The sequence below is a fragment of the Cryptomeria japonica genome, chromosome 3 (assembly GCF_030272615.1).
Source record: "Cryptomeria japonica chromosome 3, Sugi_1.0, whole genome shotgun sequence".
NCBI lineage: Eukaryota > Viridiplantae > Streptophyta > Pinopsida > Cupressales > Cupressaceae > Cryptomeria > Cryptomeria japonica.
In genome coordinates this window covers 436,686,665-436,758,753 of record NC_081407.1, presented here as the reverse complement: position 1 = coordinate 436,758,753, position 72,089 = coordinate 436,686,665, and positions in this window count along the sequence as shown.

The following is a 72,089-nucleotide window of genomic DNA, read 5'->3' as shown; positions in this document are numbered from 1 at the left end:
TATTTTGGTTTATTGGTTTCCATCTCGACCATCAGATTGCTTTGATGGTTTAAGGGTATTCAATTTCACTTCCATTGTTTGAGGGTTTAATGGATTTCGGTTTCGAGCATCACTGTTAATGGGTTTTAAATTTCATAGTTAATGTTTCAGGGTTTCAATGGTGTCAATGTTTTAATGGTTTCAATGCTTGGATGGTTTCAAACCCTTACAACACTCTGAATATGCAATGCTTGAATGGTTTCAAAGCTTTAATGGTTTGAGGGTTTAAAGGATTCACTCTGAATATGCACTATTTGAGGGTTTAAAGGATTAAATGGTTTAAGGGTTTAAAGGATTCAATGGTTTACATTCTTCATTTCCATTTCGAGCATCATATTTCCTTTATGGTTTAAGGGTTTTCTATTTCTACTACATTGTTTGAGGGTTGAAAGGGTGTAATGATTTCAAACCCTTTCAATGTTACTTGTGTCGATTCATTGAATGTCCTTGTTTGTTTTTTTGCTAATTAGTTGTCATGTTACTTTATGTGTTAGCTCAATGAACACCCAAATTTCCTTTACTGTGTTAAAAATGAAATAATAAATACTTGGTTTCATTAGTGAACATGTGCCTTTCTTAGTTTTATATATACTTTTCATGTTTCTTTTCTACTTGTGCACTTTCATAGTTGCCATGTTTATTTATAAATAGTTGGCATGTTCCTTTATAAATAGTTCCCATGTTCCTTAATACTTGTGAACATCCTGTATTAAATACTTGCCATGTTTCTTTGTAAATAGTAGTTGCCATGTTTCTTTTATAAATATTAAACTATTAAATTGAATACATTAACTGTGAAATACAAACCCTTAAATGCTTAAACATTAACAGTGACATTGAAACCCTTCAACCCAAGTTTGACATATCATGCATTAATGTATGCACTTGTATATACATATATGTATGGGCTTGTTTATGCATATATATATAGATATGTATATGCATATATGTGTACATGTATATGCATATATGTATGTACATGTATGTTTGTACATGACTTACAACTGAATGTGCATCCCTTCAACCCAAGTTTGACATATCATGCATTTATGTATGGACATATATATGCATATATGTCTAGACTTGTTTATGCATATATGTATGCACATGTCTCTATGTACATATATGTTTCTACATGACTTACAACTAATAATGCAACCCTTCAACCCAAGTTTGACATATCATGCATATATGTATGGACATGTATATTCATATATGTATGGATATGTATATGCATAAATGTATGTACATGTATATGCAGATATGTATGTACATGTTTGTTTCTACATGACTTACAATTGAAAATGAAGCCCTTCAACCCAAGTTTGACATATCATGCATATATGTATGGACGTGTATATGCATATATGTATGTACAAATGTGTATGTACATGTAAGTATGTACACGTATGTTTCTACATGAATTACAACTTAAAATGAAAACCTTCAAAATATGGACATGTATATATATGTATGTATCTACATGTATATACATATATGTATGTGCATGTATACACATTTATGTGTACATGTGTATACATATATGCATGTACATGTATTTCCATATATGTATGTACATGTATTTCACTATATCTATGTATATTTAGAGATGTGCATGCTTGTGTATAGATGTATGTATCTAGATCTCTGCATGTACATATCTGTATGTGCATAGGGGGGACAAGCCAGAACATGTGCACCCTAACTTTGAGGTAATACGTGGCAGGGTACGTGGACCCACTCACCAACTTTGACTGCTACCCAACTAGTCCATTGAGTTGGCTACACCAAATAAAACATTTATGTATGTGTATATATATCAAGAGGGCAAGAACTTGCAGAAATCATAACACATTTAGAGGTGGGGGCCAAAACTTGAAAGGTCCACAAACTAATCTCTCACAAAGTCCTTTTGTGCTATCCAATCCATTCACATGTAATGTGATGATTGGGAAAAGTTGTCAACAATTGGAACAAGATCCCACAGAGCTTGCACAAATTGAACAAGTGCCCTGGTATATTGAACAATTAAGTACAATCCGCACAATCAATCATGTGGTGCATGCAAATAACCTCCTTTGTCTTATTATTGCAATTCTCATAGTCCTAAACAATGTGGACATATTGTCATTTGAAACCTTTTTAGTCTTGAATTATGTTGCACCGAAACATTCAAATTTAATGGTCTATGCACAACAATTCAAAAGTATTAAGGTCTTCAAACGGTTGTGTGTTCTTGTTGGAGTGGATCATGGACATCAATCCTTGTAAGATGAAAACCATGTGTTCGAGGCAGGCATATTGAATGTTGTTGTGGTTGAAACACACGAGGAGCTAGTTGCATGGAAGGCAAGGTGATGCGTAGTTAATGCCACTGCAAGGATGCTTTGAAAGTGGTGGGGAGAACTTTAGATGGAGAGGTTGGTGGATTGGGTGGGCATTTACAAGAATGCCACGCGACAACCCTATTTGAAACTAATTGATATATAAAATGGTTAATGGTGTGGGCCTAGCCACAATCCGGTCGACACATTGAAGTGCAATAATTTTGACCATTCCCACGAATGGGTATAACACATGTGGTATTGTGTCATGTCAGTGTGCAAGATTTTGATTTGGGGTACCCAACTCAATTGTGCAAAAATGATTACTACAACGCAATGAAAACTTGATCCCTTTAAATTGATGAAAACTACAACATGTAGTTGTTCACACCTTTTCTCAATCATCCCATTACATGTGAATTGCAGCAACATACAAAACATACGAAATGCACATAATTGGAAAAAAAAAAACAAAAAAAAACCTACATTGGTTCAAAAATAGCTCAATCATCCCATTACTTGTAAATCATAAAGCCATATTAAAAGATGGCATAATCCATGCCGAATCAATGTCTTCATTACATATATTTGCAGTTCTTATGTGTAACTGTAAATCAGAAAGCCGAAAAATACTATGGCATATGTCTATTTAGAAGTCACTTGAAATAGTGAGGAAAATTAGTTCTTGGCCCTACAACTGATACCCTTGATGCTGCAATGGGTACCATGTTCTCGTCACCTTTAGTTGCTTCACTAGAACTCAGTTCACTTAGCATTGGGATGCAATATCTGGGGTTGGCACCATATGGTGGAACCCCTTCAATATACTTTGAAGGACCAGAAAGGTAGGGGATGGGGAAGTAGGTGAACAATTTAACCTTGTTGGAAATTTCGGCATGACTTTGTTCAACAGATCATACATTAAGGGATGTCGATCAGGCAAAGGCATGGATGGACTGGATTCACTGTCTAACATCCTCTTTCTTGCCAAAATAGCCCTCTTCTCCTCAATTTACCTATCATCAAGCTCATGTTCCATCCTTGCCTTCTCTCACTGTTGTCTTTCTTTCTTTTCCTTCTTCTCTAGTTCTTTCAGCCTCTTTATTTCCAGACGCAGTAATGCCTTCTCCTTTCTCTCTCGTGCCTTCTTTTCCTTCACCAATAAACTTGTTACCTTATTTTCTTTGATATGCTCTTTCTTTCTTTCTTTTGACTCCAAGGCATTTGTTGTCTTCGTCTCCTGCACCTTGAAAGCTTCCATGAACTCATCAGAAGTCAACAACTACCCTTCTCGACTCAAGCGGATGCCATTACCAACCCCCCTGTGTGTGTGAAAAAGTAAAATAAGTTTGTAAGCTACAGGCACAACACTTCAATTAAGTCATTACATGTATGGTTAGACAGATATAAGCATGAATATGAGAACCATAACAAATCAACTAATTGCCTTCTAAAAGATGTGAGTATAAGATTGCTCTCAAATTTGTATAAGCAATACCAGTGACTAGACTATACCAAGACGAATGATTTAATCTATATGAGCATGATATTAAGCTAAATGGATGCAAGATGGATGAAATATTCAAGCAATAACGAATTCAAGCAATAATGGATTCAAGCAATATGAATAAACTAAATATGCAAAAAGCTAAACTAAGATGCAATAATCCCAAAAAGAAAGCACAATATATTCAATGACTCTAGAGTGAAAAGTGTATAATAATAAATCTCTAGGGTGTTTTGAATGAGCGCTGAAGGCTGAATTTATAGAGAATTACAAGAGAGATCAAGGAAAAAGCACAATTTAGGATTAATTGAAATAATTGAGAAATCAGATTCAGTTAACCTTGAGATAGATTCCAGTTATAGTTTAATTGAAATGCATTTAAATAAGAAGTTCAAGCTGCAGTAGAAATAAGATTTAATTAATTCCATGCATTTGTGATAAAAATAGATAATTCTTTGATTTATTCAAGAAAGAGTCTTTTCAATGCAACTGAAGTTCTTTTTCTCAAAAGCTTTGAGTTCCAATTTTAGAGAAAGCAATTAAATTCCTTTTATTTGCTTTTCTGATTTCAAGTTAATCTCAATTTATAAAAAGAAATAATATCTCAAGTTTGATTTCTCTCAATTCAATTCTTTTATTTTATTTATTTTCAATTTAACTCTTGCTTTGTGATTAATTCCTCTTTTGTGATAAATTAATTCCTTTTTTATGATTAAATGGCAAATTGATTAATTAATTAAATATACTAGGATATTTAATAAATTAAATAGGATAATTGATCAAAATGATTTTCTTGGAATGATTCAATTAATTAAATAAATATTTAATTAATATTGAGTTATTGATTTGCCATGTAATATTTGATGATTGGAGAATTAATTAATGTGCTCAAGATTGATTTAATTGCCTTTGGTTAGGACCTTGGTGATGTTGTCGAGATTAGGGGCCCATGGTTTAGATGACCATTTTTAGGGTATTACATTTGCCCCTCTTTGAATTAATGTGTGAGCAGTGTGTTGGTTCAAAGAATAGTTGATGTCTAGGAGATATCAGTTCCGAACTTGATTGATCACAAACTAGATGAAGAGCGAGGTGTTTAGCTTGATTTGAAGCGATGAAGCTGAATAGAGTTGATTAAAGCTAAACTGATCTTGAACTCTATTGAACTAGGAACGATAGAGAGCAAAGATACCGAACTTGAACTTGATAGATCAAGAAGCGAATCTTACTGATCTAGAACTTGATTGAACTAGACACAGTGAGCAAAGATAAAATCGGTCTTGAACTTGATGGATCAAGACATGATGAGCGAAGGTAAACTTTCCAACTTGATTTGAAGTGATGAAACTGAACACCTGCTTAGATTGAGCATGTGATCAAAGATACTCTTTAAACTTTTGATTGAGTTAAAATGAATAATCAGCTTGATGAAAAGCAATGAAACCGATTAACCTTAAGAGACTCATTCAGATGAAGACAAATATCAGCTTGATTTGAAGTGATGAAACTAATATGCCCCTAGCGATTGATTCGATTCAGATGATCGAGAGATATCAACTTGATTTGAAGCGATGAAGCTGAGATGCCCCTTAGCAATAAATATTTGATTTTCTTTAGTTGAAATTTATTTATTTTTTTTTGCTCGTCTTTTGATGAAGATTTGAAAATTTTCTCAACATTTGAAGATGTGAGGTCATAAGGTCATGGGTATGCCCCCTCGGGAGTGAAATCAAAAGATAGCGAGGGTACATGATGATTTTTGGCAAATGTTTAGTGATGATAAGTTATTTGAGCGTGAAAGTGATTTAGAGGAATGTTTAAAGATTTGGCGTTGATTGATGAGAAATTGAGCACAAAATTGATTTGTAGAATAAATTTGAGATACAACGTTGATTCATTAGAAATTGAGCACGAATTGGAGAAAGAGTGAGCTTTTAATAAAAAGTGCTAAGTGGTCCAAATTTTAGAAATTGACTAGCAAAATGATCTCGAATTTCGATTTTGATCCCGAAAATGGAATCAAGATGGGCAAATTAGCTAAGGATACAATTTTCATGTCCATCTGAGCAAGTTGAAAAATTAGGGTTTTGGCTATATATGGGGTAAAAGTGTCAGTTTCGATTCATTTTAACCCTCCAAGTTTGAAAATTCAAAAAGCCTTCTCTGAAGAAAAATGGTGGTTCCCACACAGGAGCATCTATTTGAGCACTAGAGACGACATAATCGACCTCGGAACTATGAGCCAATGGTAAGTGATTGATCTTAAGCCTGTTAATCATTTCAAAATTGAATTTTTTTGTTGAATTTTTCATTTTTTTGGCATGTTGAAGTCAAACTTTATCGTTTTGTCGTGTGAGACAGGATCCTGTCTCGTACGACAAACTAATTGAATGTCTTTTATCATTTAAAGTTACTAGTTTTGTCGTACTGCAACTACCCTTCTGTCATACGAATACCTTCAAAAGAGACCATTTTGTCGTTCTAGGGCTAGTCATGTGTCATATCAAAGTCTTTTGTCGTATTAGACCAATTCCTTATTTTTACGAGTTGCTGCCTCTGTGATGTTTTGTCGTTTAAAAAATAGTAAGCATTTTTAAAGGTGCAAACTTGAAATTTTGATTTTGCAGTTGATGTAGTTGGATTTGCATGATGTTTTGCTTCTCTTATAAGCTAATTTGAAAGGTTTCCTGATGATCTTTTGTTTGATTTTTGCAGGTTCGATTGCCCCATGTGTTGTTCAGATGTGTATATAGATTTGTGTGGATTGACTCATCTTCTCAAATTGCCTGATATCTGTGTGAATCATAGTATGATCACTGCATTAGTTGAGAGGTTCCATTCAGAGCATAATACATTTCATTTACCAGTTGGGGATATGGCGATCACTCCCGAGGACATATACAAGATTCTCCGTATCCCTTTTGTTGGGGGTAAGGTAGATTATGATGCAGTACAATGTCCTGGGCTACTAGCTGTGAGACAAGTATCTAGAGATGCAGACATTTTGACATGTTCTATCAGTTGGGACGTGATGATGACCAGGTACACTGAGAACTTTCCACTAGCTTGCATCTTGGCAGGTTTCATTGGTTGCTTTCTTATGCTGGACAGGCGACAATAGGGGTTTTTATGTGGATGGGGTGGGATGTTGGGGAGACTTGTGGAGAACCCCCAGAGGTTAGGATGGGGTTCATGTATATTGGCACACATGTATCGCGAGATGCATGAGATTGTCTACTGAGAGGGGAATTGTATGGTTGCAGGAGTTTTGATACTACAGATATGGGCTTGGGAGCATCTCCCAGTATGTAGACCGATTGTGGATGATGCCAGAGATCCACAACAACCTATTATTTACAGATATTATGGATACATTATGTAGCCCCATCTGGGCAAGACTGATTATTGGAGACAACAGCTGGATGACTTGATAGTCGTGATATGGAGACCATATAGGGGTTTGGAGCCTTGGGATGATTGCAAAGTTGTTCGTAGAGACCTATTTATGACACGGCCACTCATAGGCAGATCACAGACAGTGGTCGAGCGGTTTGTTGTTACTCGAGTGATGAGGCAGTATAATAGACCTCAGGGGATCTCAAAGGAGTTTACTGCATATGCGCGTTATGTAGATGAGGAGAGGCAGGGATGGGGGTCGAGGCTATCATAATGCCTTAGGCATGTAGGAGCTGACTGGGTTATAGTGGCTGAGATTGGATTACCTGGATGGTATTACAGATGCAGGGGTATTGCCCCAGTATAGGGATTGGTTTCAGCCGCACCCTTTCCTGAGATTTACTGATCCAGTAGAGCAGGCACCTCGTATAGAGGAGGTTGAGGATGATGCCCCTACGTAGGCACAAGGAAAAGGAAAAAGGTAGGTACCGAGAGCTGAGGCTCCGAGGTGGACAGGTGGTGATCCTGGCACTAGCAGCAACAGGGTGCTAGTTGGTGGTAGGCAGCAGCAGAGAAGAGAGGGTGGATCCTTAGGGACTGTTGGCGTGAGACTGGGTGGAGCTAGGGTGATGGAGGGTGGAGGAGAGGAGGAGAGAGTAGCTCCCAGACATGTGAGACATAGGAGGGAGGAGCAGGGGGGAGCTAGAGATAGAGATGGAGAAGGCGATGGAGGCGGAGATAGAGGCAGAGAGCTTGCGAGGGATCAGGGTACCGACATAGCGCGGTTGTTGAGAGCACACCTAGCGGGTTTACAGTCACAGCTGACAGTGGCATAGACTCAGTTGGCAGAGCGAGACCGACAGCTAGTAGAGATGAGGGTTGAGAATGATCGTCAGATCGCAGAGAGGAGGACAGAGATAGATGCTTTGTGGCAGGAGGTACTTCATCAAACGAGTCGAGCAGCCTATTATGTTGCATCTTACAGCGTAGCAGTTCCAGTAGCAGAGAAGATTGTATCGTATTCTCAGTATATGGCTCGATCGGAGGGAGCTCAGGCACCTAGGCAAGATTCGGGTCAGCAGGCTCCATATCCTCCACCACCTGGCAATGAGGGAGAGGCAGAGAGATAGATTTTCTTTTTGTAGCTCTGAGATTTTTTTTGTAGACACACCCATTTTTTGTATCCCTTACGATTCTTGCTCCGATGGGAGTTTATATATGTCAGTTGACATCATTTTGTACACTGAGAATTGATCATTATATATACGAGATCTTGATTTGACTTCATTGTACTTGTGTCGATCGATTATGAGATGCTTTTCTATATGATTTATTCTATATGTATGCATATCTATTCAGTATGGATGTATGTAATGCAAATGAATATGGATGTTTGTTTTTGTTTCTTTTCATATGAAAATAAAAAGAATGAAAATGAGTAATGAGTAGTTCAATTTTTTTTAATTTTTCTATGCAATAAGATAAATCTAAATGAGTGATAATGAAATGCATGGATCTATTTAAAATACTTATGTATGCAGCTAACATCTCAATACATAAGTACTTGATCGGAGAAATGATGAAGAAGAGACCACTTAGCTAAGAAATGATGATTCTTCCAACTCTCATTCATAAGATAAAGAGATCATTGTTACCATACCGAAATCACTCTAAATTCACAAAATGCAAAATGAAATGCAAGATGAGATGCAACCTAAACCTAGTCACTGGATTTGAAATGCTTAAGTTTCATCACTGAGCATTAACAAACATAGCAGGTAGATTAGAGTTCCTTTCTTTTCATGTGCAACATTAATTATCTTGTCTGCAATGACCCTTTTTTCGTTCATATCCTTGGACAGATTTTGCAAGGACCTGTATTGCATGATAAAGAAATTTCCTCAAAATAGACAAAGAAATGATGTGAACCTCCCTGTAGCATACAAATAAGTGGAGTCGAGGTATGTGTGGCGATTTCACCTTGATGTGAAGGCTCTTATCATAGACACCCACCTGATTAGATGTTTCAAGATCATCGGAATCATTCCTACAAGCAGACAACAAACAATATATTATGCCCCCAATCCTTGCTCCTCTTAGTCAAGATAGACTTCCTCGAGTTACTCACAGGGAATAATAATTGAAAATCAATATAAAAGACAACACACAAAGAAATTTTTCATGCATAGCTCAAACTGTTTAGTGATTGTTTTCAGTTATGTTGTTTTGCTTGTGTACTCAGTGATAAAACTCTTCAGTAGTCAGGAGTCAGGTGACTGACTTGGAGTAGACAACCGGGTTTCACTGACGTAAAGGTGACTTGGTTGATACTGCTTAGGACATGTAATGTGCTCTGTCAATTAACCTAAGACAAGGTCATTGATCAATTTCAAGCCATGAGGGTTCCAACGAACCAGGATGTCACAAAAGTGAATGAAATATATGTACAAGCGAAAGAAATTATGCATGAAAGTGGGAAATGTCAATGTTGCATTGATAGATGGAGCGCTTGAGTACAAGAGGCGCCTGTTTGCCAGGTTTTCACTTGCTTGGCAAAGATCTTTTTTTTTTTAACCAATTGCTTGTTTACCAGGTTTTCACTAGGGCATTTTCTCTCTTTTTCCTTTTTTTTTTCTTCTTTTTTTTTAAGAACTTTTTATGATTTTTTAAATTTTTTTAGGACATTTTTATGATTTTTTTTAAAGACATTTTTCAGTTGTACATGTTGCTGGAGCAGAGAATACTAAGTGAAGAAATTTTTCAAATGGATGGTGTTAATCGGTTCACAGAGTTGTTCTCCTTCCGATGTTGAGAGCTGATAGGCACCAGAGACGAAGACTGCAGTAAGGATGTAGGGACCCAGCTAGTTGGGTTCAAATTTCCCTTTGTTGTCTTGAAACTGTTGATTTTTAGGATTTTCTCTCAAAACTAGGTCATCGACCTGAAATTCTCGTTGTCAAACCTTCTTGTTATATCCTCTAGACATTCTCTTTTGATATACTCTGAGATGATCAAATGCCACTTGTCAACGTTCATCCAACAATTCGAGCTCTTGCAATCTAGCTATTATGTAGTCTTCATCAATAGCAAGACCTTGCAAAGAAACTCTTAAAGATGGTATTTCCACTTCAATAGGTAATACTGCTTTGAACCCATACACCAAAGAAAAAGGTGTAGCCCTAGTAGGTGTTCTGATACTTGTTTTGTAAGCCCATAATGCAGGATTGAGCTGCAGATGCCAATCCCTCCCAGATTTGTTCATTGTCCTATGTACGATAGTCGGCAGGTTTTTGTTAGATGCCTCAGCTTGTCCATTACCTTGAGGGCAATATACAGATGACCAGTGTTGTTTAATTTTGAATTTATCATAGACCTCGTCCAGATCTTTATTCTTGAATTGTCCTCCATTGTTAGTCACGATGGATGAAGGTATACCATACCTACAGATGATATGGTTTAGGATAAACAGGGCTACTTGTTTACCGATCGCTTTAATGAGCGGAACCACTTCTACCCACAGTGGCAGTTATGATAAACTTGTGTCTATTGGATGATGCAGGATATATCTAACCAATGAGATCAAAGGCCAATTGCTGAAAAGGCCAATGTGTGGTGAAGGGTATGAGATCCCTTGCTAGAGCATGTATGAGATTTCCATGTAGCTGACACTTCTCACAAGTTTTAGAAAATTTTATAGCATCCTTCTCCATTTCTAGCCAGTAGTAGCCAGCCCTTAGTAGTTTTCGAGCTAAAGTAAGACCATTCGAATGAGATCCACAAATACCTTCATGGACATCTGATAATACATGTTTAGACTCTTTATTTTCTAGACACCTAAGCAATGTACCGTCCAAACCTCCCCTAAACAAATCGTTAGCAATGATGACGTATCGTGAAGCGTTTCGGGTTAGGCTCCTTTTCTCATTACGAGTAAGATTTTCTGGGATAATTTGGTCATGCAGATAAGAGTAAATAAGGTTGTAGCAAGATGAGTCATGTACAATAATAGAATAGACTATTTGGGACTCAGGAGAATCATAGGCCGGGTAATGTAACTCTTCCACCAGGAATTCAAAGCAAAAATTAGACTCTTGTAACTCTAGTATGGATGCCAAGGTGGCCATAGCATCTGTTGCTCTGTTTGCTGATCTGGGAATTTGCTGGAATGATACAAAAGTAAAATATTTCTTGAGATCATCAACCATTCTCTTATAAGGCATTAGTTTCTCATCTCGAGTTTGATTAGTATTATTTATTTGATTGATGATTAGCTGAGAATCTCCATAGATGTGTAATTCTAGAACCTTCCATTCGATAGCCCATTTGATCCCGTTTACCAGAGCTTCATACTCTGCAATGTTGTTTGTACAAGGGAAAATAATCTTATAAGCCTTCGGGATTAAATACTTTTGAGGATTAATAAAAAGTATTCCAACACCAGAACCATTGTGAGTGAAAGACCCATCAAAGAACATCTTCCAGGATTGTTGAGTAAGGTGCATTATTGATTCATCTGGAAACTCTATATGCAGCGGCTGAGTGTCTTCAAGTGGAGCCTCAACAAGTTGATCTACAATCACTTGTTCCTTGATGACTTTGCGTTCCACATATTCAATATCAAACTCTGTAAGAACCATGACCCATTTTGCCAATCTTCCGGTGAGTGTTTCTTTGTTGAGAAGATACTTGAGGAGATCAATCTTAGCTACTAGCTTGATGGAATGTGCCAACATGTAGTGTCTCAATTTTTGTGATGCAAAGACCAATGCCAAGCATGCTTTTTCTATTATCATGTAGTTCATTTCATAAGACATCAATGTTCTACTGATGTAATATATAGCTCTCTCTTTTATTTTCATCTTGTTGTGCCAGAAGTGCCCCCAATGATGAATCGGTGGTTGATATGTATAAGATCAATGGTTTACCCTGAATTGGTGGCATCAATATTGGTGGATTGGACAGGTACTCTTTGATTTGTTGAAGGTCTTGTTCACATTCTTGATCCCAGTTGTAGGTTACTCCTTTACTTAATACTTTTGTGAAGAGTTGAGCCTTATCTGCTAGTTGAGAAATAAAGCATTTGATTGATTGGAGATGTCCCTGTAAACTTCTCATTTGACTGATGTTCTTTGGAGGCGGCATTTCCATTATAGATTGGACCTTCTCAGGATCAACCTTGATTCCCTTCTTTTAAATGATGTAGCCAAGTAGTTTACCATATGTCACTCCAAATGCACACTTTTTTGGATTTAGCTGGAGTTTGAATTTTTCCATTCTATCTAGTTTAGAGCCTAGCTCTTGAATATGCGTGGATCTCTTCATAGTCTTCACTAGAGTGTCGTCAACATAATCTTCCATATTCTTATGCATCATATCATGAAAGATAGTAGTTGCTACTCTTTGGTAAGTTGCTCCTGTGTTCTTTAGCCCAAATGGCATGACGTTCCAACATAAGGTTCCCCATGCATAGGTGAAAGCTGTCTTTTCTTGATCCCCAGGAGCTATTTTGATCTGATTATAGCCGAAGAATCAGTCCATTAGTGAGTACATCTCATACCCAGCAGTCATATCAACTATTATATCAATGTTTGGTAATGAAAAGTCATCCTTCGGACAAGCTTTGTTGAGATCTATGAAATCTGTGCAAACCCTAATAGATTTGTCTGCCTTTGACACAGGTACTATGTTTGAAATCCATTCCGCATAGTCTATAGCTCTAATAAATACAACTTTTAGTAGTTTTTCTTGTAGTGCCATGTGATGGTGCATCTTATGGAGTTTTGCTTGTATGGTTTAACTCCTGGTATGATAGAAAGATGGTGCATGATAAGATCAGGATCCAGGCTTGGAATATCAGAGTACATCCATGCAAAATTGATCTTCTTTTTTTAAAAGAGATGAGTGAAATCTTTCAATTCTTCTACTGATAGTGATTGAGCTACATGAATGATGTGTGATGTCTCTTAACTCCCAATGTTCATTGGCTAAGTTGCCTCGATCAATATAGAAGACCTCTCCTGGAAATGACTTGGCAGTATATCAAGTATCTCACCTTCAGGTGCCTTGGAGAGGTTTTCACCCTTAGGTACGTCCTTTATTTTCTCTTTTTTAAATTCTGACACTGCCACAATGTGGTTTTCGCCATCACATCTTTTATTTTTATTTTTCTGATTTTTGCAACTAAGATACTTGATATCTATTTTAGTCACTTCGCTGGTGGAAGAGTACATGGGTTCAACTGTGTTTAGGTAATAGGCTAGCGTATAGTCATTGGCAAAAGTAGGTACATTCATGGGTTGGTCTTGTAGACTATAGTCAATTAATTCAGGATGTACCAAGGATAGAGTGTGGATAGGTTCGAGGGAGTTCACGATATTGTCATCATAACTGCGAATTGAAAAGTTGAGTTCTAGAAGACTACCTTGCGTAAATGTCTCGAGACTGGGAAGAGTCAGAACATGATTATTAAAGTGTGCGTTAATATTTAGTTGACCTAATCCAATAGACCTACTTGTAGCATCATTCTCTACACCAAACTTGACTTCATATCGAGGTTCAACAGTAACAAGATCAGTAGATAGATTCTCACCATTTACATCAGAGGATTGAGAGTTTGATGTTGAGTAGATATTGTCATAAATAGGACTATTGTCAGAGTCATTAGAGTGACCGGATGAAGTTTCTGAGTCTTCTTCAAGTGGTTGAGTGAATATATGTATGGTATCTACACCAACATCTTTTTTGTTGCAAGTTCCTTCAAGATTTGTCTCATTTATCATTTGTATCTAACACACCTGTTGACATGATCTTGATGGTTCTGTGACTCCCTGTCGTCTACTCCATTCAACTTCCTCTAGACTAATGATTGGTTCTGCTTCTGTAGCTTCAAATTCTTCTTGTGTAGTCCCATACCTGATTTGTTCTGTTTTGTTAGAGGGGTATATAATAGATGAAAAACTTTCTGGTATTCTTCCTTCCTTCAGCCCTTGTTCATAGTTTGCTTGTCTTTTTAGTCTGATTTCATGTATCTCCTTTTCTAGCTTTAAGCACATCTTCTCTTGAGTGTCATTTGTGATATCACTAGACTTTTCTGGAATTTTTGTATTGGATGTATCTGAGAGTTGGTCTGGACCCCATTCATACTTGTTTGAGTCATTTTCTGAATCGTCTACTTGCTACCTACCAGTGTATGTGACTGGAACTTTCAGTGGTGCAAACAATTCTCTGATTCTTTCTACTTCGTCTCTCATATCTTCTGGAACTTCAACTCCCCATAGTGTTGTAGCTAATACCATTAAAACTTGAGTACTGATTGCTTCTTCTATCTTGATTGGTAGTTCCTCTTGTTGTTTTCTACACTCCACTTTTGTTTGTTGAGCATTGACTTCCTGTGATGTTGAAGGCGATATCCTTTTCTTCCATTTAGACTTAGAATCCTGTTTTTGGTCTGATGTCTTTTTTGGATTGTATCCCAGTCCAGCCTTATCATTTGTAGATTTTGTTTGCAGGTGAATTGGTTCAGTAATACCCTCTTGATGTTTTCCCAGGGGACCAGTGCCTGAATATCCCATGTGTTTGATCATTTTGTAGCCGGGACCATATTGGGTTGGGGAAATCTCACAATGTCGTACTTCCTCATTTTGACTATCTTCCTTGAAAAGACACTTCAGAACAACATCCTCTTCTATTTCATCTATCGGGGAAGTAGAAGACTGTACAAAAAGACCATCATATATGATATTCGGAGTTGAAGTCCATGTTCTCATAGCCTCTGATGGTTTGCTCAATTGTTTCAGTGATGGAGGAAGAGAGACTAATGAAAGTACTGGTTCTATCTTGTATCCATCCATGCCAGTATTTGTAGTCTTCAACTTCTTTTCTAAGTCCTTCATCAGAGCTTCTGGACTTTCATTTGTAGAGGCTGCCCTATTATGAGGCACAAAGGTATCAGCACCTTTTGTCAATGCATTACAGGGGAGACTTGTATCAGCATGAATACTGACTTCCACTCTGTTATAGGGAAATTTTAAGCATTGATGGTACGTAGATAGAATTGCCTTCATTTCATGAATCCACGGCCTGCCCAGTAAGATATTGTGTGATAGAGGAAGATCAAGTACTTGGAAAATGACCTCTCTTTCTAAAGGTCCCACCCTGATTGGTAATGATACCAGACCTTTAGAGGTCCTTTCTTCTTCATCATAGGCTTTAATTGTTATTTTCTTGGCCAGATCAATGACATTTTCAAAAAATCCTAGTTGTGTAAGCAGACTGTAAGTACAGATATTCAACCCCATGCCTCCATCTATCAAAACACATTTAACTCTATGTTTATGGATCATGGCTTCAATATGCAATGGCTGGTTATGTGGATGATTTAGCGAGTTGTCGTCTTCTTCAGAGAAGGTCAAATAGTGAGGTGAAGTTAGATGACCCACCATAGACTGAAACTGATCAATGTCTAAATCTTTTGGAACATTAGTGGCAAGCAATGCTTTGTCCAAGATTTATTTATGAGCAGAAGATATTTTGAGCAATTCGAAGATGGATATTTGAGCATTTGTCCTTTTCAACTATTCAACAACACTATATCCAGAGGATGATGATGAAGTTAGCTGTTTAAATTTGTCAAATGTTGATTATTTTTGTTTGTTTGACGAGGTTGGTAGGTTTGTTTGAGCAAGTGTTGAAGAACTAGCTCCTTGGAGAGTGACTTTCTTTTGAGAACGGGTCATAGCCTGTGCATATCATGATTCATTTTGTTTATCTTTGATTATAATCACATTGCAATATTCAGGTTGAGAAGACTCAATCATGTTGATGACATTGTCATTGCTTGTATAAGCATAATTTAATTTGGCACCTCCTTTTGTCTTTGAGGAATCACCTTGTTCGTAAATAGTTAAGGGGTCCTTAAAAGCTTTATGATCAGCATTTGTTGGGTGATTCCCAACAACAATTTTACCAGCGTCTATGAGATCTTGAATCTCATACTTGAGCTTCATGCAGTTGTTTGTGTTATGACCTTTATTCCGATGGTAGTCACAGTATTCATTTTCTCTCCACCATTTTGGTTTGACTTCCGGATCATATGGCCTAGAATTATTTGGTAACGTTATCAAGTTGTTTCCTAATAGAGTTTTGAAAGCAGATTCTTATGATTCTTCCGGAGGAGTGAATTCACGTCTAGGTTTCGAAAGCCAAGGTTTCTCTTTGAACCACTCTTTTGCTTTCTTTGGAGGATTTTTTGTTGTAGTTTCAACTACTTTGAGTGCTTGTGTGCCACTAGCAAAGTTGAATGTCATGGGATTTGAGTTAGTTTTAAGAGTGTCTACTACTCCATCATTAACAATGTTCTTGTTGTTGTCTTTGCCATACTTCCAATACTTATTCTTCTCTTTAGAGCTAGATCCTGGTTGTGTTTCTTTCCAAGGTGAGATGTCTCCTTTCTTTATAAGCACATCTTCCATTTGGATAGCATTATCTACCATTTTTTTAAATGATGGGTGTACTTGCATTTAGATACTATATTTCAATTCAGGGATCAGATTGTTGACGAATATATCCATTTTCTCATAATCTAGAATAGGTCGTGAATACCTAGAGAACATCTTTCTCCAACGTTGGAGGAAAGTGAGAAAAGGCTCCCATGTTTTATGTTTGGTATTGCAAAGACCGATCATAGTAATGGGACGTTGAATGTTATAGGAGTATTGCTATAGAAATAGTTGGATTAATTCTTCAAAAAAAATTATTCCCTTAGGTAGACTTGAGAACCATTCCATAGCTTGTCCTCCCAAACTCCTCGGAAAAAGGGGCATGAGATACGTTTGATCGTGCATGAACTCTATACATAAAGCACAAAATTCTCTAATATGTTCTTAGGGATCTGAGTTACCATCATATTTGTCAAATTTTGGGATCTCAACTTGTGAAGCAAATGGAGGCATGTATATATTTTTGTCAAACGGAAAGGGCATATTGTTTCCAGAGAATATTGTTTTGGGGACTTACCCTTATTTTTCAGTTTTGTGATCTCAGTCCACAAGGCTTGTAATTGTTTGTGTACCATTATTATAGGTGATTCTTCCTTTTTAGTAATGAGAGTCTGAACGTCATATCCAGTAGGAAGTTTGGCGCCTTATTTTGCTAGCTCTAGAAAATAGTCTTATTTTTCTCTAGCCATGATAACCTTCATCATTTTTTGGAAATCCTTATCCTTTTGACATTTATGAATATCTTTTTCTAGAGGTTCAGAGTCTTCAGATTCACTTGATGAGGAATCATTGTCGATATCATGAATATTGAGATTGTCTTCGTTATTTTGTCTTGTTCTAGGTATAGTGGGAGATAAAGGTTCATCATAAACTGGTATCTCTGATGATGAAGGTTTATTAGTCAGAGGATCCTCTTCATAAAATGGATTATCTTTATATGAAAATGGTTGCCCTTTGCCTTTGGCATCTTTCTTATGAGAACTCTTGGTTTGAATAGGCATTTTTATTGATTGGTGTGACTTAAAGTTGTTTGTGATGTAGAAGTCAAGATCAAATTCAGAGCTAGTTGTTTAGTTAACGTATTATTTGAGAGAAGCAACTAAGATTTAGTCTGGTTTCGGGAATGATCTATCCTGTATAAGACGTTTATCTAAGTTGATCCGAGAGAAGTGACTAAGACTCAGTCTGGTTTCAAGAATGATCTATCTTGTATAAGACGTTATCTAAGTGACTTAGGTTTGATAAGTAGTTGATTGAACTAGTTGAAAGATGATCGACCAAATCATGCAACACAAATGGCAGAGGTACACTGTTTTGGTTTGTTTGTGCTCAGGATGATGATAACCAGTTTTATGCTCATTGTAAACTGTTTTAGGCAAGTTTGACTATTCTGGGCTGACAAAATCAGAGATCCATACGATAGGTTTTACAGGACCAGACGACAGTTTAATAGCTTCAGGACGATGACAATAGTGTTTCGTACGAGTTGCTGCCTAGTACTGTATGATAGATGGGTATGTCTGGAATGACAGAATGATAAATGCAAAGGTTTATCGTATGACACAGGATTCAGGATGAAACGACAATTCTCAGAACCAGACGACAGACAATCAGGGCTCGTATGATATAGAATTCAGGATGAAACAACAATTCTCATAATCGGATGACAGACAATTAGGGCTCGTATGACACAGAATTTAGGATGAAATGACAATTCTTAGAACCGAACGACAAACAATCAGGGCTCGTATGACACAAGATGGAGGCTCAAATGACAGACTATTAGGACTGATGGAATTTTGTATGAGACATAATATGAAGCAGGACGATAAATCAGAGGACTCACATGACAGTGTCTAGACAAAGGTTAATTCATGAGTTTTCAATGACTGAGTATGACAACTGAGTATGACCAATTTTGAGATGGACTGAGTTTTGACTAGGATAGACTAGTTTTGACACAGACATAGTTTCGACTTGGGATAGACTAGTTTTGACACGGACAATGTTTCGACTAGGATAGACTAGTTTTGGACAGAGCTTCAACTTAAGATAGACTAGTTTTGACATGGACAAAGTTTTTGATCACTGACTTGTTTCTTGTTTTCTCCAGTTTTGGTATTCTAGTTTTAGTTTTAGTGATGAAAACACAGAAAACACATAATATGAATAATAACTCCAATCACAACATGCAAACCCTACGAAATTTAGTGAGAGAAGAAAACCTTTGCTTGTAGACTCAGGTATAGACCCAATTGCTAATCAGAATACGGTCGTTGAGTCTCATGCAATGGATTCTTAACATCATATTAGCCGACTCCAAATGCTAATGGGGGCACGAAATGACAAGTATCTTGGGAGAGTTACTATCTCTTGCACAAAGATTATCCTTGCTTTTCGGAGGTGAATCGGGTAGCTTCTAATTTTAATTGGAACTAGTAAGGGATTTGTTTGGCGCGTCAAGGTATAAACTCAATTAAAAGGTCTCCTAGCCTTGAAAACCAAGGTTTAATATACCTGAAGGTATTGAGGAGAGCTATTCCTGAGCACTGCCATTGACTTGATTTTCATCAAATCACATTTATTTTATAGTGGGTTGGAGTACTTGGCATTTAGCCATTCCCACTTGGGTTGTTCCCCTCTCACGGGCTGTAATGGCTATAGAGTTATTAGCTCCTCGAGAGGGCAGGCCCACTAAAGATGTACAAATCTCAAACTTAAAGAAAATGCTTCAAGGGTCTAGATTTCTGATTGACTGTAAAGACAAGAGCATACTCTCCTACCTCTCATAATTTTATTAAAACACAAAATATAGATTTGTTCTTTAACCAAATAGCAAGTTAGGTGCCTAAAAAAATGATTTAATGAATACATAATGTTTGCTCGAATCTCCTCAGGCAACCTACAAAGACAATGAATCAGTAGTCATATTGTCTTTGTGCAACAAGCATAGTCTTTGACAAGCGTTCTGCAAAAACTGATTAGGTTGTGAAAATTCTTCAGATAAACAGATAACCAACCAAGGTCAGTGTCAGTGTAATCAAAATTGAACAGAAAACCTAAAGAATGAAACTTTCTTTTTAACCAAAAAAATACAAAATCGTACGACAATTCTCACCGACTCGTATGATAATTCGTACAGGATCGTATGATAATTTAAGTTTGTCATTCTACCATATAGGAAATGTCATACAATAATACACAGAATTGTATGGAAAAAAATCTGAAAAGTCAAAAATTTGAAAAAGAAGTAGTCTTCTACCACACGGTTGGTGCTAGAAATGTGTGTGAAAAAGTGAAATAAGTCTGTAAGCTGCAAGAAAAACACTTCAATTAAGTCATTACATGTATGGTTGGACAGATATAAGCATGAATATGAAAACCCTAACAAATTGACTAATTGACTAATTGACTAATTGCCTTCTAAAAGATGCGAGTATAAGATTGCTCTCAGATTTGTATAACCAATACCAGTGACTAGACTACACCAAGATGAAGGATTTAATATATATGAGCATGATATTAAGCTAAATGGATGCAAGATGGATGAAAGATTCAAGCAATATGAATAAACTAAATATGCAAAAAGCTAAACTAAGATGCAATAATCTCAAAAGGCAAGCACAATATATTCAATGACTCAAGAGCGAAAAGTGTATAATAATAAATCTCCAGGGTGTTTTGAATGAGAGCTGAAGGTTGAATTTATAGAGAATTGCAAGAGAGATCAAGGAAAAAGCACAATTTAGGATTAATTGAAATAATTGAGAAATCAGATCTAGTTAACCTTGAGATAGATTCCAGTTAGAGTTTAATTGAAATGCATTTAAATAAGAAGTTCAAGTTGCATTAGAAATAAGATTTAATTAATTCCATGCATTTGTGATAAAAATAGATAACTTTTTGATTTATTCAAGAAAAGAGTCTTTTCAATGCAACTAAAGTTCTTTTTCTCAAAAGCTTTGAGTTCCAATTTTAGAGAAAGCAATTAAATTCTTTTTATTTGCTTTTCTGATTTCAAGTTAATCTCAATTTAGAAAAAGAAATAATATCTCAAGTTTGATTTCTCTCAATTCAATTGTTTTATTTTATTTTCAATTTAACTCTTGCTTTGTGATTAATTCCTCTTTTGTGATAAATTAATTCCTTTTTTATGATTAAATGGCAAATTTATTAATTAATTAAATATACTAGGATTTTTTAATAAATTAAATTTGATAATTGATCAAAATGATTTTCTTGGAATGATTTGTTGGCATTATGTTAACTGGTATGAGGACATGATGATATTGTATGATTGTCATTGATGTCAATATACTAAAGAAGAGAGAACTAGTATGTTACCAAGAACCGGTATATGTGAGAACCGGTATAACATTGTGAATCAGTATATGTGCCAAAGTGAAGTGGTGTGTTTGTTCAAGGTGAACCGGCATGTGGTTATGGGAACCGGTACATGGAAGCTTTGTATAACTACCATTTGGTAGTCTCAACTTCAAGGTTTCCAATTGAAGTGCTTCAAGCCTTTGTGACTCAACCAGTGACTTTGTGTGATGAGTTATAATTATAACAAAGAACAGATCATGTTGCCATGTCAGCCTTGTGCACGTGAAGGAGATTATTCCTATCTACCTCAGGAATGTGTGAAGTCTGTAAACAGTGAAAACGTGTGATGGGTTATCAACCGCCATGAAAGCGGTGGAAAATGAATAATGAAGAACGTCTTGAGATCGGTTCAAGATTGTTGCATTTAATGCAATGTGCTCAACGGTCAGGATTGAACCATTTGAATTGCTTAACCTAACAAGTTTAGGGTTTAGGGTTTAGCGTTTATGCTATCGACCTATTTGTTTCCTATAAGGTCGATGTTGTGTTTCTTTCTGAAGTTGTTGGCAAAAGTTGTGAGTGTGTATCCAAGTAAAGTGATACGTGATTCTTGCCAAACCAAAGGAGAGAAGTGATACCTGGAGAGTGTAAGTGCAGAAGGTGAAGAGGAGCTAATGCGGATCTGCATTGGCATTGAGTGCTATTACTAGATCATTGTAATACCTGTTGATCTCTAACCACTTCAACAGTTGGGAAATCCCTTAATAGGGTAGCTTTAACCGGCTTACTATAAATCCTTTGATAGGGTGACTCAAAACCATTGAGTTCTTGAAATCCTCTAACAAGGTAACCTTTAACAAGGTTTAACCCTTAATAGGGTATTCTTGATAGTTATGATACTAAATGTAAGTACAGATCCAATAGCCAACAAGATGAGAGGGGGGGGTGAATCATACAAACTTAATCTTCCATAAAAACATCAAATTCAACCTCGGTAACATATACTTTAGTAATATAACCAAAATTGTTAATCATGCAAACTCAAAAGCATATAAACATCATAAACCTCTTAACACCAGATTTAACGTGGAAACCCAAATAGGGAAAAACCACTATGGGATTTCGGACCCACTAAGAAATATACTCTTCTAGAGTATGCTCGGTTAAAAGAAAATCCTGTTAAAGATTACAAACACATTGCTAGAGTGACCCGGTTAAGGGATTTCCCTCAGATCTATTAGGATCTTCACCTTGTTAGAAGTGACCTTGTTAAAGGATTTCAAACACTCAATCAGAATGTCACCTTGTTAGAGGGTTTTACAAATAAGACTGTTAAGTCCACTCGGTTAAGAGATTTTCTGTTACTTCACAAAATAACAGCAATAAAACATATCTGCAAGTTCACATCTAAAAATGCTAAAGCAGATTCTTATTTACTCTATACAATCTAGTCATAGGACTTATCTTGTCCCTCTACCGGGCTCTATACTTTGTTATTCAAAACAGGTCTTCAAGCTTCAGTGCTCAGTAATCACTATGTAGCACCCCTGTGCATACATTTGCCCACATACATTGTTTATCAACAGTTCCCTATTTATAAACAATTAGCTAACCACTTAATCTCCTTGATCACATTTCCCATGATCAATCATAGCCATCAGATCTTCAAACTTGACCAGGTTCAATGCATCTTTCGGTCTGAAAACATTTTACCTTACCTTGGAACTTGCATACATTTCTTGGAGCTTGTGCTAGGGTATTACGGTTCAATCTGAACTGTAGATCTTCCTGTTGATCTTTCATTGCCATAGATTCTTAACAAACTTTATTTATGGCATACCAATCATTTAAGCAACTCCAGCTCATCAGCTTCCTTCATTAAATAACGCATGTAAACATTTAATGCATTCTGTTACAGCTCGATTACAACTCGGTTATAACTCGGTAAATACTAAACTTCACTCGGTAGACATTCCGCCTTCATTAACCAATAGTGATAACCTTAGGGTTTACTGACTAGGTTCTTTTCTTGGTAACATAGTATAGTATTAACCTTACAATTTATATCATATGTATGATGTCGAAACAATCTAAACATCATGATCTCATCATTGTCTGACTCGGTAATAGTTACCCATTGAATACCTTATTCATCCCCTTATCCATCATAAACTTTCTGTGTCTTTTACCAACACCTTTATATTCTTCAAATCATATTTCTCAAGATATGGCAACATCATACTGAATTAGAAAATCAATTTCTTGACATCAATGACAAAATAATAATATTAAGACAGTAGACATCCTTAATCAGTTGTATCCATAATCATCAACAACCTTCTCAATATCCTTTATTGAAATGTCAACAATCCTTCATTGTCTATTATAATGCTAAATTGCCAACAATCTCCCCCTTTAGCATTGATTGCAAAACCAATTGTGTTGACCTTAAAAGATTCGGATTGCCGTGATTTTGAAATGTTGAAATGCTCTCTCGTTGTCAATAGATTTTCTCCCCCATACATTAGACTTCTCAGTTTTCTGTCCAATCTCAGTCTTCTGCCCTTTCTCATTTTTCTCCCCCTTTGACAACAATGCCAAAAAAGTAAAGAACTAAAACATAATTTATCCCTGTATGAAGTGAATTCCTGCTGTAATGTGTCATTTCAGTCTTAGTCAGAGCATTTTGTCTGCAATTCCTATTCCCTATATTGTTTCCTGCAATATTTCCTGTACACCTTTAGAAAACATCCTAAAGTGTGTAAATTAGCATCAACTCCTAAAAGATATTCGATAGAATCATTGGATTGATGCTTTCACCAAACTTGGTCAGTGAGTAGAAGATAGGGGTAGGACCCCTAACTTACTTTTGAGATATTCAAAAGTGTCCCTTGGTAGTGGTTTGGTGAAGATATCTGCTATTTGTTCTTTTGTGCTAACATATTCCAACACCACTTTCTTCTCTTGAGCTTCTTCTCTAAGATAATGATATTTGATAGAGATGTGCTTTGTCTTAGAGTGCATAATAGGATTTTTTGAAATGTTAATGGCACTACAATTATCATAGAATATAGTTATTGGCTCAGTAACTTTCTCATTTATACCTTCTAACAGTTGTTTGATCCTTGCAATGTTAGTACAATTCAATGTTGTAGCAATGTATTCAGCTTCTGTTGTTGATTGCGAAACACATCCTTGTTTCTTGCTAAGCCAACTCACTAGTCTTTCTCCTAAAAAGAAATCTCCTCCACTTGTGCTTTTTCTGTCATCAATGTTGCCTGCCCAATCAGCATCAGAATAAACTTTTAAATCAAAATCATTTCCTTTCTGATATACTAAGCCATAATCTTCAGTGCCTTTCAAGTATCTAAAAATTCTTTTGATTGCTGTCATGTGTGTTTCCTTAGGATCTGTAGAGAATCTTGCAACTATACCTACTGCATGTGCTATGTCTGGTCTATTGTGAACAACATATTGTAGCTTTCCAATCATGGATCGGTAAAGTGTCTCATTAACAGATGTTGATTCATCATTCTTTGATAATTTACAGTTGGTAGTCATAGGAGTACTTACTGGTTTTGAATCCTCCATTCCAAATTTCTTCAAGATTTCCTTTATGTACTTGGATTGAGTAATGAAATTCTCATTTTTCATTTGCAGTATCTGTAAACCTATAAAATACTTTATCTCACTGATTAACGACATCTCAAATTCTTTGCTCATTTCATTTCCAAAGTTCTTGCATAAAGAGTCATTTCCACATAATATAATATCATCAACAAATATGGTTGAGATCAGTATTCCATTTTCATCATTCTTCATGTACATATCGTTGTTCTCACTTGTCCTTAGAAAACCAATCTTAATCAAATAAGAGTGCAATCTTTCATACCATGCTCTAGGTGCTTGTTTCAAACCATATAAAGCTTTGTTCAATTTACATACCTGATCTTTATTCTTGTCTTCAACAAATCCTTCAGGTTGTTCAATAAAAACTTCTTCTTCTAATATTCCATTTAGAAATGCAGATTTGACATCCATTTGATATACCTTGAAGTTTTTGAAAGCAACATATGCCAACAATGTTCTTAGTCCTTCAAGTCTAGCAACAGGTGCAAAAGTTTCACCATAATCAATTCCTTCGTCTTGAGCATAACCTTTGCAAACTAGTCTTGCTTTGTTTCGAATGACTTCTCCTTATTCATTTAGCTTGTTTATGAAAATCCACTTTGTACCGATTACATTTTTGTCCTTTGATCTTGGGATTAGTGTCCATGTGTCATTCTTCTTGATTTGATCAATCTCTTCTGTCATAGCATTTATCCAATCTTCATAGTTAAATGCCTCTTTCACTATTCTCAGTTCAAATTCAGATATTAGACATGTGTTCTATCTCAGTTTGTTCCTTGTCATCACTGGATCATCCTTATCTCCTATAATCTGACTTGGTGCATGATGTCTTCTGACATACTTGGCTAATATAGGCTCGGTAGGCTCTGTATGATCTTCTTCATCACTCGGTAACTGGATATTCTCTTCATTTTCTTCAACAGTTTTCTCGGTAAGACTTGTCGGTTGAACATACACAAATTCATCATAGTCTTCTGGTTCCTTGCAATTTCCTTCATCATTTCTTTCTGCAAATTCATCAATTTTCACATTTGCACTTTCTACTATTTTGTTAGATGATTTGATCAGACATTTAAATGCTTTGCTTCTAAAAGAATAACCTAGAAATGTTCCTTCTTCACTTTTCTGATCAAACTTGCCATTTCTATCATCTTTGTGAACATAGCATCTACTTCCAAAGATTTTAAAATAACTTACATTGGGTTTCTTATCATACCAGATTTCATATGGTGTCTTCAAAGTACCTTTCTTCAATTGTACTTAGTTCAGGGTGTAAACTGCTGTGCTTATTGCTTCTCTCCAAAATGTTTGTGGCACTTTCTTTTCAATCATCAGTGTTCTAGCACAATCCACAATAGATCTGTTTCTTCTCTCAGCTATTCCATTCTGTTGTGGAGTTCTCAGTGCAGAGACTTGTCTTTTAATACCATGATCATTGCAGAATAAGTTGAATTCATCAGATGTGAACTCTCCTCCTCTATCTGATCTAAGACATTTTAATTGTCTTCCTATTTCATTTTCAACTCTTGCCTTGTACCATTTAAACATTTGAAAAGCTTCTGATTTTTCTTTTAAGAACATTACTGACATCATTCTTGAATAGTCATCCACAAATAATATGAAATATTTATCACCATAATAACTTTGAACTTTCATAGGACCACAAAGATCAGTGTGCACAAGATCTAAAATTCCCTTAGAAGTGTAAGCCTTACTTGTAAAGCTTGATCTTGTCATCTTACCCATCTGGCATCCTCGACACATAGCATTCTCAGGTTTTTCAAGACTCGGTAGACCTCTTACTCAGTGCTTCTTACTTATTTTGATCAGATTATCAAAATTTACATGACAAAACCTTTTATGCCATAATCAGGTATCATCTATCTTTGCATAAAGACATTTATTCCGAGTTGAGTCAAGATGAAATGTATTACCTTTTTTTTGTGTCCCGGTAGCAGCTAACTTTCCATTCTTGTCATAAACTTTGACAATTCCTTTCTGAAATTATATTCAGTAACCTGTGTTGTTTAGTTGTGCTACACTCATCAAATTGTATTTCAAACCTTCAACCCAATAAACATCATTACATTTAGCATTGTCAAGAAGTGTTATGGATCCTTTACCTCTTACCAGACATGGTGCATCATTACCAGATCTAACATAGCCTCCATCATAATCTTCTAACATAACAAACTTGTGTTTATCTCCTGTCATATGATGTGAGCATCCACTATCTATGATCCAAGAATCATTAGTGTTTATGTGAGATATTAGGGATTTTTCTTCATACTTTTCTTCATCTGATCCGTCTTTGATAGCCACATAAACTACTTCCTCTGTATCAGTGTCATCTGATTTATCATCATTGGATTCCTCATCGGCTATTAAGCATGTCTTTCTATCTCTTCTTCTGAAGTCTCGGTGTCCTCTGTAATGATTATCTTTTTGTTTGTCATCTCGGTAATCTCTCTTTTCAGTAGAATCTTTGTCAGGATAGTTAGAAGCTATATGTCCTATTTTATCACAATTGAAACATTTCAAAGGTAGTTTTCCTTTATACTTACCTTTGCCTCTTGGTAACCTTCTGGCTAATAGTGCTTCAAACTCTTCCTGCTTTCTAATTTCTTCATACAGTTTGTGTACATCTTCCATGTTCTTATGAAATCTTTCACTTGCTCCACTGTGATCTCCTTTAGAGTGCTTATACTTTTTTTCATTGTAATCATTAGATTCATCAAGATGAAAAGAACTAAATGCAGATTCAACTTTATTTACCGAAGATCCACTGTTATCAAAGTTACTTAACTCAAATGCATGTAGCTTACCAATGGTAGCATCTAAAGAAACTGGCATATTAGGTACAAACCTTAATTCATTGATTGCAGAGACTCGGATTGCATAAGCTGGTAGAAGGGTTCTTAACAACTTACTTGTTATATCCTTTTCTTCAATAGTCCCACCTGCTCCTTTGATTTGATTAACAATCTCATTTATTCTTGTACTGTACTGAGTTATGTTTTCACCTTCATTCATCCTCATGGATTCAATTTGTCCTCTTAGACTATCTACTTTTGCTCTTTGAACATGTTCATCTCCTCCATACACAGATATGAGCTTATCCCACATTGCCTTTGCATCATTGCAGCCTTCTAGGTCATTAAACTCTAAGTCGGTCAATGCAGATGTTATTTCAGTCATTGCTTGGATATGTTCTTGTTTTGCCTTTATCTCTTCCATTGTCAATGGATAGGTGCTCGGTGTAAAAAAATCATTCTCCAGATAGTATACAGCATATTCTCCAACTCCTGATAGATGTAGCTTCATTCTTTTCTGCCATGTAGAGAAACTTGACTTGTTCAGCTTCAGTGCATCCCTCTTATACATCTTTGGATCTTTAACTCAAGTGCCTTTAAACTTTTTTTCTGGAGTCCAATGCTCTGATACCAATTGATAGTTATGACAATAAATGTAAGTATAGATCTAATAACCAACAAGATGAGAGGGGGGGGTGAATCATACAAACTTAATCTTCCATAAAAATATCAAATTCAACCTCGGTAACATATACTTTAGTAATATAACCAAAATTGTTAATCATGCAAACTCAAAAGCATATAAACATAATAAACCTCATAACACCAGATTTAATGTGGAAACCCAAATAGGGAAAAACCACTGTGGGATTTCGGACCCACTAAGAAATATACTCTTCTAGAGTATGCTTGGTTAAAAGCAAATCCTGTTAAAGATTACAAACACATTGCTAGATGTGACCCGGTTAAGGGATTTCCCTCAGATCTATTAGGATCTTCACCTTGTTAGAAGTGACCTTGTTAAAGGATTTCAAACACTCAATCAGAATGTCACCTTTCTAGAGGGCTTTACAAATAAGACTGTTAAGTCCACTCGGTTAAGAGATTTTCTGTTACTTCACAAAATAACAGTAATAAAACATATCTGCAACTTCACATCTAAAAATGCTAAAGGAGATTCTTATTTGCTCTATACAATCTAGTCATAGGACTTATCTTGTCCCTCTGCTGGGCTCTATACTCTGTTATTCAAAATAGGTGTTCAAGCTTCAATGCTCGGTAATCACTATGTAGCATCTTTGTGCATACATTTGCCTACATACATTGTTTATCAACAATTCCCTATTTATAAACAATTATCTAACCACTTAATCTCCTTGATCACATTTCCCATGATCAATCATAGCCATCAGATCTTCAAACTTGACCAGGTTCAATGCATCTTTCGGTCTGAAAACGTTTTACCCTACCTGGGAACTTGCATACATTTCTTGGAACTTGTGCTAGGTTTTGTGGTTCAATCTGAACTGTAGATCTTCCTGCCGATCTTCCATTGCCACAGATTCTTAACAAATTTTATTTATGGCATACCAATCATTTAAGCAACTCCAGCTCATCAGCTTCCTTCATTAAATAATGCATGTAAACATTTAATGCATTCTGTTACAGCTCAGTTACAACTTGGTTATAACTCAGTAAATACTAAACTTCACTCGGTAGACATTCCGCCTTCATTAACCGATAGCGATAACCTTAGGGTTTATCGACTAGGTTCCTTAGGGTTTACCAACTAGGTTCTTTGCTTGGTAACATAGTATAGTATTAACCTTACAATTTATATCATATGTATGATGTCAAAACAATCTAAACATCATGATCTCATCATTGTCTGACTTGGTAATAGTTGCCCATTGAATACCTTATTCATCCCCTTATCCATGATAAACTTTCTGTGTCTTTTAACAACACCTTTATATTCTTCAAATCATATTTCTCAAGATATGGCAACATCATACTGAATTAGAAAATCAATTTCTTGACATCAATGACAAAATAATAATATTAAGACAGTAGACATCCTTAATCAGTTGTATCCATAATCATCAACAACCTTCTCAATATCCTTTATTGAAATGTCAACAATCCTTCATTGTCTGTTATAATGCTAAATTGCCAACAATTCTAGCCATCCCTTAACTGGGTGATCCCTAACAGGATTGGTTCCTAATAGAATCTATTGTATCAGTCTTTAACCGGACAAGGCTCCTAACAGAGCGGACTTCTAAAGAGTTCAAAAACAGCTTGTGGGTATTCATCCCCACCGTGGTTTTTCCCAGTTGGGTTTCCACGTGAAAAACATGTGTGTCATGTGTGGTGTTATTCATGTGATGGTTTTAAGTGATTTGTGTCTGAAGGTAAATCATGTTGATCTAGTTGTTTATATATTTTGATGATAGATTACCTGTTCATGCACTAGGGTGAAATGGAAATGAAGTATTAGATTGTATGAAAAGATAAGTGTCAACCAGTTTATGCTTGCCTCAGTTACTCTAGGTTTTTGCCGGTTGTACTCTGTTTAAGACCGGTGTTACTATTTGTCTGCCAAAGCATAGTGTTTGATGACAAACTGGTTTTAGGAATGTGTTTTTGTCTATACTAATTCACCCCCCCTCTCAGTACCGGTTTGGTACTATCCGTTCATCATTGAGTTATCAATTGGTATCAGGGAATCCTCCAGGTCCTCTATGTTATAAGCTTAACTGCTTGACGAAAAGGTCCCAGCCTAATGATGAAGAGGGAAGGTCCAAAGTTCAACAGAGATAATTTCAATATATGGAAAGACAGAATGAAGATATACATCAGAAGCATGGGTGCTCAACACTAGAGCTATATTGAGAATTCTTATGTTGCCCCTACCAGTGCTCTCACCGATGACCAAAAGAGAGAGATGCAGGAGAATGGGCAAGTCATGGAAGCCCTAATTAGCAGTTTACCTGACATTGAGTTTATTGATGTCCAAGATAAAATAAATCCCAAAGAAGTATGGGATACTCTTGAAAATATCTATGGCGGTGATGAGCACGTAAAACAAGCTAAGGAAGAAAGCCTTAGAGGGAATTTTGAAGACATGCGGATGGTTGAAGGTGAGACCATTCAACAGTATGGAATAAGAATCAAAACTGTTGTCAGATATATCAAGAGTGCAGGTGGTAAAATGGAAGATTCCACTGTGGTAAGCAAATTTCTGAGATCCTTATTACCGGTCTATGCAATAAGGGTTGCTGCTATTCAGGAGTTGAGATCAATAGACAAGACTAAGGTATCCCTAGACTCCATCATTGCAAAGTTGACATCCTATGAGCTAAATAGTTTTGATGGCAGTGTTCAAAAGACTGAATCAGCTTTTAAAGCTTCTGTTGTACCATCCAAAAAAGGAAAAGAAGCAAGCACTAGTGGTGAACCAAGACAGAGCAGAGAAATGGATGATGAGGAGATTCTGATGGAATTTGAAGCTCTTCTTGCTAGGAAACTTCCTAAAGGAACCGGTAAATACAGAGGTAAGCTCGCTTTGAAATGTTTTTCTTGTAACCGTATAGGACATATTGCTATAAACTGTCCTAATGGTGACAACAAGGACAAACCAGAAAGGTTCAAGAAATTCAAAGGAGGAAACCGGAGAAACTGTTTTGTGGCAGTTGATGAAGGTGTCACAGATGAGGAATCAGAAGATGAAGAAAATGAAGATATTGTGTTTGTTGTTGTCAAGGAAGATGTGTCAGACAAGAAGGCTCTTGTCTCTTGCTTTGATAATTCCAATGAGTGGACTATTGACAGTGGTTGTTCTCACCATATGACTAGTGACCAGAGCAAGTTTCTATCCTTGGAAGAGTATGATGGTGGTGTGGTTTGCTTTGGTAATGATGCACCATGTATGGTCAAAGGCAGAGGGTCCATCTCTCTGAATGGAAAGAGTAGTGTTGACAATGTGTATTAGGTTGATGGTCTCAGACATAACCTTCTGAGTGTTGCCCAACTAAATGATACTGGTCTCACTCTAGAATTCAAGAATGGAATGTGCAGAATCAAAGGAAAGAATGGTGAATTGGTGGCCACCGGCATGCAGACCAAAGGTTCCCTATTTTAGCTTAATGCAAATATCAGTACATGTCTTATGGCCAAGTTTGATGACAGTTGGATATGGCATAGGAGACTCTTCCATGTAAACTTTGATAACATTGTGAAGGCCAGTAAGATCAAGGCAGTTAGAGGGTTGCCAGTGCTGAGTAAACTAAAAAATACCTTGTGCAGAGAGTGTCAACTGGGGAAAATGTCTTCCTCAACCTTTAAAGGTAAACCTTTCACTGCTAACAATTTACTTGATCTTGTGCATACTGATTTGTGTGGTCCTATGAAAACTAAGAGTGTGCAGGGTGATAGGTACTTCATGTTGGCATTATGTGAACCGGTATGATGACAAAATGATATTGTATGTTGTCATTGATGTCAATATGAGACATGGTGAGAATCAACACATGTGATAGGTGAAGAGAGAGGAACCGGCATATATATGAACCGGTTTATATGCCAAAGTGAAGTGGCATATTTGTTCAAGGTGAACCGGCATGTAGTTATGAGAACCGACACATGGAAGCATTGTATGACTACCGGTTGGTAGGCAACTTCCACTTTGGGGTTTTCGGTCTGTGTGACTCAATCAGTGATCTTTGTGTGATGAGTTAGCAATATGATGGAGGACAGATCATGTTGCCATGTAAGCTCTATGTGCATGAAGGATCTTGCATGAAGAAGACTATTCCTATCTACCTCGGGAATGTGCGAAGTCTGTCAAACGGTGATAACGCGTGATGGGTTATCCGCCGCCATGAAAACAGTGGATAATGGACGATGAAGAATGTCTTGAGATTGATTCAAGATTGTTGCATTTAATGCAGTATGATCCAACGGTCAGGATCGAACCGTTTGAATTTCTCAACCTAACAGGTTTAGGGTTTAGGGTTTTTGCTACTGACCTGTATGTTTCCTATAAGATCGATGTTGGGTTTCTGTCTGAGGTTGTTGGCAAAAGTTGTGAGTGTGTATCCAAGGGAAGTGATACGTGTTTCTTGCCAGACCAAAGGAGAGAAGAGATATTTGCAAAGTGAATGTGCAGAAGGTGAAGAGGAGCCAAAAATGGATCTGCATTAGCATTGGGTGCTATTAACAGATCATTGTAATACCTGTTGATCTCTAACCATTTCAACAGTTGTAAAATCCCCTAATAGGGTAGCCTTAACTGGCTTGATTCAAAATACCTTAAATCGGGTGGTCTTAACCTGCTTGTTTCAAATCCCTTAACCAGGTAACTCGAGGCTAATGAGTTTTGAGAAGCTAGAGAAGCTTAGGAGATCCTTTCAACTATTAAGTTCTTAAAATCCTCTAACAAGGTGACCCTACCAGGTTTAATCCTTAACCGGGTGATCCTTAACAGGATCGGTTCCTACCAGAACCTATTGTAATGTCCTTAACCAGACAAGATTCCTAACAAAGCGGACTTCTAAAGGGTTCAAAAAGAAGCTTGTGGGTATTCACTCCCACCGTGGTTTTTCCCAGTTGGGTTTCCACGTGAAAAATATGTGTGTCATGTGTAATGCTCTTGTCTTGTGATGCTCTGTTTTATCTGTTAAGCACATGAAGGTTCTATGTTTTATGCCTGTCTATAAAACATATTGAACTCACTATTGTGAAGATATGATGGTTAGGTTTACTAGTTTATGCATGAGAATATAATGATATTGTGGTATTGAGCTAAGAGAAAAGCTTATTGAGTGACCGGTTCATGACTGATTGAGCTATACTGGATGTTACCGGTTGCACTCTATTTTACCGGTATCCCTGTTTATCAGTCATTTGGAGTATTTGTTGTCAAACCAGTTTTGGATAGTATCTGTGTTTGTACTGATTCACCCCCCCCACTCTCAGTACCGGTTTGGTACTAGTGGTTCATCATTGAGATATCAATTGGTATCAGAACCCTCCAGGTCCTCTATGTTGTAAGCTTAACCGCTTGAGGAAAAGATCCTAGCCAAATGATGAAGAGGGAAGGTCCAAAGTTCAACAGGGAAAACGTTGGTATATGGAAAGACAGGATGAAGATATTCATCAAAAGCATGGGTGTTCAACACTAGAGTTATGTTGAAAATGTATATGTTGTTCCTACCGGTACTCTCACTGATGACCAAAAGAGAGAGATACAAGAAAATGGGCAAGTCATGGAAGCCCTCATCAGTAGCCTATTTGACATTGAATTTATTGATGTTTAGGACAAGGAAAACCCCAAAGAGTTATGGGATGCTCTTGAAAATATCTATGGTGGTGATGAGCATGTAAAACAGGATAAGGAAGAAAGCTTGAGAGGGAAATTTGAAGACATGCGGATGGTTGAAGGAGAGACCATTCAGCAGTATGGAATAAGAATCAAAATAGTTGTTGGAGAAATAAAGAGTGCAGGTGGCAAAATAGAAGATTCCACTATGGTAAGTAAAGTCTTGAGATCCCTGTTGCCAGTCTATGCAATAAGGGTTGCTGCTATTCAGGAGCTAAGATCAATAGACAAGTCTAAGGCGTCCTTGGACTCCATCATAGCCAAGTTGACAAACTATGAGCTAAATAGTTTTGATGGTAGTGTTCAAAAGACAGAATCAGCTTTTAAAGCTTCTGCTATACCATCCAAAAAAGGAAAAGAGGCTAGCACTAGTGGGGAACCTAATCAGAATAGAGAAATGAAGGATGAAGAGTTTCTGATGGAGTTTGAAGCTCTTCTTGCTAGGAGATTTCCAAAAGGAACCGGTAAATACAAAGGTAAGCTTCCTTTAAAATGTTTCTCCTGTAACCTGATAGGAAATATTGCTATGAACTGTCCTAATAGTGACAACAAGGATAAACCAGAAAGGTTCAGGAAATGCAAAGGAGGAAACCGGAGAAATTATTTTGTGGTAGTTGATGAAGGTGTCACAGATGAGGAATCAGAAGATGAAGAGAATGAAGACATTGTGTTCGTTGTTGTAAAGGAAGATGTGGCAGACAAGAAGGCTCTTGTCTCCTGGTTTGATGATTCCAATGAGTGGATCATTGATAGTGGTTGTTCTCACCATATGACTGGTGACCGGAGCAAGTTTCTATCCTTAGAAGAGTATGATGGTGGTGTGGTTCACTTTGGCAATGATGCACCATGCATGGTCAAAGGAAGAGGGTCCATCTCTTTGAATGGAAAGAGTAGTGCTGACAATGTGTACTGGGTTGATGGTCTCAGACACAACCTTCTAAGTGTTGCCCAGCTAAATGACAGTGGTCTCACTCTGCAATTGAAGAATGGATTTTGTAGAATCGAAGGTAAAGATGGTAAATTGGTAGCCACCGGCATGCAGACTAAAGGTAACCTATTTCATCTGAATGCAAATATAAGTACATGTCTTATGGCTAAGCTTGATGATAGCTGGATATGGCATAGGAGGTTCTACCATGTGAACTTTGATAACATTGTGAAGGATAGTAAGATCAAGGTAGTTAGAGGGTTGTCGGTGCTGAGCAAACTGGATAATACCTTGTGTAGAGAATGTCAATTGGGAAAAATGTCTTCCTCAACCTTTAAAGGTAAATCTTTCACTGCTGACAACTTGCTTGATCTTGTGCATATTGATTTAAGTGGTCCTATGAAAATGAGAAGTGTGCAGGGTGATAGGTAATTCATGATTCTCACTGATGATTGCTCAAGAATGATGTGGGTCACATTCTTGAAAGACAAGTTTGAAGCTTTTGGGAAATTCAAAGCTTTCAGAGCATTAGTGGAGAAGGAAAGTGGTAAAAGGATCAAATGTCTCAAAACTGATCAAGGAGGGGAATTCATTTCCAGTGAATTCAACAAGTATTGTGAAGAATTTGGCATCAAGAGACAGCTATCTACCCCCCGGACTCCATAGCAGAATGGCCTAGTAGAGAGGAATAATCGGACTGTGGTTGAAGCAGCTAGAACTATGTTGATCTAGGGAAAGGTTGCTCACACCTTTTGGAGAGAAGCAGTGAGCACTATAGTTTACACTATGAACCGGGTACTCATCAAAAAGGGTAAGGACAAAACTCCTTATGAGTATTGGACCGGTAAGACACCTGTGGTAAACTACTTTAAGGTATTTGGTAGCAAATGTTACGTCAAGAGGAGTGAACATCAGGGCAAATTTGAAGCTAAATGTGATGAAGGAATATTTCTAGGATATTCCACCAAGAGTAAAGCTTTCAAGTGCTACAACAATAGGACTCAGAGAATTATGGAAAGCATCAATGTAAGAGTTGATGAATCCTCTGAGAAGGCTGAGAAAATTGGCAGTGAACAAGTTGTAAATGAACTGGTTGCAACCTTCTGGGAACTAGTTGTCAGTCAACCTAGTACCAGTAATAATGTTCCTGAACCAGTGAATGCTGATACTGATGAAGATGAGGATGAAGAAGAAAAGCAAGAAGAACTAGTTAAGACCATTCCTCGATATGTCAAGTTGAATCATGATCCCAAGTAGATCATAGGTGATAAGGATGCAGGAATCCTTACTAGAAGAAAGATCAGAGAAAACTCATGTATGATCTTTGAATTTGAGCCTAAGTCATTCAAAGAGGCTCATAAAGATGAAGACTAGATCAAGGCAATGGAAGAAGAACTTGACCAGATAGAGAAAAATGGTACATGGTCCTTGGTACCCAGACCGGAACATAAAAATGTCATTGGCACAAAATGGATGTTCAGAAATAAGTTGAATGAGGATGGCACAGTGATTAGGGATAAAGCCAGACTGGTATGCAAAGGATATGCTCAAGAAGAAGGTGAAGACCATGGGGAAACCTTTGCTCCTGTAGCCAGATTGGAAGGAGTTCATATGCTTCTTGCATATGCAGCTTTTAAGAGGTTCAAGGTATATCAAATGGATGTAAAATCTGCATTCCTAAATGGTGTACTTGAAGAGGAGGTGTATATTGAGCAACCAGATGGGTTTGCCCTATCTGAAGATAGTGACATGGTATGTAGGCTACATAAAGCATTATATGGTCTAAAGCAAGCACAAAGGGCATGATATGAGCACCTACATTCCCATCTTGTGAAGATTGGATTTGAGAGAACAAGTGAAGATAGCAATATCTACTTGAAGTCTGAAGGAGATCAGATTCTGATCTATGAAGTTTTTGTTGATGACATCATCTTTGGTGGAGACGACAAGATGAGTCATGAGTTTGCTGATGGAGACGACAAGATGAGTCATGAGTTTGCTGATGAGATGAAGAAAGAGTTTGAGATGTCACTCATAGGGGAGATTAAGTTCTTCATTGGACTGCAGATCCAGCAGATGAAAGATGGAATCTTCATCACTCAGTCCAAATATGTCAAAGAGGTGTTGAAGAATTTTGGTATGGAAGATAGCAAACCGGTTGGTACACCGATGGTGACCGGTTGCAAACTGACAAAGGAGGATGATTCCGCATCGGTTGATGAGAAGGAATACCGATCAATGATTGGTAAGTTGCATTATGTAGTGCATAGCAGACCAGATATTGCACATGCAGTTAGCATCACTGCAAGGTTCTAGAAGAGTCCAAGAGAATCTCACTTGAGTGTAGTCAAGCGGATTCTTAGGTATCTGAAGGGAACAATTGACTATGGATTGTGGTACCCATATAGCAATAATTTCAATCTGAAAGTATTCACAGATGCTGATTGGGCCGGTAATGTGGATGACCGAAAGAGCACAACCGGTGGTGCATTCTTTCTCGGTGGTAGACTGGTCTCGTGGATGAGTAAAAAGTAGAGTTGCATCTCTCAGTCTACAACAGAAGCGGAGTATGTTGCAGCTTTCATGAACTGCACTCTGACAATCTGGATGAAGCATGTACTAGAAGGCTTCAAGATCCCTATATCTGAACCAGTAAGTATATTCTGTGATAACACAAGTGCTATCAATATATCAAAGAATACGGTTTTACATTCTAGAACCAAGCATTTTGAGCTTAAGTATCATTTCTTGAGGGAAAAGGTTCAGAATAAAGAGATTGCACTGGAGCATGTGTCCAGTAAGGAGCAGTTAGCAGACATATTCACCAAGCCTCTCCCAAAAACAACATTTGTGCATTTGAGAGGTGAATTAGGGGTATTGCCCCTTCAGGAGGTGAACTAAAAGTGATTGTTCCACATTAGTTAGGTACTGGAAAGACAAAGTTTTGGTTGATTGGTGTGTTGAAGGATGCTACTCCTCAGGGGGAGCAGCATGATGAAACAGAAATGTTTGTACCTCCACTTTGGCATTGTTGTCAAAGGGGGAGAAGGAGTGAAGCGAAAAGATATCTGCAACAAATGGGGAGAAGATGTGAAGAAGAGAAGATATCTTTTGTATATTGCCATCAATGCCAAAGGGGGAGATTGTTGGCATTATGTGAACCGGCATGATGACAAAATGATATTGTATGTTGTTATTGATGTCAATATGAGACATGGTGAGAATTGGCACATTTGATAGGTGAAGAGAGAGGAACTGGCATATATATGAACCAGTTTATATGCCAAAGTGAAGAGGCATATTTGTTCAAGGTGAACCGGCATGTAGTTATGAGAACCGGCACATGGAAGCATTGTATGACTACCGGTTGGTAGGCAGCTTCCACTTCGGGGTTTCCGATCTATGTGACTCAATCGGTGATCTTTGTGTGATGAGTTAGCAGTATGATGGAGGACAGATCATGTTGCCACGTAAGCTCTGTGCGCATGAAGGATCTTGCATGAAGAAGACTATTCCTATCTACCTCGAGAATGTGCGAAGTCTGTCAAATGGTGATAACGCGTGATGGGTTATCCGCCGCCATGAAAACAGTGGATAATGGACGATGGAGAATGTCTTGAGATTGATTCAAGATTGTTGCATTTAATGCAGTATGATCCAACGGTCAGGATCGAACCGTTTGAATTTCTCAACCTAACAGGTTTAGGGTTTAGGGTTTTTGCTACCGACCTCTGTGTTTCCTATAAGATCGATGTTGGGTTTTTGTCTAAGGTTGTTGGCAAAAGTTGTGAGTGTGTATCCAACAAAAGTGATATGTGTTTCTTTCCAGACCAAAGGAGAGAAGAGATATCTACAAAGTGAATGTGCAGAAGGTGAAGAGGAGCCAAAAACGGATCTGCATTAGCATTGGGTGTTGTTAATAGATCATTGTGATACCTGTTGATCTCTAACCATTTCAACAGTTGTAAAATCCCCTAACAGGGTAGCCTTAACTAGCTTGATTCAAAATCCCTTAAATTGGGTGGTCTTAACCGGCTTGTTTCAAATCCCTTAATCGGGTAACTCGAGGCTAATGAGTTTTGAGAAGCTAGAGAAGATTAGGAGATCCCTTCAGCTATTGAGTTCTTAAAATCCTCTAACAAGGTGACCCTATCGGGTTTAATCCTTAAGCGGGTATCCCTTAACCAGATGATCCTTAACAGGATCGGTTCCTACCAGAACCTATTGTAATGTCCTTAACCAAACAAGGCTCCTAACAGAGTGGACTTCTAAAGGGTTCAAAAAGCAGCTTGTGGGTATTCATTCCCACCGTGGTTTTTCCCAGTTGGGTTTCCACATGAAAAATATGTGTGTCATGTGTAATGCTCTTGTCTTGTGATGCTCTATTTTATCTGTTAAGCACATGAAGGTTCTATGTTTTATGCCTCTCTATAAAACATATTGAACTCACTATTGTGAAGATATGATGGTTAGGTTTACTAGTTTATGCATGAGAATATAATGATATTGTGGTATTGAGCTAAGAGAAAAGCTTATTGAGTGACCGGTTCATGACTGATTGAGCTATACTGGATGTTACCGGTTGCACTCTGTTTTACCGGTATCCCTGTTTATCAGTCATTTGGAGTATTTGTTGTCAAACCGGTTTTGGACAGTATTTGTGTTTGTACTAATTCACCCCCCCCCCTCTCAGTACCAGTTTGGTACTAGTGGTTCATCATTGAGATATCACTTCATGATTCTCACTGATGACTGCTCAAGAATGATGTGGGTCACATTCTTGAAAGATAAGTCTGAAGCTTTTGGAAAGTTCAAAGCTTTCAGAGCATTAGAGGAGAAGGAAATCGATAAAAGGATCAAGTGCCTTAGAACTGATCAAGGAGGGGAATTCACTTCTAGTGAATTCAACAAGTATTGTGAAGAACATGGCATCAAGAGGCAAATGTCTGCCCCCTAGACTCCACAGCAGAATGGCCTAGCAGAGAGGAATAACTAGACCGTGGTTGAAGCAGCAAGAACAATGCTGATTCAAGGAAAGGTTTCTCACACCTTTTGGAGAGAAGTGGTGAGCACTGCAGTCTACACAATGAACCGGGTACTCATCAAGAAAGGTAAGGATAAAACTCCTTATGAGTATTGGACTAGTAAGACACCTATGGTTAGCTATTTTAGAGTGTTTGGTAGCAAATGTTACATCAAGAGGATCGAACGCCAGAGAAAGTTTGATGCAAAATGTGATGAGGGAATATTCCTAGGGTATTCCACCAAGAGAAAAGCTCTCAAGTGTTTCAATAATAGGACTCAGAGAATTATGGAAAGCATCAATGTTAGAGTTGATGAAAACTCTGGAAAACTTGAGGAAACCGACAGTAAGCAAGTAAGAGATGAATCGGTAGTAACCTTCTGGGAACCGGTTGCTAGTCAACCAAGTACCAATAATAGTGTTCCTACACCAGTAGATGTAGATGTTGATACTAATGGAGATGAGGATGAAGAAGAAAAGCAAGAGGAATCTGTTAAGACCACTCCTCGGTATGTCAAGCTGAATCATGATCCTAAGCAGATCATAGGAGATAAGGATGCAGGACTCCTTACAAGAAGAAAGGTCAGAGAAAACTCATATATGATCTTTGAATTTGAGCCTAAATCATTCAAAGAGGCACATAAAGATGAAGACTGGATCAAGGCAATGGAAGAGGAACTTGACCAGATAGAGAGAAATGGTACATGGTCTTTGGTACCCAGACCGAAGCATAAAAAGGTCATAGGTACCAAATGGCTTTTCATAAATAAGTTGAATGAGGATGGCACAGTGATTAGAAACAAAGCCAAGCTAGTGTGTAAAGGATATGCCCAAGAAGAAGGAGAAGACAATGGAGAAACCTTTGCTCCTGTAGCCAGATTGGAAGGAGTTTGTATGCTTCTTGCATATGCAGCTTTTAAAGGATTCAAAGTATATCAAATGGATGTAAAATTTTCATTCCTAAATGGTGTACTTGAAGAGGAGGTATATATAGAGCAACTAGATGGGTTTGCCCTATCTGAAGATAGTGACATGGTGTGTAGGCTACATAAAGCCCTATATGGTCTAAAGCAGGCACCTAGAGCATGGTATGAACACCTGCACTCCCCTCTTGTGAAAATTGGATTTGAGAGAACAAGCGAAGATAGAAATATCTACTTGAAATCTGAAGGAGATCAGATCCTGATCTGTGAGGTATTTTTTGATGACATTATCTTTGGTGGAGATGACAAGATGAGTCATGAGTTTGCAGATGAGATGAAGAAAGAGTTTGAGATGTCACTCATAGGGGAGATTAAGTTCTTCATTGGACTACAGATTCAATAGATGAAAGATGGAATCTTTATCACTCAGTCTAAGTATGTCAAAGAGGTGTTGAAGACCTTTGGCATGGAAGATAGCAAACCAGTTGGTACATCGATGGTGACAGGTTGTAAACTATCCAAAGAGGATGACTCAACATTGGTTAATGAGAAGGAATACCAATTAATGATTGGTAAGTTGCATTATGTAGTACATAGCAGACCAGATATTGCACATGTAGTTGGCATTACTGCAAGGTTCCAAAAAAGTCCAAGAGAATCCCACTTGGTTGCAGTCAAGCGGATTCTTAGGTATCTGAAGGGAACTATTTATTATGGATTGTGGTATCCATATAGCAAGGATTTCAACTTGAAAGTATTCACAGATGCTGATTGGGTAGATAATGTGGATGACTGAAAGAGCACAACCGGTGGTGCATTCTTTCTCGGTGGTAGACTGGTCTCATGGATGAGTAAGAAGCAGAGTTGCATCTCTCAGTCTATAGCGGAAGCAGAGTATGTTGCAGCTTTCATGAACTGCACTCAGACAATTTGGATGAAGCATGTATTAAATGGCTTCAAAGCTCCTGTATTTGAACTGGTAAGTATATTTTGTGACAATACTAGTGCAATTAACATCTCCAAGAATCCAGTTTTACATTCTAGAACCAAGCACTTTGAGCTTAAGTATCATTTCTTGAGGGAAAAGGTTAAGAACAAAGAGATTGCACTGGAACATGTTTCCAGTAAGGAGCAGTTAGCAGACATATTCACCAAGCCTCTCCCAAAGGCTACATTTATGTACTTAAGAGGTGAATTAGGGGTGTTGCCCCTTCAGGAGGTGAACTAAAGGTATATGCTCCACATCAGTCAGGTATTGCATAGTCAATTTTTTTTTGGATTGATGTGTTGAAGGATGCTACTCCTCAGGGGGAGCAACATAATGGAATAGGGAAGCTTGTGCCTCCACTTTGGCATTGTTGTCAAAGGGAGAGAAGAAGTGAAGTGGAGAAGATATCTACAGAAATTGGGGGAGAAGATGTGAAGCAGAGAGATATCTTTGTATATTGCCATCAATGCCAAAGGGGGAGATTGTTGGCATTATGTTAACCGGTATGAGGACATGATGACATCGTATGATTGTCATTGATGTCAATATGTTGAAGAAGAGAGAACTGGTATGTTACCAAGAATCGGTATATGTGAGAACCGGTATGTTACCAAGAATCGGTATATGTACCAAAGTTAAGCGGTGTGTTTGTTCAAGGTGAACCGGCATGTGGTTATGGGAACTGGTACATGGAAGCTTTGTATGACTATCGGTTGGTAGTCTCAACTTCAAGGTTTCCAGTTGAAGTGCTTCAAGCCTATGTAACTCAACCGATGACTTTGTGTGATGAGTTAGCATTATAACAAAAAATAGATTGTGTTGCCATGTCAGCCTTGTGCACATGAAGGATCTTGCATGAAGGAGATTGTTCCTATCTACCTCGGGAATGTGCGAAGTCTGTAAACGGTGAAAATACATGATGGGTTATCAACCACCATGAAAGCAATGGAAAATGAATGATGAAGAACATCTTGAGATTGGTTCAAGACTATTGCATTTAATGAAATGTACTCAACAGTCAAGATTGAACCGTTTGAATTGCTTAACCTAACAAGTTTAGGGTTTAGGATTTATGCTACCGACCTATATGTTTCCTATATGGTTGATGTTGTGTTTCTTTCTAAAGTTGTTGGAAAAAGTTATGTGTGTATCCAAGTAAAGTGATACGTGATTCTTGCCAGACCAGAGGAGAGAAGTGATACCTGCAGAGTGTAAGTGCAGAAGGTGAAGAGGAGCTAAAATGGATCTGCATTAGCATTGAGTGTTGTTACCAGATCATTGTAATACCTGATGATCTCTAACCACTTCAACAGTTGGGAAATCCCTTAACAGGGTAGCTTTAACCGGCTTACTATAAATCCTTTGATAGGGTGACTCAAAACCATTGAGTTCTTGAAATCCTCTAGCAAGGTAACCTTTAACATGATTTAACCCTTAACAGGGTATTCTAGCCATCCCTTAACCGGGTGATCCCTAATAGGATCGGTTCCTAACAGAATCTATTGTATCAGTCTTTAACCGAACAAGGCTCCTAACAAAGCGGACTTCTAAAGAGTTCAAAAATAGCTTGTGGGTATTCATCCCCACCATGGTTTTTCCCAGTTGGATTTCCACGTGAAAAATCTGTGTGTAATGTGTGGTGTTATTCATGTGATGGTTTAAGTGATTTGTGTCTGAAGGTAAATCATGTTGATCTAGCTATTTATATATTTTGATGATAGACTACCTGTTCATGCACTAGGGTGAAATGGAAATGAAGTATTAGATTGTATGAAAAGATAAGTGTCAACCAGTTTATGCTTGTCTCAGTTACTTTGGGTTTTTGCCGGTTGTACTCTGTTTAAGACCGGTGTTACTGTTTGTCTGCCAAAGCACAGTGTCTACTGACAAACCAGTTTTAGGAATGTGTTTTTGTCTGTATTGATTCACCCCCCCCCTCAGTACCGGTTTGGTACTATCCATTCATCATTGAGTTATCATGATTCAATTAATTAAATAAATATTTAATTAATATTGAGTTATTGATTTTCCATGTAATATTTGATGATTGGAGAATTAATTAATGTGCTCAAGATTGATTTAATTGCCTTTGGTTAGGACCTTGGTGATGTTGTCGAGATTGGGGGCCCATGGTTTAGATGACAATTTTTAGGGTATTACACCCCCTACCATGTTTCTTGTTCACAATGTGAACTAGTAGCTTTAAGAATCATGTAAGTGACTTTTCTTGTTGGGAGACAGGCGTCTCACTTACTTGTGACAACAGGCTTTCGTCTATTGGCAATTGACACTTATTTGGTTGGTTTCAATATGTTGTCATTGATGGCAACATGTTTCGGCTTCATATTTTGGTTTAGTTATGTATCGACAGACACTTCACCGACATAGGCACCGACACCAGAAGGTTGGAAGGAATTCTTTGGTTACGAGCATTGTAGGCCGACATAACTTCATCAGGTTATAAGTATTGGAGGCTAACATCATTTGGGAGATTCGACATCAGTAATTATTTTTTATATTCATATGTTTATGTTATTGAGTCGACATGTATATTCATATTGTAATTATCTTTGTAAGTCAACATAAGGCATGATAGATTGTAAGGGGGTATATAGGTCAGTTGAATAGATCATTTTGTATATAGGCAAGGATATGGATATGTAAGGTTATGCAATGTAATGGAAATGTGAAATACATAAGAGAGATCATGTATGTGAGGATATTTATGTAAGAGGGTATTCTAGTAAGGGTTTAGGGTTTCAGACCGAAACAGGCAGAGCTTAACCAGAACTGTATTCAGGCATAGAAGATGTTATCATTGGAATTTATTAATTTCTCTGAATTGTAGTCTGGATTTGTATGTAGTTAGTGAGGCTCATTTTGTGATTGAGAAGTGTTTTGTAGGCTGAAAGCCTTCCTGCAAGTGCAGGCCCCTATATTTTGTAATATCTCTTCATATGGCCAGTGGATTGATATTGTGGGTCACAAATCCCACCGTGGTTTTTCCTCTTTGAGGTTTTCCATGTATAATTCTCTATGTTATGGTATTCATTTGTGTGATTGGCCTATTGGTTGCTTTACTTCTTTCAATTCTATATGTACTGGTATATCAGTTGGTGAATTAATATTTTAATAAGGTTAAAATTGATCATTCCTATAGAACATTGATTCACCCTCCACCCCCCCTCTCAGTTTTCTTCGATTCTAACAATTGGTATCGAAGTCTTGTGCCTCGGAGGAAGTTTAACATCTTGAGGAAGATCTTGAATCCGGAATCCATGGATATGAGTTTGGAGAAGAAACTTGAGGTAGCACTTGAGGATTATGATGTTGAAAGGATGAAGAACTTGAAGTTACAAGATGAATTGAATTTTTCTCAGGAATTCATTCTTGTCGTATAGGAGAGATTGTCATATGTTCAAGCCAAGAGGAAGGAACTTTTGCAGAATAAGGATAATGAAGAGAAAGATGCCCTTAATGAGAGATGTTAGAAGTTGAGTCAGGAGAACATGGTTATGAGGAATGAAATGCAAGCTATAACTATGATGATGTGTAAAGAGATTGAGGACCAGAAGAAAAAGGAAGAAAATCTTGTTGTATCTCTGAAAAATAAATTTGAAGAATGTGGAAGCTTGGTTCATGAAAATGATATGCTAAGAACTGATTTAGTACAAGCCCAGAGTAATGAGAAAGAACTTGAGAGACAAATGATAATTCTGAGAGATGATCAGACTATTGCAAGTGAGTATAAAGAAAAATTCAATATTAGTTCAACACAACTAGATGAGTTATTGAAAAGACAAAGGCAGAATGGAGATTCCACTGAACTTGGATTTGAACAAGGTCAAAGTTTTGGTACTACAAATGAAGATCAAAACTATAAGGCACTGGTAAGGCAGCTTAATGCTTACAAATTTAATGGTAGATGCTTTATTTGTAATAAATTTGGTCACATGGCTAGGCAATGTAGAAATAGAGAAAATCAAAACCCTGATTCTTCTCCCGATCAATGTTCTAAATGCAATAAGTATGGTCATAAGATAGAAGATTGCACAATGAATGTTAAATGTTATGCATGTGGAAAATTTGGACATATGGCTAATCAGTGCAGGTCCAACAATTATACAAGTTTTAAAAAAGAAATTCAAAAGAACAATGTTACATGTTATGCATGAGGTTTGACATATTGCTAACTTCTGTAGAAGCAAAAATCCACCAATTGGTAATGATGGATCAAATGAGAAAGGTAAAGAGAAGGTTAATGAAATTCGACAAGATCATACCCAGAGATGGGTCAGGAAGTCTGAAGAACAATCAACAAATGGAAATGCTCTAGTTACTCAACCGGTAGAGGAGGTTGCTCCTGCACCAGCAAGAAGCTCATTCGGTAACTAAAACAAATGCCTTAGGAGTACAAAAAATTCATGAAGATAGTGCATATGCCCCGAGAAGAGGTTCTGGAAGATGTTCCAGACATTGGAGATGCTTATCTGGTGTGGAGATGTTTAATTGAGATCCAGTATCTTCCATCAGAAGTCATTCATATCAATGACGGGTTAGGGTTTCTTGGAGGTTAAAAGGATGCCCTTCATTTCTAATCACTTTGCATTCAAAGCGATTCAGAGCGATTCAGAGGAATTCTAAGGCAATTTAGTGTGATCGATATCTTCTTGAGCGATTTCACCAGCGATCTGAAGAGTTCTTTGGGGTTTTTCACTGGCAGCTATTCACAAGTATTTATCTTTCATCATGGATGTGGAATCATCATATGTACCTATGTTTATTGCAAATCCTACTATTGTTGAGTTCAACGACCATCTTAAGCCTATTTTCAAGTGATATCCGCATATTGCTACCCTGGATGATTCGGTTGGTGCATTTTCCTGTGTCCCAACAGGAGTCATGTATGTTGAAGATGTCAGAGATTACATTCACTGTTATATTGAGGATTTATGAATGAGTGATATTAAGAGCATGTACATGAGTGAGTTAATGGAATATTTTGTTGGCATTGTGGATAAATTGATTATGTGTTGCATTGATGTTTTGTCATTGATGTCAACACTAGTTGTTATGGTTGGTTACTGGCAAACAAGTTTTGGTTACCAGTAGAAGATCTAGTGTATCGGCAGAAGAGACTATCTATTGGACACTTTTGACATGTTTGGATCAATGAAGTATATTTGATTTCATGTGTTATATGCTCTTTGACTATGTTTTGGTCAATTGGTATTGGCTTGGTAATCGGATGCTATCATACACTCTGGTAAACCCTTACCAACACTGGTTTAAGGCTTTACCAGCAGAGCTTTCATTGAGAAATTGTGACAAGATGCATAGTTGGTGTTGGTGCAGCTTCTTCATGGATTTCAGGATGCTAAAGATGTTGTTTGATCGGGCTTCAACTGCTTGAAGACATTGCTTTGGCGTGGTGGACCCAGAATAGGTCTAGTACCTATCTAGGTTATGGATAGATATCATGCTAACGTGTACTCTACATGTTATCGGGATGTTTAGAGAGAATTTACGAATCTGTTGTTGTTGTTTTGGTCTTAAGCCGACCTTGCATATCATTGTAATATAGAATTATGTACGATCTTATTGTAATATCTTTTAGGTGGTTGACCTAATGGGTTTAGGCCTTAGGGTTTGTATAAATAAGATGTAGAAACTCTTTGTAAAGTATCATGGTTATTGGAAAGGTCATGGTCAAGGAATTTAATGTGCAAATATTATAATATCATTCAGACATAGATGTTGGTCGATCATTGGTGATCAAATTGGATTCAGAAGAGGATTTAGTCCTTCGACATTGAGCTTAACCGAGACTGTAATCAGGCATGGTAGATGTTATTTCTAGCAATTCACTCTATTGGCTTGTGGTCCATTTATCTTGAGATGGTTGTAGCCTCTATGTAGTCAGTGAGACTCTTTTGTAATGAGTAGTACACTCTAGGCAGTGTGCCTTCCTGCAAGTGCAGGCCCCTCATTGTAACACATACTTTTTGCAGAAGTATCATCTAACTGTGGGTAGGCTTACCACCGTGGTTTTTCTCTTTTCGGGTTTTCCATGTATAAATCATGGTGTTATGTGGTATGGTTGTTTTGCATTGATTATCTGGTTAATTGTTAATTTATATTGTTTATCGATATCTATTCCTACCAGTATCTGTATATGCTTTATCGGTACTTGATTTGTTTAAGGTTGTATTGTGGATTAAAAGTTATAATCTGTTAACAAGTGATTCAGCTCCCCCTCTCCATTGTTCACCGGTTATCCTAACAATTTGTATCAGAGCTTTGGTCCTCTTTTGTAGAAGCTTAAGTGTTTGAGGTAAATCCTATGGCAACTAACACTTCTAATCCACTGGCAACTATTTTCAGAAGATAAATCCCTAAGCTTGATGGAATAAATTATGGGATATGGAAAATTTGAATGGAGACTCATCTTAGATGTCTTGGCAAGGATATTTGAGAGATCACTGAGAAAGGATACACACCTTATGATCCAACATCTGGAAATCCTACTCCTGCAGACCTAGATAATAATATTGAAAATGATTGTAGAGCTAGAGAAGCCCTCTTGTGTGCACTCACTGATTAGCAAAATATGGGATTGAGTGACAAATCATCAGCTAAGGTTATGTGGGACAAATTGCAAACTCTGAATGAAGGTGACCCTACTGTCAAAATTGTTAAACTTGATGGTTACTGGGTAAGATATGAAAACTTGAAAATGGAAGATAATGAAAAAATTGTTGTGTTTATGGAAAGAGTAAATGAGATTGTTATGGGAATTCAATGTTGTGGAGGATTTCTAAGTGAAGATGAAACAGTTTCCAAAGTATTGAGAGCCCTTCCACCAACTTACAAGATGAAGGCAATTGTAATTAATGAGTTAAGAACAATGGCAAACACTTCAATTAACAGAGACATTCTGATTGGGAAATTATCTACTTTTGAGCTTGAAGAATTTGGATCTTCTGGAGCTGTAAAGTTTGAACCTATTTTTCATGCATCATCATCAACATCTACCGGCAAAAGTGATTGGAAAGCCCTATATGAAAAAGAATTGGAAGACATGAAGAAAGAAGATGAAGAACATGAGAAACTTGAAGCCTTATTTGCTAGAAGAGTACCTAAAGGACCAAATGGAAGTAAGTATGAAGGAAAAACACCTTTTAAATGTTTTGCATGTAATAAGATTGGTCATTTTGCATCTAGATGTCCTGAAAGGAATGCAAGGTTTGAGGAAAGAGTTAAGAAATCTTTTAAGCCTAACCAGAACAGATATAGATTCAAGAAGAGTAAACAATGCTACGTAGAAGATGAGGAAGGAGTAACTGATGACTCTAGAGATGAACCAGCAAAAGACTCTGCTAGTGGATCTGGAAATGGAAAAGAATGGGTGTTCTATGCTTTGAAGGAAGATGAAACAAAACTGACTATCAAGAATGAAGAAAAAGCCCTAGCAACAAAAGTTGAAGATAAGGATGAATGGGTAATTGATAGTGGATGCTCAAATCATATGACTAGAGATAAAGGGAAATTTCTATCCCTGCAAGAATACAATGGCGGTCAAGTCAGATTTGGAGATGACAAGGCATGTATGATCAAAGGTAGAGGTATTATTTCTTTGGATGGCAAGCATAACACTGATAATGTCTATTATGTAGAAGGTTTAAGGAATAATCTTTTAAGTGTTGGTCAATTGGTTGATAAGGGTTTTCAACTTCAATTTAAAGATAGAAAATGCAAAATCATTAACAAAACTGGTTTGGAGATTGCAACTGGTATTCAGACAAGAAGTAATATCTTTCACTTGAACACTGGTAATAAGACATGTTTGATTGCTCATATTGATGAGATTTGGCTATGGCATAAGAGGTTGTGTCATGTAGATTTTGATTGTATTGTTAAGATCAGTTCAACTAAGGTAGTTAGAGATATACCTAAGATTATGAAGCCTCATAATCTAGTATGTAAGGAATGTTAATTGGGTAAGCAAGTCAGAAGTTCTTTTAAGAGCATACATGATAAATCTAATGATGTACTTGATTTAATTCACACTGACTTATGTGGTCCAGCAAGGACTAGAAGCTTTCAACGTGATAGGTATTTCATGTTGATTATTGATGACTATTCTAGAATGATGTGGGTGACTTTTGTAAGGGAGAAGTTTGAAGCTTTTAAGAAATTCAAGATCTTTAAAGTGAAGGTTGAAACTGAAACTGGATTGAAAATCAAATGTCTAAGATCAGATCATGGTGGCAAGTTCACTTCTCATGAAATTAACAGTTATTGTGAGACAAATGGAATCAAGAGACAACTATCTACACCTAGGACTCCTCAACAAAATGGAGTAGTTGAAAGAAAGAATAGAAACATTTTGGATGTAGCTAGATTTATGATGATGGAAGCCAAATTGCCTCATATCTACTGGAGAGAAGCAGTGAGTACAACAATCTACACATTCAACAGAGTTCACATCAAAGGTGAAACCGGTAAGACCCCTTATGAACTATGGTTTGGACATACACCTACTGTTAAGTATTTCAAAAAATTTGGAAGTAAATACTATATCAAAAGGGATGATTCAATTGGAAATTTTGATCCTAGATGTGATGAAGGGATATTTCATGGTTATTCAATTCAGAGCAAAGCATATAGATGTTATAACAAAAGATTGCAAAAAATTGTGGAGAGTGCTAATGTGAAAGTGGATGAACATTATAGAAATCATTCTATATCATATGACAAGGAACCGGTAGTGGAAATGATCATAATTGAACCAGCAATGCCTCAACCAGTACAGCAAGTTGAGATAGTTACATCGGTACAATCAAAAAATTCAACTGTGACTGATGATTAGAGAAGTGAACATGAAGTTCAAAAGACACCTAGGTATGTAAGATTAAATCATTCTGAAGATCAAATTATTGGAGATAGAAAAAAGGGAGAATAAAATTGACAAATGAAGATGTATGTCTTATTTCTCAAGTTGAACTGGCAACTATTATTGAAGCTTGTAAGGATAAACATTGGTTGAAGGCTATGGAAGATGAATTAGATCAAATAGAAAAGAATGAAACTTGGTATTTAGTTTCCCGGCCTAAAAATAAGAATGTTATTGGAACTAAATGGGTTTTTAGAAATAAACTGAATGAGGATGGTTGAGTTATAAGAAACAATGATAGATTGGTTTGTAAAGGATATTCTCAAATGGAAGGAATTGATTATGGTGAGACATTTGTACCTGTAGCTAGAATTAAAGTTGTTAGACTATTTCTTGCCAATGCAGCTTATAAGAACTATAAGGTTTATCAAATGGATGTTAAATGTACATTTTTGAATGGTGAGCTTGAGGAAGAAGTTTAGATTGAGAAACCTGATAGATTTTCATTGACAGATGATAAAGATATGGTTTGCAGATTGAAGAAAGCTTTATATGGTTTGAAACGGGCTCCTAGAGCGTGGTATGCAAGGTTGGATAAATATCTTTTGAAGCTTGGTTTTACTAAAGGCAGTGCTGATAGTAATCTATATTATAAGATCATTGATAATGATATTCTAATTATTGAAGTTTTTGTTGATGATATCATTTTTGTAGGAGAAGATAAACTGTGCATGGAATTTGCTAACAACATGAAGAATGAATTTGAAATGTCCATGATTGGTGAGATGAAATTTTTCTTAGGTTTGCAAATTACTCAAACTGACAAAAGCATTTTTATCTGTCAAACTAAGTATCTGAGGAAACTGTTGAAGAATTTTGGTATGGAGAATTCCAAACCAGTAAGTACTCCTATGGCTACAAGTGAGAAATTATCTATCAAGGATACTTCTACACTGGTAAATCCAACAAGGTATAAGTCTATGATTGGTGGTCTTTTATATCTAACTCGGAATAGACATGATATTATGAATGTAGTAAGTATTGTTTTAAGATATCAAAGTAATCCTAAAGAAAATCATGAATGTGTAGTAAAGAGGATATTCTGATATTTGCAAGGAACAACAAAATATGGTTTATGGTATTCCATAAATGATGATTTCACTTTATGTACGTATACTGACTCAGATTGGGCAAGTGATATTGATGACAGGAAGAGAACTTTTGGTGGAGCTTTCTTTCTTTGAAAGAAACTGGTTTCATGGATCAGCAAAAAATAGTCATGCATTTCTTTTGCATTTCTTTATCTACTGCAGAAGCTGAGTATGTTGCAGCAACAACTAATTGCACTCAAGTCTTGTGGATGAAGCAAATGTTGAAGGATATCAAGGTAAATTGTAGTGAACAGGTAGTTATCTATTGTGATAACTCTGCAACTATTGACATGTCTCAGAATTTGGTATTTCACTCTAAGCCTAAGTATATTTTAATAAAGTATAACTTTCCGAAGGACAAGGTTGAAGCAAAGGAAGTCAGATTGGTTTATGTGAACACTAAAGAACAGATCGCATACATATTCACTAAACCGCTACCTAAGGAATCATTTGAGTATTTGAGAGACGGGTTAGGGGTTTTTTTCCCCTCTGGCACAGACTTGATTGATGAAGTTTGTCATCAGTCTAACATGTATTATCAGAGACACTATTCATTCCGAGTGGTGCTACTACTCAGGGGGAGTAGTCATCTTTGAGATTCAAAGGTTTATATCATTGCTTTGATATTTTTGTCAGATTTTTGTCATTGATGTCAAAGGGGGAGTGATAGTAATGTGAAAAATCATTCAAAACCTTATAGAGATATCATTCACAGGGGGATAGCTATTGATTGTTGGTTGTCTTCCACAGGGGGAGACTTGTTTGGCATTTATTGGTACTTAGATGTTTTTCACATCTAGTGTTGCCATCAATGCTAAAGGGGGAGATTGTTGGCATTATGGATGAATTGATTATATGTTTCATTGATGTTTTGTCATTGATGTCAACACTAGTTGTTATGATTGGTTACCGGAAGACAAGTTTTGGTTACCGGTAGAAGATATAGTGTTACCAGCAGGAGAGACTATATGTTGGACACTTCAGGCATGTTTGGATTAGTGAAGTATATTTGATTCCATGTGTTATATGCTCCATGAGCATGTTTTGGTTAGTCGGTATTGGCTTGGTAATCGGATGCTATCATACACTCTGCTAAACCCTTATCGGCACTGGTTTAAAGCTTTACCAATAGAGTTTTCATTGAGAAATTGTGACAGGATGCATAGTTGGTGTTGGTGCAACTTCTTCATGGATTTCAAGATGTTGAAGATGTTATTTGATCGTGCTTCAACTGCTTGAAGACATTTCTTTGGCGTGGTGGACCCAGAATAGGTCTGGTACCTATCTAGGTTATGGACCGATATCATGCTAACGTGTACTCTACACATTACCAGGATGTTTCGAGAGGATCTACGGATATGTTGTTGTTGTTTTGGTCTTAAGCCAACATGGCATATCATTGAAATATTGAATTATGTAAGGATCTTATTGTAATATATTTTAGGTGGCCGACCTTATTGGTTTAGGCCTTAGGGTTTGTATAAATAAGAGGTAGAAACTCTTTGTAAAGTATCATGGTTATTGGAAAGGTCATGGTCAAGGAATGTAATGTGTGAATATTGTAATATCATTCAGGCATAGATGTTGGTCGATCATTGGTGATCGAATTGGATTCAAAAGAAGATTTAGTCCTCTGGCACTGAGCTTAACCAGGACTATAATTAGGCATGGTAGATGCTATTTCTAGTAGTTCACTCTATTGCATTGTTGTCCATTTATCTTGAGATGGTTGTAGCCTCTCTGTAGTCAATGACACTCTTTTGTAATGAGCAGTACACTCTAGGCAGTGTGCCTTCCTGCAAGTGCAGGTTCCTCATTGTAACAAATACTTTCTACATAAGTATCATCTGACTGTGGATAGGCTTCCCATCGTGGTTTTTCCCTTTCTGAGTTTTCCATGTACAAATCATGGTGTTATGTGGTATGGTTGTTTTCCATTGATTATCTGGTTAATTGTTAAGTTGTATTGTTTACCAGTATTTGTTCCTACCGGCATCTGTATATGCTTTACCAGTACTTGATTTGTTTAAGGTTGTATTGTGGATTAAAACTTATAATCTGTTAACAATTGATTCACCCCCCCCCCCCTCTCAGTTGTTCACTGGTTATCCTAACAGATTCTAAAAAGATTAAGCCTGAGTACCAGCATATTGAGGATCTAGGGTTTATCGGCATTTTAGATATTCTGGAATTTGAAGATGAGATTGTCAGATATGTTTTGAGTAGAGTGCATGGAGAATTTATCTGGTTAGAAAGACCGTATAAGATTTTGAAGGAGGCTATCAAGGCCATCACCAGTTTACCGCAGGTTGGACAACGTCCTGAGAAGAAGGTTTTTAATGATCAGGTCAACAAGATCACCAGTGCAACATTGGACAAGCGATCAAAGAGGATTATCACTATCACCGACAAAGATATCAGATTCAGAAGCATGGTCATTGGTTACAAGGTAACTCAATCAAACCGAATGAATTTTGTTTTTAGCTCCTATATTTATGCAGCTCATAAAATAATGAGGGAAAATGAGAAGTTAGATCTATGTGGTTGGATGTTGGATGAATTGTTGATTAACCTAGGAAAGATCAAAGGAGAGAAGAAATGAACTTTTCGGTATGGAAACCTAATTGTTTGATTACTGTTGTTTTTCATTAATGAGACTTCTAGTTTTGGGAAGAGACAATGGGCATTCGATATCCCGGTAGGGAGGCAACTAAAACAATCAATTGCTACATTGGGTAGTCAGAGAGATAAAAAAGTGTGGGGTTACTTTTTAGCATTTCAGAAGGCTATGAATTCTAGGAAGAGGGTTCCAAAGCACATTGTTGAGAAGTACTCAACTGAGATATGATTCATGGTTAAGAAAGATGAAACTTTGATGGAAGTTGTAAAGCCCCGGAAGATTTGGATTGAGGAAATGGGTTATGAAGTTGATGCTCAGATTCTAGATGCTTATGCACAATTGCTAATTGATGCACCTATTGATGAAATTGTAAAAACCTTTGGTACTGCTAAGCAGAAAAAGCAAGAGGTTGAAACTGGGTTCAACCAAAAGAAGAGGGAGAAGCATTAGGGCAAGGCAAGAAATTTTGTGGAATAGGTTTCACAGGACATCAAGGCATTAATTGATGTTGTTTTGGAGAAAAGGAGAAAAATGAAAGAGCCAGAAATAATCATTGAGCCAATTACAGTAGAATTTGGATCAGATGATGACACACCCTTAGCATTCAAGAGGGTATTAAGGAAGAAAACTGGAGAGACTAAGGTAGAAGCAAAGAAGCAATCAGTTAGGAAAGTTACTATCAGGGTACTGGCACAGAAAAGAGCACCAAAAGAAACACCTTCAGCCCCATCCGGCACTTGAAGAAGAAAGAAGAAGGATGACACCGATCTTGCACTTGTATTTGGTAATGTAACTATTATTCCACCCAAGAGTTGTGCAGAATTAGTTGATGAAATAACTAAATATGGTATGTTGAAGAATGTGCAATTTTATTATGAGCATTTGAATGATGGTGAATAGAGAAAAGTAGAGGAATTAGTTTTGTTGTATTTGGATATTTATAAGAAAGCCTTGTTAGAAATTGAAAACCAAATACTGACACAATTATATGACATATTAGATGCTAGAAGATTATCAACAATGGAAGAGGACAGACATATAAAGATTTGGGAGTTGTTATCTATTTGTGTTTCTATTACTCCAGAGGAGATGTACAGGATACTTGAGGTTGCAAATAGAAAGATTTTTCACAGCAAGCACAGAATAGTAAGTCGTATGTTAGGTAGGGTTAATGACATAGTCAAGGAGACCCATAAGGCATGGGTTAAATTCTTTTTAAGGCATGAGATAGAAAGTTTGTAAGGTAGTGCCTTTATAGTTCCTATCACAGGCACTTCTCTTGAATCCATAGCACAACACCTTCCGTGAGGAGTATCTACCTTTTGTAGACACCTAAAATTGTCCAGTCTATATCTTTATTTATTTAATTATTTTAGCCTAATTCTTCTATTAATTAAATAAATCTTTATTTTTTTAATTAATTCATTTATCCTCTTCTAGCCTTATTTCTCATTTAAATAAATACTTTTATTTATTTAAGTTATCCTTTTCTAAATTAAATAAATACTTTTTATTTATTTAATTGATCTCACTTCCTCTATTAATTAAATAAATCTTTATTTATTTAATTAATTCATTAACCTTTTCTACCTATGACACATGTCATTCATCTCTTAATTCCTACACTACCTACCCTCTCATTATTTTCTTATTTCCTCTACCCACCCTCTAATCCTAGCCGACCATTTATCTTTTATACCTCTCAATCTTATCCCTTCATTTCTTACAGTGTCTTCGATATAAGAGGATACTCTCCTTCATTATCAACCCTAATTATCTCCTAATCAATCTTTCAAGCATTCTAGCATTCGAACTTTCATATGTGATCTAGCTATCAACCACATTTCCGTTCTTTGTTGAGCTCTTGTGTACACATAACATCTGAGAGCAAATATATCAAGCAAGATCAATGGAGATAGCAAGAATGGAGATCCAAACCCCATTGGACATGTGATGGGATAATCTTTGTGATTTCATTGATTTACATTGTCTAAGGTAATCTTCATATGTTATGGTGGATCTTTGTTGTTTTAGGCTAGGGTTTTGTGGTTGAATTCATTTAGTCTTTCAATATTGTTGTTTCCATTTTCACCATAAACATTTTGGCACACCTGATGGGACATGGATTTTTGTTAGATCTATGTTTTTTGCAGGTTTTTTTAACCCTATATTGTTGTTTTGTAAAACAATTCGGAGAATAACCTTGTGCAGCTAGAGTTTTGGACACAAAATCAAGATCTTGGAGAGATTTGATCCGATTTCACAAACCGATTGTAATTTTTGCACCAAATTTTGTTGGAAGGTTGACAACATTATCAAGAGATTTCAATAAAAAATTAAAATCTTTTGGAGCATACTTGAATTTTCTATGAATTATTTATGAATTTTCATAAAAAAATAATTTTGAGAGTAAATGAGCAAATTTTTTGGATTTTCTTACATTTTTGGAAATATCTCAAAATTATACACAGGATTTGTTCTTTGTGATTTTAATTTTGTTCCAAAATATTTCCTAAAAAATTGTATCTTTAAAAATTAGGGTTTTTCATTATTTTGACCAGATCTCATAAACGGCTTTGAATTTTGGCATCAAATTTTTGTTGTAGGTCAAGAACATTATCTGAGGTGCTTAGTAAAAAAATCAGATTTTTTGGAGCATATTTGAATTTTCTATGAATTTGTTATGAAGTTTCATAAAAAATTAATTTTGAGAGCAAATGAGTGAATTTTTTTGGATTTTCTTACATTTTTGGAAATCTATCAGAATTATACATAGGATCTATTCTTTGTGATTTTAATTTTGATGCAAAATAATTCCTAAACAATCAGATCTTTAAACATTAGGGTTTTGCATTATTTTGCTCATATATCTCAAACGGCTTGTATTTTTTGTAGGAATTTTTGTATGCAAGTTTGGAATGCTATCAGGAGTTTCCATTAAAAAAATTAGATTTTTTGGATCAATTTTGCATTTTCTATGAATTTTTTATGATTTTTTATAAAAAATTAATTTTTGGAGCAAATTAGAAACTTTTTTGGATTTTATTACATTTCTGGAAATGTCTTGAAATTTTACAAGTGGTATGTTTTTTATGATGTAAAATAACTCATGGAAAATTAGATCTTTGAATCTATCAAAAAAAATGTCTTGTCGAAGGCCCCTATTTCACAAAGTCTTTTGGATCTAAAATTTACCTAACTTGTGTGCTTGCAGGAGGGGTATTATTGCAAAACTACTAATAAATATTTGTTGCAGAATTTTGGCAAGGGTTTTTTATCTTTATTTTGTGCCTTGTTTTCATAGATTACCAAACACTTCAATTGGTGCACTAAAATTGAACCAGTGTCTTTTGTGTCTTTGAGCAATAGGCTCTTTTTGTTTAATCTCTAGAGGGCATGTCTCCCCGTGTGGTCATTAGGACTACTAGTGAGGAGATAACAACCCAAGTGGTAGCGAGGAAAACCCACCTCTTCCGAACCACTATAAATAATTGTATCCATGGTGAAAGCCATGGGTAACGTGTGTTGAATAGTTCATAACGACACTATGTCTCCCCATAAATCTGTTTGATCAAATTTATCTGATCATTAGTAGGGCGTAACCCCTATCGGCTGGAAGCCTTTTGTATTAGCAGAACTAAAAGTATCGCATGTATGGCCATACGAGCGGATGCCCTTATTAGCACCTTTTTGTTTTAGAAAGCCAAAATCCTTCTAGTTGTTGGGGTAGAAGGTCGGACATCTAGAGCGGCCCACACACATATGGTTCCTAGTAGAGATACAAAGTTCACCACGGGGAGTTTTCATGGGGACTGATGCTTGGCTGCCCTGGAGAAGTGAGTGCCAAGGTTGGAGCTAGTGGGGTCAAGCATCTAAGTATTTGCTTTGAATAGCGTAGCCTCGGGGGAAACCCCATGTGGGATCAACAACTATTGTCCCAGCCAACCATAAGAATTGTGCTTGTCTTCTTTTAAACATTCAAACATTCAAAGATCAAACATCAAAACATTGTGTCTTTTGTGTCTTCAAGTGTATGCAAAATTTTGTTTACATCAAACAACACACTTTCTTTGAGTCATTTTGAGTCCAAAAACTTGCAAACATAGAGTCCTCATCAATATTGTGTCCTCTTGTCATGAAAAACAGTCACAAATTTAGATTTGGTCACAACAACAACTTCACAAATTGGAAAAAAATGCACTTAGGTTTTAAAACGCGTCTGTGTCTGACAGAAACACGTCTGTATACTTTAACCGCATCTGTGAAGTTTACATGCATGTCTATGTTCAGTATTGGAAAAAACTTATAGTCCAGCAAACAAGAGCAATCAGTTTCATAAAACATTTGAGCTTCCTAGGTTATCTCTCCAAATTTTCATCTAGCATTCAACCTATCTTTGGGTCTCACAAAGTCCATCATTTATTTACACGTTGCATTACATTCACATTTGTCTAAACTTGAGTCAAAAGGTCACTTTCTTGTCCTCATCTTGCTTTATCAACACACTACATACAACATCTTGCTAAGTGGTCCCTCATCAGGGTCTATCACCTTTGGGTCTCATTTGGTCTTACTTAGAGTCAAGGTCAACTTACCTCATCAAGAGAAAGTATCATCTCTTTGGAAGCCACACCTACTCTACTACATACATACTTGGTCTTACACTTTGGACATTGCAAGTACACCTTAGATTCATTTACATTCCATCCAACTGTTGGTCTTCCATAGCTTTCCAATTTTCATCTAGTTTCACACATCTTGGTCAAGACCTAGTTCATGGTTGAAACTCATTCCCAAAAATCTAGGAGAGAAGCTAAAGAGGCTCAAGAGTCCGCCAACATGAGTGCCTATGAGTATGACAATGATGTCTTTTTCAATTCTGATCATACCACACTACCTAACATGGATTCCTATAGAAACACTCAAAATGTTGAGAACATGGATAATACGAACAATAATGATATGCACAATGACAATACAGACAAGTTTTCCATACATTCAACAGAAGTGGAAGACTCCATCATGGATCCCCATTTTAATAGATTGGTTGAGGAAATCATGAGAAGAGATAGACAATATTTCTTACAAGTGATGGCACAAAGTGGAGCCAAGATACCTCATGATTTTGACATGTCTCAAATAGTGGAAAATTGACCTATGTAAGAAAGTCAACTCAACATGGATCAAAGGAGACCTAATAGTGGAGGTACTAGAGGACCATGTTTCATGCCTGAGTCACCATCATCCTTGTTTCAAAAACCTAAGGTCCCAAATACACATGGTCAAGCTTATGATACTCATGAAAGAGCATCTCATGAACAACTCCATCTACGCAAACCTTTATGGAAGTCTTATGTAGATAAATACACTCAATTGCATACCAATGCTAAGGACCCAATTCAAAAACAATTGAATATCCAGAGGCATGCTTAAAATTTGGACACAAGAAAACCCCATGTCAAATTTGGGGGCACTACACGAACAAACTCATGGCATGCCTGTAGAATATGATATGCATGGACAAAGAAGATATGCCATTCCTCATTATGACTCTATACCAAGTGGTTCCTATATGCAGTTTCATTATAGACCTCCTCCATATGAACATGTTTACAATCAATACCATCCATATATGTAGTATCCTCCTCCTCCACCGGGTGGCTCAGGCATGGGATATGGTCCAAGAAGTCGATCTCCACCTAAGAACAATTTGGAACTGAAAATAAAGGATTTACAAAAGAAAATGGAGGACATTAATACACCAAATCCAACTTACACAATGAGAGACATATGTCCCTATCCATTTGACAAAAGCATTCCAATGCCTCCTTTCCCTACACACTTCGTAACACCTAATTTTGATAAGTACAGAGGAAAGGGAGACCCTAAGGCACATATAAGACAATTTTTCACAGTTTGCATTGAGGTAGTAGTAGAAGAAACATACTTGATGAGATTATTCCCACAAAGCTTAGGTGATCAAGCTATGGAATGGTTCTCCCAACTCCCACCTAGAATTAAGTCATGGGGTGATTTAGCAGAGGCTTTTATCCAACATTTCTCATACAACATAGAGACAGACATATCCATTACCACTTTGTGCAACACCAAACAAAAGGATGGGGAATCTTTTTCATCATTCTTGCAATGATGGAGGAATTTAGCCAGCAGATGCTCTTGTGAAATTCCATAAAAACAAATGGTAGAGATGTTCACCCAGAATGTCCATAGAGAAATTGGTTATGATCTAAGAAAAGCTTGTTTTTCCACCTTCAAGGATGTCATTGAAAACGGCTTAGCAACAGAGAAGGTCCTAATTGAACAAGGAGTAATTAAGATATTCAAAGAAAACAAAGAGGACTTTAAAGGAAAAGACAAACCAAGATTTCAGAACAAGAACAAGAACATAGTCAATAATGGTGTTGTTGATGCTAATACAGTAAGACCCGAAATCATTTTTTCTGGATCAAGTTCTACAAATAACCAAGTGAATACTCAAACAACTTCCAAACCATGAAGGAAATACACCCCATTTGGAGAACCACTTGAGTCAGCTTTCAAGAAGCTAATGGCAAACAAGATAATAACAATTCCTGACAATCCTCCATATGAACCAAAGGTCAAACCAAATTGGTGGAAGATGATGAATACTATGAATATCACAAGAGCAAAGGACATAAAATAGGAAATTGTCATCGACTGAAGAACATCATACAAGATCTTATTGATAGAGGTGACATCGAGATCGAAGGACATTCATCCAATCAAGAACATGAGATGTTTAAGGAACCATTCCCTAAACATGACAAGGGAAAATCCAAAGCCACAGATGAGAAGACCAACTATACCAGAGCATCCTATAACTATGATTCAACTGTTAATCACATTTTGATGGACAATTATGTCTCTACCATTATCATAAAGGACAAAGCACCTGAAAATTCTACCCAAAGACCCAAAGTTGTCCTAAAAGGCATTGGACCTTCTTCCGAATCTACCTCTGAATGTATTGTCACAACTCGTCGATGTAAGGTCACCCTATAAGGTGCTCCAGCTAAAACCATCGCTTCCTCATCAACCAAACCTGAGTACAACCTAGTAGAATAGTTAGGGAAGACACCCGCACTTATCTCCATTCTTGAGCTTTTACGCATATCCCCTGCACATAAAGCCATTCTTGACAAAACTTTGAGAGACACTATGTCCCCACTGATCTGAATGTGGACCACTTTCAAGCCATGGTGGGATACCTTTCCATTCCACATTCTCTCACATTCACTGGAGCTGATGACGCCTCTGTAATCCAACCACATAATGCACCTTTACACATTGAAGCCTTCCTACACAAGCATTGAATAAAATGAGTCCTGATAGATGGAGGTGTTGGTCTTAATATATGTACTTTGAACATAATAATACAATTGGGATATTCAAATAAAGTTGTGAATGCTACAAACAAAATTACCATCAAGGCATATGATGACAAAGAGCACTCATCCAAGGGCACAATCACCTTACCTCTCAAAGTTGGGCCAGTTACAAAAGATGTGGTTTGTCAAGTCCTTGATCTAGAGCTCACATACAACATATTGCTAGGATGTCCATGGATTCATGAGATGAGCGCAGTACCATCTACATATCATCGATGTATCAAATTTCCACTCAATGGAGTTGAAGTGACCATTAAAGCTGACCCAAATCCATTCATATATTGCAACAATCTGCGACCTAGATCAAAAATAACAATCCTAGTCAATCGAGAATGTGTTCCATCTTCAGCATATGTTGATCCAGAATCATTGAAAGCTTCTACATCAAAACAAGCAGAGATCAAAGAAAAGTTCAAGATTAAAGATATGGGATGTGGTGAGTATATCTTTCATGTTGATCAACTCCCACTATATCCTAACACATTTAGTCGACAAGAACAACCTACAAACAATTTTTAATGCCAAGGAATTGGGTATGAACCACCTAGTGTTGTGGCTGCTAAGTCTGAATGCAAATCTCCTCTAGTGGTGCAAGCAACTCTTGATATCAATAGTCCTAAGAGTGGTTCCAGCGAAGAATCTATTGAGCATATCACCAACTCTCTCGAGAACTCACATAGCTTTACCATTTCATCCACTCATTCCATTTCCACTACTCTCTTAGACTTGGATCAACAAGAATTACAAAACCCCTTACTCATTCGGGATAAAAAATCAAGCTATGAAAAGAAAAATCTAAAAGTCAAAAATAAAGAGAAGTCTTTCAGTCCACATCAAAATCAAAAACTATTGGACTTTGCAAAAATCAAAGTCAAGGATAAAAATCCTATGAAAGAAAAAGAGCAAGAGATGATCTCCCCTAATACCAAAATAACTGGGGGCAAAAGTTCTACAATTTCAAGTAAAAAAGAATACTTGTTGATCCTAAGTCTCCATCATGCTATCCTACTTTCAATTATTTTTGCAATCATAAGCCATCATCACTCATCCACTTATTCTGCACATCCTTTCCCTTCTAGCGATACATCATGGACCTTTAATGGATCTTCCTCGAGGGACTTTGTTATCAGGCATGCCCAAACTTCTTTAGGTGACATGCATATGAAACTATGTAGTACATACACTAGTAATTCTATCTCAATTCTTTTATCAAGGAAGACAGTCACTCGAGCTACACATCATTCAGTCAAGGAATGTTGCAGTTACAATCACAAGGTAAAGCCTCGTACATTTGAGGTGGGTGACCTAGTTCTCAAGGAAAATCCTAAAAACCAGCAAGACAGAGAGAAGAAGGGAAAGTTTGAACCAAATTGGCTTGGTCCTTACATCATTACAACAGTCTATGGATTTGGTGCATATCAGCTCTCAACCCTAGAGGGAGAACCTTTGGAGGATCCTATCAACAGCTTGCACCTTCGCAGGTTTTACACATAGCTCTTCAGAATATCCTAATTCAAAAATACAAAAAAAATCAAAAAAATATCAGAAAATCATAAAAAATAAAAAATCATTACTAGGTGAAAACCTAGCAAATAGGCGCCTTTGTGACAAAAAAAAATTGAAAAAATAAAAAAAGTAAACAGAAAAACATTTCATCCAACAGTGAAAACCACTTTGGTGGCACCCTGGGCAAGTACCATGGTGAAAAATGGGCCACCGGCGCCATGTGTAGAGACATTGCTCCTCCCTCCTTCAGGATTCGATCTCATCCTTCACTTTGCACACACTTACAACCTATCCATCCATAATAAACTTACCCATTTCCATCATTGCTTGTTATTAATCTACCTAAGATTGGTTAGCCATTCATAATAATCCCTCCTTTTCGCAACCTTTCCATCCATAATAAATCAGCTCCTATATGTAGCTAAGGCAAATCCTAAGTCTAGTGATGGGTGTGGAACTAAGAGCATCACATGTTTTCAGGAGTACAATTTCTTCCAGTTTTCTTCAGCCTATCCACGCACAATCCACAATAAAGCAACACTTGTATCACATATCAACAATAAAGCTTCATCTTCTCTGCAATAAAATATCAGTTTCATGGATTCAGTCAATTTTAGATGAGACACAGCAGCAGCAATGGGCTTTAGCAAATCAAATCTTTCAATAGACTCAGACAACATTATGGTTCAGTGCTATCTATCCTTTTGTGAAAGTAAACATTGTGACCACAATCAAATAGACTTATACAAGTGACAAGAGACACTAAACTTAAGGACTGCAGTGGATGTTGGTGTCGAGTCTTGGTTTTCTTTTGATTTTATCTTTTTGTGACATGTCTTTTAGCTTTTCCAGGATGTCTCTGACTAGAGATTCTATGTAGTGTCCACCCTTGATTTGACTTATTTTGACTAGAGTTGACTTTTATATTATCCTTGATAGACTTATCTAGACTATATTTTGATGATTTGGATGATGATTACTCATGTGATTCAGTATGTACTCGATGGATTTTATATGCTCACTATGTGATGGATTATTGATAGATTAGATTGATCATGATTTTAATGATGATTATGATTACGCTAACCCTACTTCATGATTATATATGATGAGATGTTTATGAGATGTGTTTGACTGTCCTCGTGATAGAAATGATTCCACATCACTCATTGTGAGCGGGTTGTGTCATCATGATTCTCTATCACTTGCTTTTTCTATATATGTATTTATATATGTTGTATTGTCATTTTGTGGTTGCAGGATTTTGCAGGTATGAGACATTGATTCCACCTAGCTTCACAGGTCTGAGTGTGTCTTTAGTTCCAATGGCTTATGTGGTTCAGAGATGGCATGAGTTTCCCCTCACATACTCTAGGTCTAAGTTGTTCACCGTGAGTAGTCAGCGTCTTGGCATAATTCGCCATGCCAGTTAGTAAGCTTGGTCTTTTAGTTTTGTGAGTTCATCTTATGCCAGTTGATTTACTTGCTTATGCTAGAATAATTATGTGGCTCTTGATGTGTAATTTTATATTTGGTAATGGTTATTTTAATATACTTAATTTATAAGTTTTGAATATTTAATTATTTGGTATTTATATTTATTTGATAATTAACGTTTATTGATTTTATGATTATTTATTTGATGAGCCTTATTGTTGTTTAATATTTGTGATTTAATCTTTAATAGTATTTGATTATTTAATTATTTAATTATTTATTTGACCTTCTATGGTTTGATATTTATTTGATATCTTATATTAATTTGGTTCTTTAATTTATTTTGTTAGCTTTGGTTTATTTGATTTTAATCCCCATTTGGATTATTTATTTACAACTTATATTTATTTAATAGTTTGACTTTTATTCCTAAGTGGGGTGTATGAACACATTAAATTAAATAAAGAAATAAAATAATTCCACTTAGTTGGATAAGTATATTTTATTTACTTTACCTACCCTTCACTCTCATTGGCTAAATTCAAAATGGGTGAATAAATTATATTATATGGTGGGTTGGTAAAATATACTCCAAAATGGAATATTTTGATTGGCCGAGATTGAGGCTAGGGTTTTTGGATTATTGTTGCTTTTTATTTTCATTCCCGTGAAGTTTTTCGGGTTGTTGGCTCTTCTCTGGAAAATTTCTCCAGCACGTTTTCTTTTTGGCTTTGGATTTCTTCTCTCTTGGTTTTGGCTGGAGCTTGGATTGAATTTGGTTTGTCTTGTGGGAGCTCTTCTTCAGCTTCAAACCATTACTTCAAGTTGCAGGTTAGAGTTCTTCACTTTGCATTTTGGTTTTCAATGGCTTCTCTGTGTATGCATTGTGTCTGCATTGTTTTTTTAGTATTGGGTTGAAATATTATTTATTCTATAGTTTTTAATATTGTTGAAGGTTAATATTTGGGGAGGAAACTTTATATTATTTGGGTTTTGTATAGTTGCTGGAAAATATGTATTTGGTGTTTCCTATGTATGTCATTCTTGGTTCTGTGAAAACTCTTGTGAAGATATTTGATTAAATCTTGGTCTATAATTTGAGATATTTTATTGTATTTATACCCAATAATTCCTTGTTTTTGGGCGTTTCTTTTCATATGTTTTTTGAGCCCTTTTGTTAAGTCTGTATTTTATTATTTTACCCAAAAAATTTCTAAGTTTTCCATAAGTTCTGTGCAAAAGTGTTGTTTTTGCAAAAGCGTTGTTCTGTATTGCATTCGTGCTATTCTCTATTGCATTTGCATTGCTCTGCGCAACACAAGCGTTGTTTTAGGATGTATAAGCATGAATCTAGAAACATAAGCATTGTTTTAGGATGCATATGCGCGATTTTGGAATGCATAAGTGTTGTCCTTCTTGACAGAAGCATTGTTCTTTTTGGCAAAAGCGTTGTCCTACGGGGCAAAAGTGCTAACCTGACTGTGTTTTGTATTTTCCCAGTTTTGGTCATTTTTGAAGTAATTTCCCAAATTGATTTTTGTACCAGAGGCTTTATTTGAGGCCTGTTGATATTTCCCAATTTTGGGTTTGATCAGTTTTGATACATTTTGATGGTTTTGAGTATAATTGTTTCTCTATGTATTATGGACATTTTAGACTCTCTTCCATGTAGATAGGCCATGGATGATGGAGATGATTTCTATGTTGTTTGGACCAGCAAGTGAGTAGGCCTTGTTGTAATGTTATTCTTTATTTGATGGCAGCATTTGATGGCTTGATATGCCTTTGTTATTGCTAGCCAAGAGGCTCGTTTTTCTATATTGATGTTGTATATGTTGTTGTAGCCTTGTTTATGTTGTAAGAGTATGTGTGGAAGTTGTTGGCTTCTTTGAGTGTTATTTTCATGTAATTATGTTGGTAGAGCCTCTTGTGATTTATTGTTGGGCCATGTTAGGAGTGGGCTTCCTTGTGATGACCGGGGTCATGAGAGATAGGCTTGCATGAGGTTCCTTGTAAGGATGCATGAAGTCTAGACCACCAGGGCACATTGGAGTTTTCTGTGATTTGTAAATAAGTGATAACCTAATAATTGATGGGTTGGGTAGTTAGATTAATTAATAAGATGATAAATTGATTTGTGCCTCATGACTTAGTCCTAGGGAGGATGTTTTAGGATAAGCATGAGAAGGCCATGAAGATGGTAAGCTAATCTTCCTTAGTCTCTCATAGGTTGAGATGGCTCCACATGTCCATTAGGCTAGTGCCTTGTGTTATTATGTTATTATGTTATGAAGATGGCATGTGATGGCACTCCACTCCTACATGTTCTTCCCCTATATGATTTATGATTATACTTATTGGATGCATTTATGTCTTGATGAGTTTTATGCCTCTGGAAGTTCATTCTTGTTGTATGTGGGAGTTCTTGCTTGAGATTCCTTGTGTGGTTAGTCTCCTTGGTTATAGGTGTCAGCTTAGGTTTAGAGTATGTGTTGGGACCTTGTGTCATCTCCTAGCACAAGGGGTGGCTCCTTTGGTTCCACATGGTCAGGAGGTTGGTGTTTTTTAGCCATTGGGATGTTCTCTTGGATTGTTCTTGTGTGGATGTGGATTCTTCTTCATGATGTACTATGGATGTACCTTGTAGCAGATTTATGTAATGGATAAGATGGAATGCATGTAATGTAATATCTTTGTATATAGTAGATGGATTCTTGTAGTAGAAAGAGCTATGTTCATGTTGTATTTAATGTACTCGTATTTGTAAGATGAATTGTAGTTGGAGATTGGAATTTAGAGATATTATATTTGTACTATTGTAGAGATGTGATTTTATGAATCGTGGAAATAAAGTGGATTATAGTTGGAATAGAATGGAACTGCATTATGGATTAGTTGTATTATTTCATGGAATGTTTATATGCTAGTTATAATGTTAAATAATCTTGAAAGAGGAATATTCGTGGATTAATAATTAAATATGTTAGAAGATGTTAATTGGATCTAGTAAATAGGAATGATTCACATAGATGCTTTGGTAGAAAGGAAATTATGCATATCATGAGGAATAAGTAATGTTGTAGGTTGCATATTTCATGGTTAAAGAATTAGAATATGACGCATTAATGAAGGTGAAATATGTCTATCATGTGTGTAGTATGTTATGGTGGAAATGAATTAAGTAATGATGTTAAAGTACCCTAGAGAAAGATTATTGTTGTTGTGTTATTTCTGCTTGCGTTATTTGATGAAATGAGCAATGATGTATGTTCATATTGGTTAATTGGTTAATGAATGTAAATAGATGGAGATGTTATATATTGCATTAGTTGTTATTAGATGTTAATTAAAAAAAAATTATCTCCATTTGTATATCATTGTTTAGTTTCTTTAGGGTATTTTGGCGGGCATTACATGCTATCTCTAGGATGTCTTTGACTAGAAAGGCAAGGATGGGGTATCGTCACCTATTTTTCTTTGTTGTCTGTGGATTATCTCTTAGTAATGCTATGACTTGTCCAAGGATATGAGGACACTGTGAGTCTAGTGTGAACTAGAGCATTTCTTGTTTGTGACTGTCTGATCTCCATGCAAACAGGTACAATGACTTTCTGGGTCAAACATATACCTCGATTATCATAACCTATTTGCCATAATAAAGCTCAATGATGATAATAGCACAAGAAGCTCTTTCACTTCCATATCTTCTATCTTTCATCCCCCTTTATTGACTGACCTCCATCATCCTTCTTGAGTCCATGTAGCCTATTATCATATGACTAAGTATAATGACATGCCAAAAAATATTTGCATTTCATGTAGTTTGCACCTACATTACCACATTTTAGCATTTCATACATACATATAGATGTCACAATTACATCACATCCTGCACACAACACATGTTAGCACATTTTACATTCTCATCATATAAATAGTTATTTGCATTATCATATTCGTCTACATTTCATACATTCACATTTGCATCACGCATGACATATAAAAACATAAAAGGACAAAAACTATTGCATTTCATCACGTATATCTGCATCCATATCATAAGAATCATATAGAAACATGCATCACATAGAAGCAACATCACATAGGTACACATGCATATAGCTACCGCAAGGATGAATCATCTCATATATATATATATATATATCAAAATCATAAGTGTCATGATACAATAATGTCAAAATCATATGGCTACAATCGCCTGAAGGTGTCATCATACAAAATGGTACAAAACTAATACATAGGGAGCCCTCTAAGGCTATGATGAACTCCCTCCCTCAGAGACATCTGGCCTCGACGGAGTCTGAGCCCTGGAAGGACCTGCCTCAGGATCATCTCTCCTATGTCCTCTATTTTTTGTCTACCCTTAATGTTGTCTCAGCCTCTATATAGCACTAAATAGCCTGATCCCTCTCCCGCTTAGTGTCCCTCAGTTGTCTCCAGAGCCTAGCTGCATCCCTCTCCAGATCTTGGATCTCATCTGCTTGTCCCTAGTAGATCTCCCTCAAGGGTAGTAGCTCATCCTCCTCATCCCCTCCATGTCCCTATCCCCATCCCTGTACCTATCTGGGAACTTGTGCTGCTGGCACATGTAATGGAAATCCACCTCTACCCCTCACTACATGCATCTGTCTCTCCTCTCTGCCCTCTCTCCTCTGAGCCACTCTACTCTCTACCACTGTGCCCTACCTCTTCCATCTCCACTATCATCTCCATCATCTCCACCATCCCCCTCTACTGGCTCTCTTGGATCTGTCGGTCATGGAAACGAATGCTCTACCCAATATGCGCGATACTCTGCATCCCTCCCTGCATCCTCCACATCTGCCCATATGTCCCAAGGCATCAGAACCATCTCCAACATCTGTGTCACAACCTGATCATATGATAATAATGGACCTAAATACACCTGATCCCTCATTATCTGTGCACACATCTCGTGGCATCCGTTGTATCCTGTCGAACTGCCTGCATACCCTGTCTATCAACTGCCTCTCGATAATATATGGTGTCCTCCCTATCAAATAGCTGCTCCTGAATACATATGGAAGCTCCACTGCATCATCCTCCCACTCCTCACAGTCCCGATACGGCCTCCATACCACATTGTCTATCTCGTCCATCACCCTATGCCAATACTCTAACCTCCCAATCTGTGGCTAGGAAGTAATCATATCATAGAGATGTACATAGCTACGTCCATGTCCTCTGCCAGGCAGATGCTCATATTCCCACACCTGCAACAGTGTCACTCTGCATCCCAATCTTGTTGATCCATGATATACAAACTGATGCAACTCATAATACAAGTGTGCCAGTAAACACGGTCCCCATGCAAACTTGGTATGCTCAGTCACCAATGTCTCCAGTGTCCTCCTCCATCCCAAAGCCAACCCTCATGTCGCCCTATTTGGATAGAGGAAGCCATTGATAACTCCTACAAACACCATTGGTAGTGCCAATCCTGTAGCTTTCATAGTGTCCCATGCCACATGTCCAACCCTCATCTCCAGTCCTGTATCCTGGAACACTCGTCTTAGTGCATCCTTGTCTCCCTCTCAATTGTAAGGAACTAACTCCCCAACAATCAGTATCCTTAGTATCTTGTATACATCCTCTAAGGTGACTGTCATCTCACCCATCGGCAAATGAAATGTGCATGTCTCTGAGTGCCATCTCTCAGCTAATGTACTCAGCAACCCCATGTTCGCCCGAAACTCAAGCACATACATAACGTATCACAAGCCCATAGCCTCCACTTCTACTCTATCCTTGAATGTCAACTCTATCGCAAACTCTGAGTCAAAGGGAATCTCTCTCGTGACTCCAACATAGGTAGATCCTCCTGCAGTCAAGCAAAATCAACTATGTCAATCCTAGTGGCATTCCCTATTCATCACAAAGTGCTACTTTTTATCTAGGTGCTTATATCTATCATATGGCACTCTATCCTAGTGGTACTCCTTGTTCATCACAAAGTGTTGCTCTTTTATCCTATTGGTACTCGTTGTTCATCACAAAATGTTGCTTTTTATCCTAGTGCTTATATCTATCATATGGCACTCTATTCTAGTAGCATTCCCTGTTCATCACAAAGTGTTGCTTTTATCTTTTAGGGCACCTACTTGAGTGTATCCTCTTGAGTATCTTATCCAATTGACAACGTATGTCTATCACAGAATTGTTAATTTCAGCCTAATCCAATTGACAACGTATGTTCTATCACAGAATTGTCAATTTTTATGGTACTCCTTGTTCATCACAAAGTACCTCGCTCTATCCTATCCTAGGACCGTGCTTGAGTGTATCCTCTTGAGTAGTTTCCTGATTGGCAACGTATGTTCTATCATAGAATTGTCAATCCTAGCCCTATCTGTTATCCTAGTCTTCCCTATAGGACCTGCTTGAGTGTATCCTCAGCAGCTTATCCAATCGGCAGCCTATGTTTATAATAGAACTGTCAATTTGCCCTTGAAGACATAAACGCGCATTCATGACACAAACGCACTTGCATACTGCATAAATGCACCTAGCCTAGCAATGTATACACACCTTCCCTTTTTTGCCCTGCTTGACATTTTTTGCAATATTCCTAATATGCATTTATTGACCTACCTGACATGCATTTATGACAACAATTAATGCAACAAAGTACAAGGAGGTTTTGCGGTACTTATCGGCTCTCCTGCATCTACTGGCCTTTGATATCGGCAAACACGATCAAATCTATGCACCAATGTCATCGTTGCTGACCGCTCTCTACTCTCTCTGCACTCTGATCTCTTAGATGTGTGGATGACAATAAGGATGTTTTCCCTCATAGTCTATCTTATAGACTACCCTAGCCCTAGTCTCCCGAGTTAGTCTTCTTTATCCCGTGACTCTGTCACTCTATCCTATCTTGTCAGTCCATTCTAGCCTTTCTTTCTTATCAAGAGATTGTCTATGATCTTTTCAGACATTTTCATCCAATCTCTTGAGGGGGCATATCATTCCCATCTTGGGGCAACTTTGTATCAGTTCATCTTATCTTCTTTGAAACAACGTGACAAGCTACATTGTCTCAAAGAGGGGCAAAATGTAGACATCTAAAATTGTCCAGTCTAATTAAATAAATATATTTATTTATTTAATTATTTTAGCCTAATTCTTCTATTAATTAAATAAATCTTTATTTATTTAATTAATTCATTTATCCTCTTCTAGCCTTATTTCTCATTTAAATAAATACTTTTATTTATTTAAATTATCCTTT